This window comes from Balaenoptera physalus (assembly GCF_965194825.1).
Source record: "Balaenoptera physalus genome assembly, chromosome: 15".
NCBI classification, from domain to species: Eukaryota; Metazoa; Chordata; class Mammalia; order Artiodactyla; family Balaenopteridae; genus Balaenoptera; species Balaenoptera physalus.
In genome coordinates, this window is record NC_138894.1 from 88947418 (window position 1) to 89019171 (window position 71754).

Consider the following 71754-nt stretch of genomic DNA (forward strand, 5'->3'; position numbering starts at 1 on the left):
AATTATTTCTGATGATCATCTGATACCCATTAAATATTGTTCACTGGGTTAGTCACAGAGGAGAATGGACTGAGTCAAGGAAAAATGCCGCTGGGAAGGACCTACGATCCAAGTGAGAGGAGATGGGTGAATAACAAATCCCCTGAGGTTTGTAAGGCACGACCCACCGACAGAGCTCGTGCACACCTTGGTCCTCCAGTTCAGGGTCCATTACTTAGTCTTGGGGTAGCCTCTGGTAATGCCCTTGACTTCTCTGGACCTTGGTTGCTTTATCAAAGCTGCTTTGTCAACTCTTAATCAGGAGTTAGACTTGATCAATAATTTTCAAGCATATCTAGCGGCCGAACCTTTATCTTCCTCCTTATATGTCTACATTTGAATTACACACGTGTAAAACCGTAAAAGTGGAGCTGCTTTGGCTGTGGCAGGGGAGAGGTCTCGGTGGGTCCCTGTTACCTCTCCTTGATGGCACTTGATAAATTCTCAACTCCAGGGCCATTCCCCAGTTGTAAGAGCTCTGCCCTATTATGCCCTCAGCTGCTATTACCAACACTCACCATGTCAGCCTGGCTCAGGACTAAGCCCTTGACACGCCCTACCTCATCTCAGTTAATCCTCACAACACCCTTGGTCCTAATAAAAATGTGATGATGTGCCTGGTCACAGCTAATATGAGGGTGACGATTCAGAGCACGAGTCCTCTACCTTCCCAGCCCCCGCCTTCACTCCCAGGGGCCCAGACCCCTGGCCCTGCCCCAGGACCGGATTAAGTAGCAACGGGGTGAAGTACCTATCCCCAAAGGCATGATCAAATCAAAGATTTCTGCTGGCTAAGCCTTGGGACATTAAGAAAAAGGGAGCTTGCTGATTCTGGGTCCCCACCAAGGTGCAAGCTTTCATATAGAAGCTGGAAGTGTGTGTGCCAGCAACTACCTCCCCGCAGTAACCGCACATGGGAAGGTTTGACAGAACACAATTCAAACAGGCACTCATTAGGCAGCAGGCCCACTTCTGCTTAATCACAGGCAGTGAAAGAGCAAAGAAATTGGATCAGCCTATCTGTGCCCTAGCAAAAGCCACTACTGGCGGGCTTCCGTCCTTGCAAAGGATGTTTTCTAATGATGCACCCCTTAGAAGGGTTGGAGGGAAATTTAGCAGTATATAGAGCCCCCAGCACAAATTAAACATCAATGAACAGTTGTTTACTGAACGGCCCCCATGAGCCAGGCATGGGGTCAGGTGCTGCTGGGGATACAGAGGTGATGTCACTGGATGATAAGCATTCTGTGAATTTAGAAGATGGGTGCAGTTGATTAGAAATCCTCCGCTTCAGCCATGTCCGCCCAAATGCCACAAACCCACTTCTTTGCAAGGACTTTGATGAGTACCATCCACAGCTTGGCACCGAGGGACGTTCACTTGGGCAGATCTTAGATTCTTTGCTTCACAGTTCCCTCAGCTTAGAGGACTGCTGTTTCTCTTCCTTCATTACCCAAAGCCATTTCTTTCCGGACTGATTCAGCGGCCACCCCTTCCAGGATACCACCTGACCGATTTAGACAGGTGGGGCACTCATCTATGGGCTGCCATGAACCTGTGTTTACCCACCACTGTCTTTGTCTGTTTCCATGTCTGTTTTCCCAACCTGCATTGAAATGACAGAGGAGGCACGTACTGAACGTTTCAGGATTGAATTGACCCTCTCTGGGCTGGAGGTCCGTCTCTTAAATGAGGTGTACGGTAGATGGGATTGCTGACAGAGCCCACCTAGCTCTGATACTCCCTGGATCTCTGACTGAGAGAAGGGATGCTGGGTGGACATTTGTTTCTGGGAGCTGGGTGGGCTCCACCTTGGAGATTTCCAATCAGGTTTGCAGCAGATGCTTTCTCTGGGGAATCATGTGGAATCCTGCATTGTGTCCCAGGTAAGCCTTGCTACTGCAGAGCTATTATTACACTCGCCCTGAGAAACTCTGGGCTTTAAAATCTTAGAAAGAGTAACCGGCTTGGGATTCAATGGACCTGGGGTTCATTCTTCACTCACCTAAAGGTGGTTTCACATCGGGCAACTTATACAACTTTCTGGGCTGATTTCCTAATCTGTAATAGGAACATAATTCACACCTCTGAAAGTGTGAATTCAGTGAGATAGTACATCTAATTTGGCCAGCATATGCCCAAACATGACAGAAGGTAGTTTTGCTTTGTATAAATAGTAATAGTGGTTCCCTCGTGAAAAAGTGGCGACCTAAGAGAACGGATGAGTTCCTGGTTGGTGTGAGGTGGCCTCAGACCCCAAGTAGCAGAAAATCATCATTTGCCAGACCCCAGGAGTTTAGTTAAATACGCACAATTTTATTGATTGAAGAGATTAGGACAAAAACATGAAACCAAGTACAGGACAAAGCACCAGAGGCCATAGATTCCCACCATGCATGTCACCAATCTTTCCTCCTACAGGGGACTTAAAAAATAAGGGAGAGGGAAGAAAAATAGGTCCTTCTTGACTCAGCCCCATCTTCAGAATGTAAAAAACCCTCTCTCCTTTTTATCTTCCATTACCAAAACAGAATCAAGAGCAAATCCATGGCCTCCTTGTCTCCCAACAATGAACGGATAAGCCGCCCTCCTGGGAACGTGAGGCTGGGATCCTGCTAAGTAGGAATAAAGCATCCAAGGTCTGAACACACATGCCACATACGATAATGAAGCACAGATTCAAGTAACATTTACATACTAGAGTCCACGTGTCACCCACCCAAAAACATGACCATTTCACAAAACGTATACAGGCAGTAAAATCCAAACAACTGAGGTACTGGAAACACAAATATTGATGCCAAAAGAGTTCTGTATCATACAGCAATAGAAAAGCCATAAAAAAAAAGTTTTTTTGCCACTCGAAATCAAATAAAGCTATCTAGAAAAGCCAAATAAAAGGTTATTTCAGGGACAGAAATACTCAGAGAAAAAAAAATATATAAATGTTAACTACAGCATGTAACATGTTACCCAAGTTAACCCGTAATTGAAGTACTGGCTTAATACATCACAATGTGACATTTTCCTTAATAAATAGAAGAGTTCTTGAAAATACAAAGGTGCGTATGGGGATAGAGAGCTTGTTTTATTTATATCATCCTAGCTTTCAGCTTATTTTCCTTCCCGCTTGTCTCGACTGAGGTTTTTTGTCCTAACCAGAGGGCCTTCCAAGCCAAAAAAGATCATACTCCGTAAAGAAAACTCAATAGCTGCCCTGTATTTTATACGTGTGGGACAACCTGCTTCGTTTCACTAGTTGCCGATAAAACAAAGACAAAATGTTGAGTTGAGATCAGAGTGTTACAAAAGCTTCAGACTCCGAGAGCATCCAGGATGTCACACTAACACTATCAATCATCTCAGCAAAGAGGCATGCCTGTAACGCAGCCCTCGTCATTCACCAAAAAAAAAAAAAAAAAAAAAAAGGAGTTGAATTCTCTTTTCCTTTCGTCTTCCTTTCTTTTAAACTATGATAGCCGTAAGGCATCTGGAAGTTTGACTTCTAATAGCTTCCTGCCATAAACCAATTGACACAAAACAGAATAGTGGGTTAAAGGAGAGATTTTTTTTTTCCCCCCCTTCAGGGAGCAAAGCATTAACATGTCATTTCCTGATCAGGATGTTCAATAGTTTATTTAGAAGAAATGAGTTGAAGAACGCAATTAAGAGACACAAAATGGATTTTTATTTTCTTTTAGTTTTAGCACCCAGGTTTCATGTCAGTCTGTGTGCACCGAATTTTTTTTAAATGAACCCCGTGAATTATCAGATAGGTGGTTGGCTTGTTTAAAAAGGAAAAGAAAAAACAAAAAACAACCCTTGGCCAATGGTACCTTCCCTGAATCATGACAAGAAGTTAAATGCTAACAGTGCGATGCCAAGATGTATGTTTGAGGCAGAGAGTTTTGATTCTATCAGGATCTGCAACTATTTTGGAACAAAATGGAAAGTGGGGTAGGCGGAAGCAGCCTAACTGACAGGGGTAGTCTCCGGGGGGCTCCGTTAGGCAAGAGAAGCTCCAGGGGGCTCCCGCCCATCCGACAGGACCCCGGAGCCCGCCCCCATCCCGCATCTCTGGTCCCCATGCTACATGTTCAGTCAGCTCCTTGACGGTTTTCCTTCTTTGAACCAAGAAGCCTGTGAGTGTCAGTGTCTTTCTTGCTACCAAACCAGGCGATACGTGTTCCCTGGAAGAAGTCCTCTCCACTGCCCTCTCTTGCTCCTGGTACCTGCTAAGTCACTGTGGGGCGTGAGCTCAGTTAAAGAAAGGGTCCAAGTTCTCTTCCATGTTGACATCCGGCACCAGCTGATCAGACACTTCCTTAGCACCATATCCTGAATTCGAGACGCTAAAATCTGTAGAAAACCAAGGATGGTCCAGAATTTCCTGCGAGGTCAGCCGCTCTGAGGGCTCCCGCCGCAGGATGCTTCGGATGAGGCACTTGGCCTTGGGCGACAGAGTCTCCGGAATGTTGAACTGGCCACGCCGGATCTTGCTGAAGAGGGAACTGGGCTCAATGTCATGGAAAGGGTACCGCCCGACCAACATGGTATACAGCATCACTCCCAGGCTCCACACATCAGCTGCTTTGCCCGAGTAGCTGCCACTGGTGTTCAAGATCTCTGGGCTGACGTACGCCGGGCAGCCGTGCTTGTCGGAGAGGGAGTCGTCATCTCCCCGCAGAATGTAGGCATCTTCCAGGCTTTCCAGCTTGACCCGAGTCCTGCAAGAAAGGAAGGAAAACGTGAGCTCATAAGGGTGTTCTGAGACCCACGGATCCCATCATTACATCTAACGTTTCCCATGACTCTTCATTCATTCACTGGCCCGGCCAAACATTACCTACTGAGCACCTTCTAGGTGCCAGACCCTATTCCGGGGCTGGGGACCCAGGAGGCAAAGACTTTGCATGAAACTTACGATCTACTGGGGGAGTGTAACCTTCAGCAAGTAAGCAAGCCACAAACAGCACTATTATCGCCCCATCTCAGTGACGAGGAAGCAAAAGATTAAGTCATCCTCTCAAAGTCACACCTGGGTCCTGATGGGGAGACACCAGATTTGAACTCAGATCCAGCCAGCTGGGAAGCTCACAGAAGCTCTGTCCACAACTTCTGGCAAACTTGTGGCGAACACGATACAACACAGGAGCAGGACTTTTCACTCAACGGCATTTTGGCTTCGCGACAGCCCTTTACTTAGACGTAAAGGATTTTATTACCCCATTTTACAGAAAAGAACATGGAAGCTCAGAGAGTGTGAGTAACTTGCCCAGAGCCTTCTAGTTGGGAAATAGAGAAAACTTGACCTCACATATTCCTAAGTCAACCTTGATGCTCCTTGCACTATACCAAAGCTGCCTCTCTTAGGACACAGGCAGAGCCAGGGAACATTCAATCACGAGTGCATCCCATTACCTAGTCCTTCCAAAGCCAACATCCTCATCTTCTTTCCAAGATTTCCTGCTGAAGTTGCCTCCTGTCCTGCCCATCACAATCCTAGGGTCTGGTCCTTGACCTGGTACATATGTGACTCAGGTTACCTAGATAGTCCACTTGCGCCAGCACATATGTGATTCTGTCTCTCATGGGTACATGGGTGTGTGTGTGAATCTTTCCCCCACCAGTTAAGGACCACTGAGCTCGCTGATGGATGCAGGACTCTCCTGGGTACGATGGGGAAGAACAGAGGTGGAGAAATCCGGCATTAAACTCTGAGTCCCTGGAACCTACCACTCACCTTTATGCAGAAGGGCTTGATATCATCACCAAGTACAAAATAAGTATGTGTTTAGTGCCCCCCAAGCACCTAGCCTCGCATCCCTTCCTTAGCCCAGGGGCCTCCCAAGAATTCCTGTGTCCCTTCCCTGCTGTTCTCTGAGTGGAAAGTTAGGCATTATTAACTTTTCAGGGCTTAAAACTGACACCCTCCTCTCACTCTCCTGGCCAGAACACCTCCACTGCCAAGTCCCCATAGTTCTCAGGCCCTGTAAACTCAGTTAATCCCATTCCATCACACTGATGATGGCCTGCCACGAAGGGGACATGGGACGGGGAAGAGGGGCTAGAGTTAGGGGTTGGGACCACATGGATAGTGCCAACGAGGTCCTACAAGGTCAGTATCATTCCCATCAGTTGGTTCCTTCATCTCAAAAGGGCCCATCAAAGCATCTACCCTGCTGCCCTGAGGAGTCAGGAGGCTCAAATGAGCAGAGAATAGGAAACTGCTCGGAGAAACCACAATAAGGCTTTATTCCTAAATCAGAGCCCACGACTCAGGTCCATCCACTGCTACTTCTCTTTCTTTCTCCAGCTTCAGGTCTTAGCCTTTCCAGGCAGTCACCACAGCTCCCCTAAGAGCCACAGAAGGGAGGCGAGGCTCAAGTTATTCCAAGGAGAACTGCTGGGCGCTCTTTAGAGCAAAAGGTCTGATGAAACCCTGGGCTGATTCTAAGATCCTATTTTGGATTACAGGAGTTTCCAAGACCAAAGGGTGACTACTTCCTGGTCCTAATTTACATTAATGAGCAAGAAATAGTTGTGGTCACTGGAAAAGGTGCTGGGCTAGGAGGTAGGAGAGCAGATTCCAGGCCAGACCACATCTCTTATCTGCTGTGTGGCTGTGGGTGAGTCACTAAACCTCTCTGTTCTCAGCCTTAAAGCAGAGTACTGAACAAGGCAGTCTTTTTTTTTTAATTTTTTTTTTATTGTGGTACAATATACATAAGATACAATTTACCATTTTAACCATTTTTAAGTGTACAGTTCAGTAGCATTAAGTACACGCACACAGTTGTGCAACCATCTGGACAAGACAGTCTTAAAGTCTCTGCCAGTTTTAACATTCTGGGCTTCTGTCATATATAGCAACACATCTTCTTTATATGCTCACCCATATTCTATTATAATCTGTAGTGCACATGCCCTTCTCCTCCCCCTTTAGTAATGATCTGTAAAAATAGGAAGGGCCTAGATGTGCTAATCTGGAATTGAGCGGATTAAAAACAAATCTCTTCTTCCTTTTCCTTTTTCTAATCTAAGGTGGCAGGTGGGGCTGACTCACACCAGCCTCACCAGATGTTCAGAAATTGGAGGTGAGTCGGTGAAACCCACGGGGCAGAGGGGAAGGGCCACAAACCACAGGCCCCAGTGGGTTCTCTCTACAGCTTCCCCCGCCCCCCCTCACCAGCAGCAGCTCCTGCCCAGCTTCGGGACCGGCCAGGCTCCTCACCTCCAGGTTCACCGTGTTGGCAGCAGAGCAGCTATGGGAAGAATTACTGCAGTGCAAATAACAATAATAAGCCCTCGCATCTGTGTGACGAGGGGCTATCGCCCGGTGGAATGAGACTTGGAACCAGGGGATTCGATTTGGAGCAGGGTGTCTCTGCCGAAACCCTCCGCCGCTGTCTCAGCTCGTCCAAGCGGGGGCGACCATCTTCACCCACACGGCCCCCTCCCTTGCAGACCCTGCAGCGTTCCTCACATACGCCGACCAAGCCCAGTCCTTCCTGGGGCCTCTGCACACGATGCTCCCCACCCCACCCAGGCCCCTGCCCGGAATGTTCTTCTTCCAGATACATGCACCGCTCAGCGTTTTCAGGTCTCTGGTCAAATAAATGCACTTGATTAAAGAGACCTTGCCTGACCCTTCTATACAAAGTAGCGCCCCATCCCAGAATCCCGCATCCGCCTCATCACCGCCGGGAATACTACGCATTTACACGTCCACGGTTCTGCACTGATACTCTGTATTACGACGCCAGTGGTCGCTTCAGGGTCATCACCTCATTCCCCACCTCCAGGGGCTCCTGGGCAGGTGGCTAAGGTCACCTTGAACGTGGAGAAAACCACCTGTGTTCCCTGCGGTATCTCCAGCCCCTAGACTAGTAGCCGGCACACAGTAGACACTCAATCCCTCGATCCAAGAGTAAAAGGGACAGTCACGCTGCTGACCCCCAGGAGCGTCCGGGAGCCCACCTTGAAAGGAACAACGGCCCCTGCTCTGAGTAAAGGAGTTACACCTTCCCAGGACTAAGCGGAGGCCAGGTGAAGGCTCTAGGGGCGGGCTTTGTAAATTACAGCGCCTCAGGTGCGTGTCAGGGTGAGGGTAGGAGGGAGGTGTGGCGTCCAGGACCTTTCGGGGGACGGGCTTCCCCACCTCAAGCTCTTCGTGCTAAGCCAATTCCGAAGCCCTTTTTTCATTCTTATCTCCTTCTGGGTCACACCCCTAGATTCCGACTTTCTCCTTCACCTCGTTAACCCCGCCCCCTCCCTCCCGTGGGCAGCAGGGACCCCACTTTCATCCTCACCGCTCTTCCGGAACCCTCCTCCAGATCATGGACAAGGGCCTTCGAAAGCGGTTAAGGTCTCCCTCTTGTCAATTAACCCCCTCCCCGAGTTCACCTCTCTCCTCCCCCGACTCAACTCGAGGACTCAGGAGCTATGCAAATACCTAAGGAATCTGAGGGCGGTAAAAAAATAAATTAATCAAAAAGCACTCCATGCGCCGCTGACTTCCGCTGCCCCTAAGCTGATCCGGCGGCCGCTGCCTCCTCCTCCCTCCAGATGCCGAGCCTCCGGCGGGAGCATCCGGATCTGTGGTCACACGGCGTTCGGTGCGGCCGGTAGCGGCACCGCCACGCAGAAGCCGGGCCAGTTCCGAGTCTCGAGGTCAGAGGCCCGGGTTCAAATTCTGCCTCTGACAATTAGTAAGTGCCAAATATCAAACACCGCCTCTGCATTTAAGCATGAGTAGGTATCTACATATATTTTCTTTTTAAGATGTATAAAATCAACTTCCAAGGCAAGAATTATTATTCCTTTACGGGGGCACCGAGTCTAATACTCAGAGAGGATAGGTCAGCTCATTTGTGGGGAAGACTAGTTAGCGGCTGAGCGCTCGCCTTTCTCCGGGCGGGGAAATGAGGCCAGACCAGCGCCACCGCAGCTCCGGGCGGAGGAACGCAACCCGGGCTGGCCAGGCTGCGAAGCCGCCCCATAAGCCGCCCCATCACGAGGCGCAGCACGCATGCGCCCCAGGGTCGGGGAGCCGGCTTCTTCTGCGCAGGCGTGGAGGCCTCCCCCGGGGGTGGGCTGAGAGAAGCCTAGAAGAGGACGGGGAGGAAATGCGGCGCTCCAGGCATTCTTCTGACCTTGCCTCTCTGGGAACATCCTGAACTTGTTTACATCACTCCCAGGCAAGGGTCGAGGCAAGAAGTCTGGATTACGTCTTTAAACAAGGACCTTCCGGGGTGCCCATAGGTCGCGGGCCCGAGCCGGGCTGGAGTTCCAGCTCCGGTCCCACGGACGTTCCACACAACTGCAGGGCCCTTCAGAAGGTCTCTGGGGCTCAGCTTACCCCCGGGGATGGGGGGGGCCTCGCCCTCTCCTCTCAGGAGTGCTGCAGGGAGTGCCCCGCGGAGCGCCTGCACCCGCCAGAGTGGGAGGAAATGAATGAACAGTCTTCCAGCTTCTGAGGGCTCCTGATCAGTCTGGGGATTAGGAATTTCCAGGCAGAGAAATCGATTTTCATAAAAATCAACGGGAGCATCGGATGGCCCTAGTCATTCAAATAAACTACTCACGGGAGACACAGACAGGACAAGTCACACCCATCGCCTCGGTTTTCGTGAAGATTAAATGAAACAATGCAAGTACAGCATCTATCAAGGAGCGTAGCATAGTAAATCGGCAAAAAGTGGTGGACACTCTAAATAACCTTCTTATTACGATAAGGAACCCACCTTCAGCCCCAAAGCCTAGAGGGGAAGACAGATGAACAAGCCTCAGGCAGATTGAAATGGACGTGAATTCTGTGCCCCGGTACCTTCCTGGGCCCTTTGCACTCATTTATTTTTTCTTCCCCTTGCCTAGAATGTTCTTCCCCCAAATATGTGCCCAGCTCACTCCTGCTCACATTATTCAGTACTAAGGTAATCAGGATGGGCTTCATGGAGGTGGCGAGACCAGAGACGGTACATGAAGAATAGAGACTCCTGAAAGTGACAAGGGAGGATGGTGGAGATTTGTGTGGCCAAAGAGCTGTAAATGACAGTGGTTATCTCCTGCCGCTTCTTGGAGGAGAGAGCCCTGAGCCCTGAGCCCCAGGCAGTGCTGATTTGGCCTGCAAGCTGCATCCCTGTGTGCGTTCCGCAACCTGTCCCTGGCACAGGCGGGGAACAGCCTGCTTTGCTTTCAACCTCTGAATGAACAAGGCTTACACGGGGGCAGCCTGTGTCCCAGGTGCAGGCCCAGCCCGGTGCCAGGCCTCCTGTCCTCAGATCCTGAGCCAGGTGAGGAAGCCAGAACCAGCAGGATGCAGGTCCACTCCCCACCCGCACAGAGCATCCGCACCCGCCTTGAAAGCCCCGGCCTGATGTCCTACCCACTCTCAGCAGAGGCTTGAGTCGCTCCCTGTGGGTCACGAAATCGACCTCAGCCTCAGTTTCCCTTCTGTAAGATGAGAACCAATGGTACATGGCCTGAAAAGAGCTCTTCTAGCTTCAGATTTCCCGATTTTACCTTTCCTTTAACTCTTAAGCTATAGGAACTGCAACCCTTCCTATATAACATCCTGATGTTGATATAATAATTGTAGTAACAGCAACAGGAAACCGCGAATTAAACATCTATAAAATGCTGGGATTTTTTTCAGTCTACATATCTTATTTCTCATAACAAAACTGAAAGGCAAATATATGTGCCACTTCCTAAAAAATAAGGAAACTGAGGCACAGAGAATGAAATGTTATAGGTCATACATAGAGTAACTGAAAAAACTGAGCTCTAATCCACGTCAGGAGGATTCTAATGCCAGTGTCCTCTCCAAAAGACATGCTGGCACCAACATCACAGATTTACTTGGTGTCCAAGACAGAGAAACTTCTCAAGGGAGACCCTGGGTTTATGGAGACAAATATGGCCCCAGGTTTATTCAGCACCAGAGCACCTACAAAACCATCACATGCATGATCTAAGTGCTATAGTTTATGAGGTGGATGGTGGTAGCTGGACCTGCCCATTTACTAGATGTAGAAACTGAGGTACAGAAAGCAGATGTGACTTGTCCAAGGCCACCTGGAAAGTGAGTGACAGAGCCTGGATTTCCATGTTCAATGCTCCATCCAAAAGAGAAAAAAGGTATACACAAGCAAATCATCCTTTGCTTTTAAACCTCAAACCCCACCCAGGGCTCTCAGCAGGAAGAGATCAGGACGGGGTGGGCCAGGGCGGGGCCAGGCTGGGAGTTCAGCCAGACCAAGTGGGCTTGGCCTGGGCAGGAAGTCCGGAAGTCACTGAAGGCCGTTGCGTGGGGTGGGTCCAAGCAGGCAAAGGGTCGAGGGAGAAAGGTCAGCCGCAGTCAGCCACAGCCGCGACTGCAAAGCCACCCTTGGCTGCCGGTCCAGTTGTCAAGCAAGGGTCCCAGCTGGGGCTACTGCTGGGGGGCTCAAGGAAGGCCTCTGAGCACCATGGGCTGCATTATGCTAGCCTGGCAGCCACCAGTGGGACTCCCCAGGTCGCTAGACTGCCCAATAAATCATTACTCCTTTGAGCCTCTGTGCCTTGTGTGTATAGATTTTTCCAGCAGTCACCTCTGAGAGCCACCGATGCGCCAGCTCCCGTAGATTCAGTGAACAGACCTAGCACTTAGATCAAGCTGCTCACAAATTAGCAGGAGAGCAGCAGGTAAGCCAGTAAGGGAACCACTCGGGGGTGGGGGTGGGGGGAGAAGTCTAAGGGGAGGGGGACCTAGGGAGGGCTGGTAAGTTCTAGAAGGCAGTATATCCTCTGACTTCCCTACAACACCACCCCACAATCTGGGACGTGGTGGTTCCTGCACCGCTTTGATTCAGAGAAATCTGCAGCTTGGAAAGATGAAGTCAGTTGCTGGGAAACAGCATAGTTGGGAGGAGAAACCCAAGCGAACTCAAGCACCCAGGTGTTTCCACGGCACCGGCCGCCCAGCCAGGATGTAAAAGCCTGTGTAGCTGGCGTGCAGACGCACGTTCGTGTCTAACTCATGAGGGCCATGGTGGGATTGGGGAAGCCATACCCCGCCCCCCCTCCCCATGCAGCCAGCCTGCCGTCGTCATAGGAACAGACAGGAAATCCAAGGGAGGCGACGCAGCTCGAACTCATCGATACTCCATCCACCTCTCACTCCCCTGCATTGAGACCTGGGTCCCCGAGGGTCCCCCGACCCCAGATCAGTCGATTCAGCCTCTCAGGAAAGCTTCCCAGGCAATCATCCCTGCTCCATGCTGGACAGCGCTGCCCCAAGGGGCCACCAGCCCAGATTCTTCCAGGAAGAGGCAGGCACATCCTGAGGTGCTGTTTCACTTGATGTGGGACCCAGAACATTCTTATCCATGCCCCACTGGTGGGGTGAGGGCAGGGCTCAGGCCAGTGCCTCCAAGCCTGCCACCCCCAGCGGCGCTGTCAGCAGCTGGTCCACACACTGGGCCGGACGGGGACGCTTCCCTTGGCAGCGTCCTAAACTGGGGCTTCCCCAGGTGGCCTGAGCAGAGACGGAACAAGTTCAGGGAGTCAGAAAACCGGGTTCTGCTCTTGGTCGTGTCACTAACGCATTATAGGACTTTGGGGAAGGACCTTCCCTTCCTGATTTCTTTATCTGCAAAGATAAAAGGGTTGGATTTAAATCCCCCTCCCCCCCATCCCACTGCCTGAGTCCTGGTTCAGCCTCAGCATCCTGAAGTGGGTGTCCATCCACAGCCCATCCTTCACACACCCTTCTGGAATCACAACGTGACCCCGTCCCAGCCCTGTCTAGAAAACAACTTCAATGGCTCCTCCTGAATTTCAGATCAAGTTCAAGGTCCCAGGCATGAAGCCAAGGCCCTAGACCTCTTCAGCCTCATCTCTGCCCCCACCCCGCCCCCGAGTACCCTTCCCCAGCAGTCCCTCCCCACCTACTGCTGGCACTTTTGGGACCCCTCCCCTTCCCTCCTACATCACTCCGAACAACCCTGTGAAGGAGCCCATCTCCTCCCTGACGTAATCCTTCTCTACACCCCACTCCATTGTTGGAATATCCTCTTCCTGCTCCCAGATAGCTCTCTAAAGCACACCCTTCCTCTCTAACATGGTGTTAAAAATAACCATTGCACTGTGTCTTCCATTAGGTGAGGATTCTGGTATTGAGTCTTGTATCCCCAATACCTAGCACGGCAAGTAGTGCATAACAGGTGCTTAATAAACGTTTGCAAGATAGTGTGATTCTCGTGTCTGTGAGATGTCCCCAGCTCTAACCTGCTGTCTAGAGCTCAAGGCATCTTGGCGTGACTGCTTAAGAACTGCAATGTCTAGAATCCAAAGAAATTTCAAATAGACTGGATTCTGTCCATGGTTTAGAGAAATTCCCAAGAGGGCTGGATAAAGGACGTTTAAAATTTGTTTCCATCCACTGTCTTCTTCCATCAGTATATTTAGGGGATTTTTCTTATAATATTTATGCGTCCAGGGTATATGGGGCTATTCATACCCCCATTGAGTCAAATGTCATACATTCACTCAGCACTTGTAATGCTAAGTCCTGTGCTAGGCACGAGGGTCCAAATGATAAATGGACCCCAGCTTACAGTTCTGCAGAGGAAACCAAACCCACTCCGTAAAGTGGAACAACAGGACATATTAGGACTGCCCGTGGGGTTAGTTAACTGGTGGCCGAGTCTATGTCTGCCAGGACTGCTCAAAGAAAACCGAGTCCTGAGCTTCACTTAGACACCCGCCGGCCAGGTCCTCGTGGTGTTCACCTGTTGCCTAATTGCATACGAAAATTCCTTGTACGAGTTGAGCACAAGGGTAGTATTTTACGTGGCATCTATTTCTGCAGCTAACGTGGCATTTGAGGACCTAACCTCGGGAGCCAGGTCTCCCGGGTACAACCCCCAGGTCTGTGCTGACTGGCTGTACGACCCTGAGCCTCAATTTCCTCATCTGTAAAATGGTGATAACCATAGCAGGAACTCACTTATTGGGTTTAAATGGCTTGACTTAAATATAGTAATTAATTCAGATGAAATTCATTTAAGTGTTGTAGTTAGAACAGGGCCTGGTACATGGTGGACCCTAGATATTATTTCACTAAAATGTAAGTCCCGTGAGAGCGGGGCTTCTGTCTCATTCGGCATTGCAGTATCTCCAGCACCTAGAATAGTGCCAGGCACATACCACGTGCTCCATAAATATCTGTTGAACAGATAAATGAATCTCTAGGTTGCTGGGGTATGAGGGTCACAGCCATAGAGGATGACGGACAGCAGTCACGACAGGTATCTTTTTAAGTCCCTGCAGTGTACCAGGCTCTGTGCTGGATACTCTAAATTTATTATCTCCAACCCATGTCAGAGAAGGCAGGCCAAGGTCAAACGGTCAAGTGGAGGAATCAAAAATCTCACCGCTGTGCCCTCTGTTGCATTTGCCTGAGGGGTCCCAGTCAAGCCCATGAGATAATTTATTAAGCCCCAGTAGTAAAGAGCCCAGCCAGAAATCCTGCTGGGATTTCCTACTATTTAGTCTATTTCTAAGCACAGAACCTTGAGGAAGCCCTCCCCTCTAATTGTGACCTGAAGCCCTTCATAAATAAAATGACACCCACCACAGACATGGATAATGGTATCTTAGATAAATGTCACTTTTGCATAAATCATTAAATCAAAATGGGAATGATTTGTTACTTGATGTGGAACTCTGTAAATAGTTTTCTTGAAAAAAGGTGTCTACGTGGGAGATTCCTAAGTTTTAGTCATTCTGGGCTCCCAGTGACCGACATGACCATTAGATCAATACATTCCCTGCCCCTCTCACTCTGTCATTAGAATCCCATCTGAGCGGCTCCTACTCAGTAAAAGGCATTTTCATTCATTCAGTGCCCACCATGTTCCGGAACAGTGCGCACGAGACAGCCTCTGACCCCAAGGAGCTCCCAGGCCAGCAGGAGATGAGGACAGTCTGGAGATGTACACAGACAATAACAACAGAGCAGGAGACACGCTATGACACAGGTAGGTGTGGGCGCTACCGGAGGGTGTCACTGACGCATCCTGAGAAAAAGGATCTGAGGAGAGGAGCTTTCCCTAAGGATGGGCCTGATGCACATCAAAGTGGTCAACATGAAGAAGAGAATTCCAGGAGCTCTGTCTCCTTCAAAGCAAAAAGGCAAGGTGTTTCCCTAAAATCCAGTGAGCCTACAACTTAACATAAATCACTATTAATGAAAGAAAGCAGAGTCTGGTCTCCAGGGCTCCAATGCCTGCCCTCTGTACTTTGTTAGATACTGAGCCCCAAGAGAGGTGAGAAAAACCTGAAAGATCTAAAGGGAGGACTAATATAGATACTAACACCTGGGAAAGAGAGCACTGACCTCGGTTGGTGTGGGAGGGAAGAGGCCTTCACCCCACAGGGAGGTGCAGGTCCTCTGGTGCCTGGGCAGAGAGGGCTTTTGTTCTACCGAAAACCCCAGGCTGCTGGGTTCCTACAAAGAGTCCCCTCTGGCAGAAGCAGGCACTGATCGGCTTCCACAAAGCAGAGGAAATGAGACCCGTGACGTCAAGAGATAACGATCTTCAAACCAAAGAAGAAACATGTACAGAAGCCGTCTTCTCCTTCACATGGGGTATTTCTGGGCAAAGAAACGTCAACACTGAACTGTGGCTGGGGGCAGGGAGCTGGGGTGAGGGGTGGCAAGGGCGAGGAGAAATCCAGCTGGCAAACGGGGATTGCCGTAGGCACAATCCCTGCCCCTGCCACTTTCTTCAGGTGGCCCCGCTGCAGCCCCAGGAGGCACCAGCTTAAAGGGCTCTTTACGCCCTGAGTCAGCAGACTGGCCCCGTGTCACCCAGAGGGCCAGACACCAAGTGCAGAAGAGGCTAAGGACCGCAGCGGGATCTCGTGCTTATGGCCAAGCATGAGGTTCACTGCCGTTAATTCACGTAATTTCAGGAGCAAAGTCCTCTCGTTATGATGAGGCAACGGGGCAGAAGAGGTTAAGTAACTTGTCAAAGTTAAGGTTATGAATAAGTGCAAGAGGAGAGATTGGAATCCAGACAGCAACTCACTTTGCACGGGCATAACTGGCCTTGTCCCTTAGATGCTGGGATGGAACCATGGGGCCTCAAGAAGCAGGTTGACCAAGCAGACCCCATCTAATCCCGGAGCAGGGCGAGAGGGGCTGGAGGACCCAGGCACACCCTCTGGGAATCTGAGCACAGCTCTTTCTCAGGTTCAGGGCCCCAACCAACAGGGGGCCCCTCCTACTCACACAGACCATCTCGGATTTTACCACAGGAACTGGGGATGCAAAGGGTGTGTCCAGGGCGAGTTCAATCAGGATAGGGGTTTAACTTCCTCAAAACACAAACAAAATGACTGAGGCTCTGCCCTGCAGAAACATCTCGGCATGGAGGAGAGGCAGCAGTGCAGGGGCAGAAGCACAGTGGCTGGTCCAGGCCTGTTGGGGCAGGATCCCTCCTTCCCTGCCTGTGCTTCTGTCCGCCTTGCCTTCGGTACATCTCGTCAACCTTCTAGCCCTTCTGAGCATCTGGTTCCACACCACCTGTACCTGACCTGTCAGGCGCCCTCATAATACGGATCCAGTGATTATAATTAAACAAAAGAAACGGGAGGATGTGGCTTCAATCTGAACCCTTCCATCACAAGGGCTCCACCTTCACGGAAATGGTTACTGCGTGCTCCATTCTCTATGGAACTCTATGGGAACTGCTCCCCCATAACGGTACCATTTTATCAATGACTCTAGGAGCAGCTGTTGATTAGTAAGTGCCTGCCCTGCCCTGTGAGTCACAGAATCATCTCATTGAACTCTCACAGCCACCCTACAGAGATGCAATTATTATTTCTGCTTTGAGGAAAGAAAGTGCAGCTCAGAAGCATGAAATGACTTAATCAGGTAGCTAATAAGTGGTAGAGCCAGAATTTGAATCTAGCTCAAATAAAACAGAATAAATAAAATAAAAATAAACAAATAAAACAGGAGCAGAAGAATCTGAGGTGCTGCTGATTCAACACAGAGGCAGAAGGCACCCTAGCATCAGGGTTAATAGAACATTGGGTGTCATTTGTATGATGATGTCTGCAAAGCCACTTGTGGGAAACTGGACTTGCGGTGATGACAGTGCCATTAAGAATGTTCCCATGGATGGCCATGGACTCAAGAGTTACAGATGGTCCAGAATGGCAAATCTGTGCATAAGAAGTCAGCCCAGAGGCAGGTCTCTTTCTGAACCACATGGGGCACAGCCAATTTCACTATGTAATGCTTTCACCTTCTATCACTTTCAAGATCATCAAGGAACAAGAAGCACATCCTTGAGAGAGAGAAGACTGATGCAAAAGAGTGCAAAAATGGGCTTCCCTGGTGGCGCAGTGGTTAAGAATCCGCCTGCCAATGCAGGGGACATGGGTTCGAGCCCTGGTCCAGGAAGATCCCACATGCCGCGGAGCAACTAAGCCTGTGCGCCACAACTACTGAGCTTGAGCTCTAGAGCCCACGAGCTACAACTACTGAGCCCTCGAGCCACAACTACTGAGCCCTCAAGCCACACTACTGAGCCCACGTGCCACACTACTGAAGCCTGTGAGCCTAGAGCCTGTGCTCTGCAACAAGAGAAGCCACTGCAATGAGAAGCCCGTGCACCGCAACCAAGAGTAGCCCCCGCTCGCCGCAACTAGAGAAAGCCCACACGCAACAACGAAGACCCAACGCAGCCAAAAATAAATAAATAAATTAATTAATTAATTTAAAAAAAAGTAGAGTGCAAAAGAGGTGTCTGGTGATTTGAAGCTTAATAAAGCAGTGCTTCCTAAGGTCTCTTCTATGCCCCGCTCCCCCCATCATAGGACCAATGCATTAAGGATCAGAAAACAGACACAGACGCCCTCGTCTAACTTTTCAAAAGTCTTTCAAATTCAACCCATTGTTTCTAACTCTTCGATGCTGTCAAGAGAGGAAGAAGCTTGAGTCCTATTGAAATACCTATGGATTAGGTCCTATTGATTAGGACCAAAAGCGAAGGCTGCCAGCAGCATGGCCCCAAAGAGATCCCAGGGCCCCTGACTCCTGTTCTTCTCAGGAAATACAGGCGAGGTTGCCACACAGCCACCGTGCAGACCAACAAAGAGACTCTACCGTGAAACTCGGTGGCCCCTGGGAACTAGAATATGCTGAGTGACAAGACCCATCTCACAGTCCCAAGTCAAGAGGTTAAAAACCAAACAAGATGAACGAAGGCCACTAAGCATTATTCATCTTTTACAAAAAGTTGATGGTTGGGGGAAAATTAAAAAAGGTCCTATCAGCTACTGATGAAAACGTTTAGAATGTCCTCGAAAAGGAAAGCAGCAACCTTCTCAGAGCTGCCCAGACAGAGATACATGTCGTGTTCGGCACAGCAAGTTCACTGGGACCTCAGCATGGTTCGGGGCAGAAAAAGAGCTCTGGAAGGAAATGATAGGATTTCTAGGCTAGCTCCATCATCGACTGGTTGTGAGACCTTGAGCAAGGTCACCTAGCTCCTGTGCGGCCCAGTTGCCTCGCCTGTGGCATGGGGAGCTCTCCTTCCCCCCGATGGTCCTTCGGGAGGCTGGGCTGCTCGGGCTCAGGTGCTCAGACATGCTGGAAACAAATGAAGACCAGCTTCCTGCCTGTCCCTTAGGTTGTCTTTTTCAGAAGGAAAATGCTCTTTGGAGTTAAAAAGGATTGAGTTTTGACACGCCTGCTCCAGTGGTGTCCTGGTTTCACATTCACATGAGATGCCTCTTTCTAGTTCTTTCTAGAAAGGGTCTGCTCTTCTGCATAAGTCAAACATAACTCCAGACCGAGCATCAGAGCCCCACAGTTCTCGTGTTGGAAGCGTCTTACGCGTGGGTATTTCTTCCCCAGCCCCTGAGACATCAAAGACTCTGGCTTTGCCACAGTGCACTGATCAGCAGTCTTACACATCTTCCCGCAAAGGACAAGCAGGCCTGGGGGAGAATCCCTGCACCAGCAAACGTGAGGTCAGACTCAGCCCTTATCTGCTTCCAGACAGCTGTGGGCTCTGGGGTGAGCGCCCTCACCTCTGGGGCTCTGCTTCCTGGTGGCAAAACAAAAGGGCTGAAGCGTGGAACCTCTAGCGTCTCCTTTTGCTCCCATATCCTGTGACCTGGGAACAACCAGCCTACTCTGACTCACTTCACAAATCTGTGTCTACCACGGCTGTGCTAAGCCTGGACGGGCCACCCACCTCATGTCCTTGCTGATGCCTGAAATTCCTCTCTAAAGAGACAGAATCAAAGATGGATGTTTAAAAATGCAGATCCCCACGAGAGACAGCATTGATTGTCCTGACTCCTGGTGGCGGCCAAATGAATTTCTTGAGAGCTGACTTAACAGAGATAATATGTCCTTACTTCTGCTCTTTCAGGTCGGTAACTTTGAGACTTCACCATGCTACACTTCGGAGCCCTCATCTACCCAATGGACATGCTAATACTCACCTCTCCAATTTGCAGAGAGAATTAAGTGTGTTAAATGATAACCTTATGGTAGGAGCTTATAGAGGTCACCAAATATTACCTCTTATTTTTGTAGTTAGAGTTATTAGATCTTCAAGGATGGTGGAACACTGAAGGGCAAAGAGGATACCTCTCTGTCAGTATTCTGGGTCAGATGTATATTTATCTTTCCATATGAGAATATTCAAAGCAGCACATGCCTGAGTGTTGGAACTCGGGAAGACCTTAGAGCCAGTAGAACTGAGCCAGGACAATAAAAGGATGAGGAACTTGAGGCCAAGGGGAAGGGACCAATATAAGGTCACAGAGTGGAGTAAAGGCAAAAAAAGGATAAGAACCTGGGTCTCCAGGCTCCAAGGGCAGACACACCTGAGCTGAAAGAAAAGTAACCATCACCCCACACTCTAGACCTTCCAGTAGCGCCCCTGGCCTTCTTTAGTTTGTTAATAAAGGTAAATGCCATCCACTGTCAGAGACCAGGATATTGGCCACCACGGATTCCTATGATACTCCTTTATGGGTAAAAATATGGAACAATAATCAACTTCTGTGGGTCCAGGAAATCCAGGGGCCCTCTGCACTTTGTATACTCAGCTGGATTATAAAAGTTCATGAAATTATTCCATTTGGGTTAAGTAACCACAGGCCCTTTGACCTGTGCTAATCCCCAAATGCTTCCCAGACATTTACTGCCCGATTAGCTCAAACCATGAAGATGGAAAAATCAAAGCACACACCACGAGGTCTCTCTCATTTGGATGCCATGAGACTTCTATAAGCCATCGCCTAAATATACCACTGGCCACTGGGATCGATGGCCAACTAAATGGAAGATGGAAAGGTTTGATAGTAAATCTGTTCCAGACAGATAAAAGGTAGCCCCGAAATGTTCGCTGAGTGAATGAATGAATGATGTGCACTAGCCTTGTATTCAGATGGTCCTTAATAGCTTTGTGACAATGGAACCTTCACTTCACTAAACACTTTGCTAACGGGAGCTGAGGATGCCCAAGGCAGTCACGAGAATTCCATGACATCATGTATGCAGAGCCCCTGGAACAATCCTTGGAATAGTCAGCAATGGGCATAAATCAGCTGCTTCCACTCCTCTAAAAAAGCACATTATTAAAAAGAAAAACAAGTAACTTGAAAGAGTTTTTACAATCAAAGTCAGCTGGAGGAGAAAGCAGGGCCCCGGTGGGATCTGCTAAACAGAATGTAATGAGTTAATGAAAGAACCATGAATGAAGCCCAGATGCCTAGCATCCCGTCCGGCCGTCTCCTAAAATAACCGAGAGCTTCACATTGCCAGGCATGTGCACAGGCAGGTTCCTCACCTGGAACACTGGTCCTTCCCACATTGCCTACAACATATTCATCTTTCAAGTCTTGGCTCCAAAATCACCTCTCCTATGAAAACTTTCTTGACTCTCCAATTCCTAGTTAGAACTGACATCCCAGCCCCCAGTTCCCATCTGACCCAGTACATACGTGGATGTAGGGTCTGTAACATTTCCTTTATAGGTCACTGACTAGCTAATGCAACTTGATAGTCACGGTACTGAGACTTGTAATTCATACTGAGGAACAGACTTAGGAAATATCTATTGAACGAGTGATGCATGAATGACAAACAACTGATGCCAGGCATGGAGCTTTCCGAAGGCAAGCTTTTCAAAATCTTGCCTTATTCACACTGAAAATGCCACACGGGCTGGCAGCCACCTTCAGAGTTCGAGACACCAAGACAAAAATAACTACTGGGTCACAGAATAATCTGGCACTTGTGAGCATTTGATAACATCTCTTAGAGGAGCGGCAATTTGCTTTCCAAGGGCACTTCAAACACTGCGGTATCCACCTCCCTTTGTCCTTCCACGCTCCCTCCTCCTCACCTGGACGGCAGGCAGCAAAAAACCATGTCCACTCCAACCTCTCTGAGCAGCCTGTTATAGTACACGGGCCTGGACAGGAACGAGACTCACCTTTCTTCGTCCTTAAAGATAAACTTCCGCAGCTTGAGGTCCCGCAGCACCAGCCCCCCGTCGTGGCAGTGGGCCACCGCTGAGGCGATCTGGTAGAAAAGCCTGGCCGCCTCCTCCTCCTTCAGCTTCTTGCAGGTGCGAACGAAGGAATGCATGTCCCCATAGCTGCGCTCAAAGAACACATAAGCTTTCGTCTCCCCCAGGATAATTTCGGTGATTTGGTTGATGTTGCTGTGGGCAGACAGGCAAAAGCAGGGGGCCAGGGACTCCTGGTAGCAGCTGATATCAAACACCTAGGGCAGGATGAACAACAAGACCAAGAGTCAGAGTACAACCAAATCCTGTACAACCGAGTCACAGAATGTGGCTGCCTCCCATAGACATGGGCCAAACTTGGACCCAGACCGCACTGGCCTTGCCTCCTACCAGCTGTGTGGCATTGAATAACTCGCTTGACCTCTCTGAACCTCCGAGTCCTCATGCGCAAAAGGGCAAGTGATTGACTCACCGTGTCCGGGAGGATTATATGAGAAAACGAAGGTCAGAATGCTTAGCAAGATGTAATACAACACACAAATTGTGTATCACAATTTGTGTATTGTATTACACAAATTGTATACACAATTACACAAAACAAATCACAAATAAGTTTTACGATTTTTTTCTCTGTTTATAGAAAGATTAAGGCAAAATTTGAGAGAAAGTGACCCATCCCAAGCTGCACAGATAACACCTTATTTACCTTCAAAAAAAAAGTACACCAACACTATACAGCTACAGCAACTGTATACAACATATTCTGTGCTGCATAATTGGGTTGTATAGCAGTATACAACATAATAGCAATTAATAGATTAAATGCGTAGACTGAAGGTTACCTAATTCAATACCTTCATTTCACAGATGTGGAAATTGAGGCTCAGATAACAAGTCAAATCAAGCCCCCAGTGGCAGAGCTAGGAAAGGACACAGTCCTTCTTATTAAGAAAGCAGACACGCTCCTTTCTCTCTTCCCTCCACAGATATCCAGCTCAATGAATCAGTTATGCGATGATTTTCTATGAATCAGAATGAGCCTGTGAAATGCCACCTCATTGTGGGGTTATTTAGAAAGAAAATCCATCCTCAGTACCTTTTGGAGACAGATCTAAGAGGAATTAACACTACAGAGATTTTTCTGAGGTTACAAGAAAACGCCTTCATTCATTTCAAGAGCTCCACTGAATCAGGGATACAAATCTCTGGGTTTGGAATGTGGCTTTCCTACCCGCCTGGGAATGTAAGTATGATGAGTCTATCTGGCGCGGCAGAAGTGAGGGGCAGGCTCGCGGGTTCCTTGCTGGGAAGCCTGGGAGGCCAGGATTGCTCTAACAATACACTGAACGTTATCGGTTCACCATCACTTAGCTTCTTAAATTTCTTTTCCGTTAGTTACAACATACTCTCCTTGATCATCATTTTGCAGTGTGTGTGGGAAACGCTGGCCTAGAAATCATCAAATTTGAGACGAATCCTGGCTTGGCCACCAATAACCTGCACGAGGTGGATAAAGCACTCAGAATCGCTGGGCCTCCCGCCTCTTCAGAAACCGAAGACATTGATTTAGAACGTGGTTGACCTTTCTTGGGTCCAGATCCCACCTGAGAATCTGATAAAAGCTCTGTCCCCTCTTAGCTGACAATGACCACTCAAAAGCATGTACAATACTGGATTTGTCTTAAGGGGATTCACAGGCTTTCCAAAACCCAGCCAGGGACACAGGCTGCTACTTAAGAATCCATGAGTTAAGTCTCTCTTAGCTGCAAAAAACAAAACCCAAAAATCTGTGAGTCAAACCGGCCTCCGAAGAACCCCGGGAGGGCTGGTGCGAACCCCGGCGAGGAAGCAAAGTAACATTGTGAATGAACCATAATAAGGCATCTCAGGAAAGTGGCACAGCTGCTGCCACTATAACCTAGAATTTAAGAATGAATATTTCAGTGTCTCCAGAGACCACAAATCACACCCTGATACTGTCAAATGATGACCTGCGAGCGATGACCTCAGAGGTCCGTTCAATTAGGAATCTGAAATGCTTAAGTCAACTTTAACACCAAGACTGCAGGCAGCAGAAACCCAGGAAAGCCTCAAAAATTTCCCAGAGAGTAATAAAGGTTTTGCAGTGGCTAATGTAAACACTGCGTTATATAAGGAGGATGCAGGGATCTGAAGCGCCAGGCTATGTCGCCAGTACTCATGGAGTTATGATTATTTATAACATACTTCCTGCTTCGAGCTGCATTTTTAAAAAATAAAAGGTGATTTTTTTTTTTTTTTTTTTGCTCAGTACCTTTAGTCTATGATCCTGTCCTGCTGCTGAAAAACTGGATGGACATTAAAATTAAAAAAAAAAAAAAATCAAACAATTCATGGCAGCTTCAAAATGCAGCCATACCCTTTGTAGAACAGACTAAATTAAATTCCAAGATGGTGGACAGAGTATCAAAAATAAAGCAAGTACTTATGTTTTCCCAAATGGGTAGGAACCAAACTTTTATTAGTAGCTATAACAGGCATTTATGGGCTTGGATTGGTATTTAAACCATCACCTTCAAGTGCAAAATCAAACCATAAGCCTGGCTGCCAGCTTCTTTTAAATGTTTAATTTGTAGCCTTAGTTATATAATGTGACAGTTCAGATAAGGCAGAGATTAGGCCATCATTCATAGCCTTTGCAAAAAAAAAAAAAAAAAGTGCCCATTTTGTCAAGATAGTAATTATGTCAATCTGCACGGTAGCTACAAGCATTTCCATGAAAACAGTAAGCTAAGAACCCCCTAAAGTCCCCTTCCTTCGTCTGCCTAGCTTAAAGTAGGCACAGGGAGACAAAAAGGCATGATTATTTTGGTTAAATGACCCTCCAGTCTCTCTCTCCCAAATTACGTCCTACAGAATCCTATAGCGTTCTCTGTAAGTGGCATTTTACATTGGATCTGTTTTTGCGAAGACTTTTTTCTTGGGTCAACACAGAGCTAGGAGACACGAACTCTATATTCTAAGATGTCAAAAGGAACTGGAATTCAGCGTGTAGATTTCACTGAGCCTTGCAGTAAGCCAAGAGTCCACAGTGCATACGTGAGGGTAGTTCATAGAAGCAGCCTTACAAAACCACTTGGAGCTTCCAGGATATATACAACTATGCTTGCATAAGAAGTCACCCACATCACCTCTGGTAAAAAGGCAGGCAAACAGAAGCTGCTGTGTCTTAAAGGGATGACCTCTGTCAAGCAGAACAATGATACTGCACTTAAATCCACTGGCAGCCGCACAGTAATTGGTGAGGGGCTGATTCAGTCTTTGCAAGAACTGAACCAGCCGATTAAGTACAGTTTCAGGCCAGAGAGCAAGTCTACGAATGACACTATAAGGTCAGCCCAAAGTGAAATATGTCTTGAAAAATCTGAAGGGAGAAAGAAACAGCAGGGGCCAGAGTCACCTCTGCCTTTAAACAAAGAAATAGCGGGCAAGATGCTTCTGCAGAATTTGGCGACAGAGTCCCTTGACTCAAACGCGTCTCCAGCCTTTGAAAAATATTAAAATGCTCTACCGAAGTTTAGCAAAAGGAGTGAAAACACTCGCTGCTGGGTGATTGTGCATATTTCATATGAGAGTGGCAGCTCTGTGGATTTCATTCATTTCAAAGGATGACTACCCCATTGTACAACGTTGTAGGTCTTCTGAGAATACAATCCAGCTCTGAATAGCCTACTGAATTTTGGTTAACTGGGAATAGCTGCTCTGAGTCTCAATAGCTTGGAGAAGGTGCAAAATACCAAATGCTCAGTACAAGCAGAGAGCAATGTTTAAAGAGTCTCTGATTTTCCCCTGAGGTCTGAACTGAACAATTGCAAAACAGACTGGAGACCCTTCACAAAACCCATGTTTCACAATGAAATACTCCAGTCCCCTATGAAAGAAAGCAAGTTCACAAAGCCTGTGGTTCATGGTAAAAGTGTGATGCATTATTTGTAGCACAGCTGTGCCGAGTGCCCATTTCAAAGACATCAGGGGTCCCCACTCCTTACCTCCCTCCCCCCAAAAAACAACAGTGAGCAAATCTAAAATTAAGCAACAGTGAATTCTTGATCTATGTCCAATTCCTGGGTAGCCTGCTCTACCATCTTCATTTTTTGTTTGTTTGTTTGTTTGCAACTAGTCTCCTGCTCGTCCCCTTGTCTGGAGCCCTGTGGGCGCACACAAAGACACACAGGCACACTCAACACAGACACCAACCAGTTCAGGGTCAAAGACGAAAAGGAAAGGAAAGTGCCCATCTCTGCATTAGCACTGTGAATCCCCGAGGCTCCAAATGCTGGCCTCTCAACCATACAGGCAACGGTGTGTGCTGGGGGGGTGGAGTAGCGGGGTCGAGGGGGGCTCCGGCTCGGAGAGCTGGAGACGAGAAGGAACGGAGACAAGAGGAAAAGACCCAAAGGATTCACAATTTCCTGCACCCAAGGGTGCGCTGGCGGCTTTGATTTCCACCCCCAGCCCTCCTTTCAAGGCTCCTGGCAGAAGCAAGCTCTTTGTGAACTCCCTCCCCGCGCTGGGCCCCTGGGCTCAGCCAGAGGGGACACCTTTGTGTGTCTCTTTGAAGGGGCACCTACGGAACAAAGGTTCAACACCTGCACGCTGCTGAGAACAATGGCTGCGAAAGGAACCAAGTCATCAGCGCCTTAAAATTAGCGGGGGATTCCCTCCTCGGTGTTGGAAGGGGAGGGGGCTGGACCCAGGGAGCAATCCCCGGGCAGCGGGACCCGGAGTCGCGCGGAGGAGCTCCACGAGCCTTTGGGAGCACGCGTGGCCGTGGCCCCCGCGCAGTCCCGCCGCCCTCCCCGCCGCGGGCTCTCCCCAAAACGCCCCCGCCGCAGCCCGCCGCATTGCCCGCAACGCTCTAAAAACTTCGCAACTAGTCGAACAGGAACAAATAAATACACAACCCCATTTAACGAGACCACGGATAATTATCCCGCGAATCTCCCTCCCCCACCCCCCGGACTGCAGGGCTCGGCAACCTTTCGCGCCCTCCGGCCCCCTCCAAAAGGCCGGGGGGATCTTTTTAAAAGACAAAAAAAAAAAAAGCAAAAGCAAACCCCGGGCTCTTTACCTTGCACACCAGCTCCTCTCCACTGTGCAGATGCACGGCACGAAAAACGTGGTCTCCCTCCAGGGGTTCCAACAATAAGTATTTCCCGATGCAAGAAACGCAATGCGACAAGTTCGGAGTCTCAGGCGGGCTCGGGGAGCCGAGGTTCGGGCTGAAACTCTGGCTGGGTTCGGCGGACCTTATAGACGACAACTCTTCGAAATCCTGGGTTTTGTTCCGCGATCTCCCATATCTTGCTATTGTGATGGGGGTAGACCTGTGTATGTTCATGAGTGTGGGGATCGCACTCGACAAACAAAAAAACCCGCTGGAGAGACGAGTCGCTGGCGAGTGCGTCTGCAGGCGCCTCGGTGCCACGGATTTTAAAAGGGAACGAGAGGGGAGGGGACGGGAAGGGGGCTACGTGGAGAAGGAGTTAGAAGCCCCCAAATGGGCGCCGCCGGGCACCTTGTCTGCTCCGAGCCCGGCTCCCGGGGGTCCTCGGTCGGCAGCAACTCGGGTCCTTTTGTTACCCCAAAGCCGCCAGCGATTTGCAGAATCTTCGCACTTTTAGTTTCTCTCTCTCTTTCTCTTCTTCCAGCGTGGATCTAGACGAGTAACCAGATTGCTAAGGTGGGGAGCTGCAGCGCCGGGTCTCCCGAAGCGATCCCCACGCAGGCTTCCGAACCGCAGACGGGGCGGAGGAGCCCGGCTGTAGTTTGTGCAATCTTCGGGGAGCGCACGGCCGCTGCTTGGTCTCAGCGCGTTAGAAACCAAACAAAAAGAAAAAGGAAATAAGCACGGGTACCGGCTCGCGCCGCACCGCAGACAGAATCCGCGCTGCACCCCCTTTTTTGGTGGAAAGGGTGGGGGGCGTGGAAGGGGGGGTGCCGGAGAGGGTAGTTACCTACGTTTTAACTGTAGATGGCGTCTGAGGCTTTTCCAAGACCGCAAGAGCTCTCCAAAATTTAAACAAACAGACAAAAAAAATAGCAAGGGAGCATTTAACTTAGAGCGGTCAGCGCTGCCAACAAAAGATTGCAAAAGCTGGGCACAGAGTTGTGGTCCGGGCACAGGTACCGCGGCAAAGCCCAGGGCTTGGCCCGCCGGGCGGAGGTCAGCACCGGCTCATGCTGTCGCCGCTCCCTCGCGCTCCAGATCGTCCTCCGAATAAAGCGAGAAGTGCGGGCAGGGACAAGGGTAGATCAGTGGTCTCCGAGCACGAGCTTCCGGGGGTCCTCCTGGCCCTGGAAGGGGATGCACCCCCAGCCCAGTCAACCCGCGCTGTTCCTTTCTCGTTCGGTAACTGGATCTCGCCTTGGAATAATTTGCAACCACTCCGTCTCCCCCTACCCTCAACCCAAATTGCCTGGCGGGGTTTGTTTTGGAGAAAATTGACGGCTTTTCTTCTTCTTTTATTTTGTTCTTCCCCCAACCGGAGGTAAGAGGAATGTGTACTTAAAATTGAAGGGGACGGCCGACGGTGCCCGAGGCCAATCCCCGAGCTCAGCACGCCCGCATCTCTCGGCGAGGCGGTATTAATAGTTACTTACGTGGCCGGGGATCTCGGAGCGAGCGGGGCTGTGTGTGCGCGTGTGTGCGCGCGCGCGCCTCGCTCGCGCTCAGTCTCCCCATTCAATGTCACCGACACATTTCTACGGCGCCTCCGCCCCCCCCCAGCGGCACCGGCGACTGGCTCAGCCCAGAGCGGGCCCCGCCCCGTCCCCGCCCCGTCCCCGCCCGGGCCGCCCTCATTGAGCCGGGGGCCCATCAATCAGCCTCGCCGCTGCCAGTCCCCGGGCGGCTTCCCGCGCCCGCGGCCGGCTGCCACTGCCATTGCAGCTCCCAGCCCCGGGTGCGGGCGCTTGCCTCCCAGTTGGATTACTCGGCCCGGGCGAGGTAAACAAAGTGCAATATCTAACCGCGGCCCGGGGCTGGGGAGGTAGAGCACCGGACCGGCGAGGGAGGGTCCCGGCGCCTCCACAGGCTGACTGCGCGCGCGGCTGGGCAGGAGTCGCCCGGTCACAAGTACCCAAGCAGCTCCAGCAGTGGCTAGTGGACTTTCTAAGCCGTTCATCTTCCTGGCGCTTCTCCCCAGAAAGCAGGGCATCCTCTGAGCATCAGGACACCGCTGCTCAGATGTAGCTTTTCTCCGTGGAGAATATACTTGCATCAGTGGTGCCGCACGGAGTTTCAAAAATTAGTTTCGTTATCTTTTTCCAACACTCTTCTCCCCATTTAAAAAGAAATCGATTGCTTACTTTTCGTTGGTGTCACCCTCCAAACCCCGCCCCCCCCCACCAAGGCTTTGAGTATTTTCTGCAGAAGACCAGCTTGAAGGCACCTTTTAACTCAGACCAAAGGTAATCACTAATTCTTCCTCTCCCAAGACAGTGCCCAGAGGGCCTTGGCCCAGTGAAGCAGTGCCCGCAATGCCCTACGCACACCTCCTGCGAGGCTCCAGGCCGCTAGCCAGAGTGGCGCCCCCTGCCCCGACGCACACGTGGACCAAAAAGGCATTCAACACTGAGAATCAGGTGAGGGCTGCCTTTTCACTCCAGTTATTCTCAGCTTCTGCAGGAGGTGCCAGTCCTCTGGCTTAGGCAGACACACGTCAGGAAAGGGGCTTGAACTCAGGCAGAGGCTGGGACCTCCAGGCCTTAACCTAATGTATCCTGGTAAATCAAGCAATCTGGTCGGGGGGGGGTGGGGTGGGGACAAACTTAAAAAATAAATAAATAAATAAAAGCCAAGGAGCTGGGAAAGGGGCGTTTACAAGACTCTTGGAGCCCTCTGAGCTTTTACATACATGTATGCATATTTTCTAGTGGGGGAGGAAAAGGGGACTATATCATGTATTGCCCACAGTAGGACACTTTTGAGCAAAAAAGAGAGCTCTGTATAATTATGCCCCCTGGAGCATATTTATAATTTATAATTATGCACAAACAAGTTACTCTGGTGATAAGCAGTTCCTGGGAGGTTGGCCAGAGAGGACACAGACTGTACGACGGGCCACCACAGGGCCGCAGGGTGTGAAAAGGTCAAGGAGTGGTCCCATGCCTCCTGGCAGGTCTCACCAAGCTACTTCTCACAAACCAGGACCCAGTCCCTGACCCTAGGGGGACTCATCTGTTCCCCCAGGCCATCACCATGAGTGGTGAGCAGTATTCTTTCACCCAGTCTGGTCCCATGAAGACACCTGTGCTGGTCCCTGTCTCAGGAACAGACCTCTGTTTCTCTGCCGAGGGGTCAGAAAGAAAGGCGCCAGCCTCCTCTGTTCAGTGGCCACCAACAGCGCTTTATAACTAGGGGTTTAGGAGACCCTGTTCCAGCCCTGTCTGGGCCTCTGATTTTTGAATGAAAATTGAGTCGAGACTTTTTTTTTTTCCTCCCTGGGTCCCCTTTTTTCAACTGTAAAATGAGAAGCCTAACACCCGCCCTGCTCAGCTCATGTGATTGCTTTAGAATTATATTTTTCAATTCCAGGAAATCTATGAAGGTTTACCATAAGCTGGGCCTGCGCTGGGTGTTAAGGATCCAAGTATGAGTAAGATTTGGTCTCTGACACCCAGGAGCTCCTAGTCCGGCTTCAGACAGACATATGGAAATACATCATTTCATTGTGTAACAATGTGGCAATTAGATATCAAGGCATCCAGGAAGTGTAGAGGAAGGAACCACTTTTCCCGGGCTCCAGGGAATTTTCCAGAAAATGTGATTTTTTCACATTTTTTTCAAGTATTTATTGAAACCTACTGTGCACCAGACACTGAGAAAAGAGATACAATGATTTAAAAAATGTACTTCCTGTACATAAATAACATAAATAAGAGATTGTCATTGGCATTTCAGGCAGAGAGAAAGAATGTGCAGAAGCAAAGGAGTGGGATGTTCTGAAATTTCTAATAACTCCCCATGGCTCTGGTATTGGCAGCTTGGTGGCAGTGGCCAGGCATGTGGCAGGCAAAGTGAGTTGCGATTAGAATGGGGAGGGGCTGATAGACCAACCAGAATAGAAGAGATGTAGAGTCAAGGCTACCATTAAATGGGGCAAGTAGCATGGTTGGTTGGGGTTCTAGAAAGATCACGCTGGAGATCACATGGAGTAAATATCAGTGCACTTCCAAGGAAAGAGAAAGCACTGTCACCTGGAGAGACTGAGAAAATAACTGATAGTGATGGGTAACCGATGCCGTAAACGATTGATAGTATTGATACATTCATTACTTCTGATGAAATTATACAGTGGCCACAGTCCTGCCCATTCTTGAAGGCCAAATTCATGACCTTTGGAAATGACTGTAGTGCAGGATAGATTACGTAATTTATACCAAGTGCCTTAAACCTTTTTACCTAGATTGATAGTAATTCTTGTCAGATTGAAAAAAAAAAAACATGTAGTAGGAAGATGTGTGTGGGACTCTTCATTCATTCACTTTTTAGCTATATGACCTTAGATGAATTTAGAATACCTTAATTATAAAATAGAACTGTAATCTGAAATTTACCTAACGTGAAAATTATGGAAGATGTATATAAGGCAACTAGCACAAGGTCTTGCATGTAACATAAATAAATATTATTCTTATTATGGAAATATGTCCACAGAAAGCAATCCAACTTTTAATAATAATAATAATAGATAAAATGCTTAAAGTATCAATAAAATGTAAAGGAGTTGTTAAATATACAGTCGTAGGTATGGTTAAATACAATTATGTAGCTATGATAAAAGGTGATGTGCCAATTAAAATAAGGATTATATAATTACAGGGAAATATTCACCAGTCCACTCTGTAGAACAGTCAGATCCAGTTGCCATAGGTCACTAATCTGTTCTGCATGCTTTGCAGAACATTCTCTGTCTTGAAATGTACTTAACTGCTCCTTAATTCACGTCATCACTCATTAGTTCATTTATTTAGCAAACGTACGGTAGCTTCCTGCTAAGTATGAAGCCCTAAGCTAAGTACTGTGTTCCTTGATCAAATAAATGGTTTCTGAGAACAACTCCTAAGACTACTGTGTCACTTGAAGGCTGACATATACCACGGGTGATGACATTCATGTTTCTTAAACAACTCTCACAGCAAGCCATACCTAGGCTCAAAAATCTGTGACAAACTTCCACGACGAACTGTAGAGAATGCTGCCATGTGCTGATGTGCAGGCTGTGGACTGCACAAGTGCAGAATATTCCATTCCCCATTGAAGTTTTTGTGAATGGCACCCCTGGGGTTGTGCAAAACACAATCTTCTTGACCATACCTGGAAACTTGGGTATAGACACGGGGCTGGAACTCAAGAACTTCCCAACAACTTCATCTCCCACTCCTCTTGGTTACATGCCCACCAGCCACTCACACCATTTTGTGGACTCCAGTTTCCCACCTCTATGCCTATGACTTGAGTCATACCCTACTTGATGGTTGGTGACTCTGTGTTTCCCTGGAATTACTCCTTTCCAAGGAGTTCCCTCTATGTTGCTCTAATCATGTTCCCTAGTTCTCTTATTTGGCTTTATGGCTGCCTCAGGTTTTAAATGGTATGTTCAAGATCAGGGAGGCATGGGTGTGCTTGGTCAATAACAAGGAGGTTGGTGGTGTTAATGCATGAGTTGCAATCTAGATATTCCTGATGATAGAATCTACAGATCTCTTAGTATCAGAATCAGTAAAAGTCGCCACGAAGATAAGTGCCCCTAATTATTCCTCCATGTTAACTCTAGGAAGAGTTTCTGTCATTCCTCTGTGTAAGGAGGAAGGGAGAGATCCAGGGAAGAGGATACACAGCTTCCCTGCTACAGCTGTCAGAGATGCATTTGGCCAAGTTCACTATGACCCTGGGGTTTGGATACAGTCATGATGGAGAGATACATTTCCAGTGGTGATGAGGCCTGTGGCTTACTTCCGAGCTTCATGACATAAATTGCCCCATTACTGTGAGAGTCTTCTCTATTCCTAACTTTAATAATAATTATACTTTAATTATGCCTTTTGAGTGCTAGACTAGCCACTTTCTCTCTGGTTCTTATACAACCCATCAAAATAGATATTAGTACCCCCACTTTACAGATGAAGAAACCAGGACCCAGAGAAACTCTTTAACTTTTCCCATGGTTGCCCATTACTCAGTGGCTATGCTGGTCACGTGTGTGTGTGTGTGTGTGTGTGTGTGTGTGTGTGTGTGTGTGTGTGCTGGGGAAGAAGGGGGCAGGGGAATGAATAAGGTTTACTACATCACGTTGCCTGTCATCATGCTTTTCTAGATGTCTAAACCTTTGGCTTAAATGGCCCACTTATAATCCTTCCATAATAGTGATTTCTTTTCTCAATTTTCTCCAAGCAGCTTGTGTTTGAAAAATAGCTGCTTATGTCCAAGGTGAATCCTAACAGTACCTATTAAAAGGTGACTTTGTGATGGTTTGTTTTACCATGGCTAGGTAAGGGGTCTGTTTTTCTCTTTGGATAAATGGTCCACTAGGAAAAGTCCAGTGTATAAATACAGAAGAAATTGCCATTTTGGAACCCTTTTTTTCCTCAGGCCCTAGGAGAATTTTTTGTTGTTGTTGTTGCTTTTAAATTAGAGGATGCTGGGAAACCCAGGATATGGGAATTTTCTGGGTATCACAAATTGTCTGCCGTCCTGTTATGTATTGCTGAGCAGCTAATAAACAAAAGTGAAAACAGGTAAAACGATCCAGCTGGTCCAGGAAGTGCTGCAAATTTACATTTATCTAGAGTGTTAGGTTACTGTAAAAATAGATTCAGTCTGAAGGGTGTTCTGGAAAATCTAGTGTGTGTTTCCATACCTGGCACACAGACAGACCTCAAGGGAGCTGAGCGCCCACCTCTGTTTCATGAGCTTTAGGGCTCTGAGTGGCACTTCAATCCCCTGCCCATCGTGGAGTGGCGGTAACGATACTTTCCTTACCAAGGGAATAGGCTGAATCAAATGATCATTTACGTCCCTCTTCAGCTTTTAAAAGCCAACCTTCAGTTTGGGAAAATCAAGCTGGTCACCAGTAGACCAGTGTCTGAACAAGGACACATTGAGTTGATCTGGGCCCCAACTTGGCCAATTAGCAACATGACCTTGGACGGCCCTGATTGCTCAGATTAAGGTCTATTAAGAATTAATATGTGCCACAGCCTTGACAGTTTACAAAGCACTCCTATGAATTTTGTGCCATTTAATCTTCACGATAGCTCCATAAAGGAGGTTCCTTACTGGCCTCGGTAGAAGAAACTGTGTCTCAAGGAATTTAAGTCACTAGCTCGTGAGCACAAACCCAGTACTTCTGATAGCAAATCCTGCGTTCATTTTACGACACAGCTCTCCTTCCTGCCACTGCCTTCCCCCTCTGCCTTGTCCTTGCATCCCTCTTTCTCCTCTCTCTCTTCTCTTTCCTTCTGTGTCAAAATTTTGTTTTAAATTTAAAACAATTTTGAGGTCCTACATTGGGGCTCCTTGCATAGAGTTTCATTTGATAGTTTCATTGGATAGTTGCAAACCAGGAAAGCGTATCTAAACAAAAAGGCATTATCTATAGAATAGTGGTTTCCACCTTGTGAGCCCTGGATCCCCAGGTGGGCTTAGAGTAGAGCGTGTGCAGCATGGAGACTCAGCGCTATACAGGGCAATCTACTCAGTAGACCACAGATGGAATGAATGGTATGTCTCACCCCTATCTGTGCAATTCACATCCAAATATGCATGAGTACTTTGGGGGTTAATAAAATATAAAACTGTAAGCAAACAACTAATTTCATAGTATTGTTCCCCATTTAGGCAATTAAAAAATATATCTAGGTATAATTGCTATCCCTTGGGACAACATGAAATTTTATATTATTCAAATTGTGTCCCAGAACTCAGAAAGGTTGAGGCTTGTTCTTCACTGGATGGATAGCTCCTAGCAATGAAGCCAACACTTTAGAAAATGGGTCCTTCTGTATGTGTGGACCTGGGGGATGGTGTGTGATCCTGGGGGTGTAAACTGGAGGAAGGTTGAAGAAATAATGTCCTTTGTTCTAAATATGGGGTGTGCGTCAAGCCTCAGGCTTCATTGTCTTCATTTGCATAATAAGAGAGCTTGCTAACAACTATGACTTTTAGGGTATTTTGCTACAGGGAAGTAATCCTCTTTCTAAATCACACAGTTGCTCAGTGACCACAGCGCTTGCCCCCTGACAGACTCTGCAACGCATCTAGAAAAGAGTTAGGTACAAAAGTCAACCAATCGTCATTCAAGAGATCAGGAAGCTGTTACTGAGCACTTATTCTGAAGTTCAGTAGCTCTCTGACCTTATGGCAATTACAGAATATCCCTAAACCTTAGTTTCTGCTTCTTGAAAATGGCACCATCATAGCACAGACCTTGCAGGGCGTCATGAGGACTGTGGGCAGGTGGGTGAAGCTCTGTTGAGGGCCTGGAAGTTGTGTGGGTTGGCCCTGACTACAGGGCTCCTGTACAAAGTACAGTCAGCCCTCCTTAACTGCGGGTTCCACATCCATGGATTCAATCAACTGCGGATCAAAAATATTTGAGAAAAATAATTCCAGAAAGTTCCAATAAGCAAAATATGAATTTGCCTGCATCAGAAACTATTTCCATAGCATTTACATTGTATTAGATATTATAAGTAATCGAGAGATGATTTAAAGTATACGGGAAGATGTGCATAGGTTATATGCAAATTTTAAAAATTTATATAAGGGACATCTGTGGATTTTGGCTTCTGAGGGGGAGTGGGGGAGGGGTCCTGGAACCAATCCCCTACAGATACTGAGGACAACTGGGAGACAAGGTCACTGTCAGACCATGGGGGAATATGACAGCTGAGTTAAAATACTAGGACTTCATGCCACTGACCAGATGTTCCCCTGTCCTCCGGATGAAAGATCCTTATTAGCCAGAAATCACATGGTGTAGTAGAAAGAGGCACTAGACCAAGAGCTGAGTTAGTTAAATTTTCTTCTTTTATATGCTTGTATTAGTTATCTGTTGCTGCATAACAAATTGCCCCCCAAAGCTTCAGCTTCCAAGGTCACCCATTTAGGTATTGGCAGGTTTCAAGTCCTTGAACGTTGCTGGACTGAGGGTCTCATTTCCTCCCTGGCTGTTGACTGGAAACCACCCTCAGTTCTGAGTCACATGAGCCTCTCCAAATGGCAGCTGACAGCATGGCATCTTGCTTGATTAGAGCAAATACCCCAGAAGAGCCAGAGAGAAGTCAAAGTCTTTTATAGCCTAATCCCAAAAGTGACATCCCACATCATTTTGCCATAGTCTGCTTGTCAGAAGCAAGCCACCAAGGCCATCGCAAACACAACAGGAGAGGATTACACAAGGTGTGAATACCAGGGACCATGGGGAGCCTTTTCAGAAGTTGCCTGCCTTGGCATTCTCTAGGGTGATACGTCAGAATCTTGGGGTGAAGATGATTATGTTTAACAGGAAGGGGTGGAAGCTAACAGCTGCTGACCTACACTGAGGGAATTTGTACACTTCTGATATTCTTCAAGAATTCTTCCCTCTGGCATGGTGGCTCCATGGCTGGGCAATGTGCTATCTCAGCCTCTCTACCCCCTGCCATCTTGATCTACCTTGAGATGCCCAAGCATTTCCCTGGAATCTAGGAATGGGCAGAGAATGCCTCAGTGTAGAGACTTGGAGGCCCTGGAGACCTAGCGCCATGTTTTAATTTCCCTCTGTACCCTCAGTGCTAGGACAGTGATGGATGCATGGTGGTTGCTATCATGGTTTTCTGGGTAAATCAACTTCTTAGAAGCCTGGTGTTGTAGAATGAGCCTGGATGCGGGAGTGCAGCAGAGAGACTGGGGACTGACCCACATCTGCCTGGGCCTCTGCACTTCCGTGCCCACGCAGGACCCTCAGTCTGTGCTTGAATGAAAAGGGGCTGCATCTTGTCATCCAGTCTTCAAATGCTTCTTGGATGTTTCTAAATGATTACTTTTTAAGTCCACATTTCACAACTAAAATGATTCCATTGTGTTCTGAAAATCTCCTTAATTCAATGTTCTCTTTGTCAACCCAATAAACTGCTAGTTTTGCAATAAGATTCCCCTGGCACATTTCCTGGGAGATTTAGTGTGAGAAATTCACTCACACAACTAGAAATATAGTAATAAATGCCTGTCAGTTAGCTCAGTTCTGTTGATGGATCACTTTCTGTGTGTCAAGCACCATACTAGGTTCTGGGCAGAGCACAGTGGACCGTATAGGAACTCACAGTATAATGAAAGACGCCTCTCATGCCCTACCCTATTTCCTCATCTGAGATTTTTTTCTTTTTTTTTTTCCTTTTCCTATCACATTTTTGCTTGAGCCATAAATCACCAAGATTGTCTTACACACATGAAGTGACCAGAGTCGAGGGATAAATGTGCCAGGTTAAAGATGGCCACAGAGTTTTGACACTCCTCCCATTAAGAGGCGGGGTCCCGTGCCCTGACCTTGAATATAAACTCGTGTGAGATTGTTTGGACCAATACAAAATGGTGGATATGATGCATGGCCAGTTCTAGGTCTTGCCTTCGAGAAGACTGGAAGCTTCTTCCTTAGTCTCTTGGAGGCCTGAGCCTCCAAATAAATCCAATCAACTACCCTCCTGGAGAAACCTCACAGAAAGGCCCAAAAGATGACATGGAGAGGGAGAGGGGACCATTGGAGCCAAGCCTTCTGGCCAAACCTTGACAAAGCTCCAGGCAGGAGAATGAAAGCCATCTTGATCCTCCCAGACCAGACCAGCCCCCAACAGAATACCACCGAGTTGCCAGCTGCCCAAATACCTGCTGCACAAAATCACCGTATAATACCATGGTGGTTGTTTTCCACCATTAAGTATCAGGTCAGTTTTTCACTCAGTAATAGAAAACTGGAGCAAGGTAGTATAGTCACCTTTCTGGGTCTGCTAGGCAGTTCCTCTAGGAAGTCTTACCCAGAGGAATAAAAAGAATTCCTATCGTAAGATGATACTTAATAAACACAGGTTGAATGACTCCCAAGCCCTCCTTCTTCTGATGCGTCTGGCTTAGAGAATATCCTCTTTCCTGACGGGCATGGCATCATTGGACCATGACTATATACTGAATTCTGATTAATCTGCTGTAATTATATGAGGTGAACATGACTGTCTCAATAGATCAGGAGCTCCCTGAGGGAAAGGGCCACATCTTCTCCCTTCTCCTCTGTTCTGTACTTGTCACACTGCTGGGTACACATGCATGCTGAGAAAATGCAATTCCATTCAGAAAACAGTGGATTAGGCTGGTTCCTATCTCCTAATTCTCAGAAGGTCAGCACTTTACAGCAATTTCCCATGAAGATGGGCCCAAGAGTTGCCACGGATATGGGAAGAGTATTATCATACCTTGAGGACTCCCCCAGAAATCTCTTTCTTGATTTTCAAAAACCACCAACGCTCTAATAATTATAAAAAATATTTCTTAATAACTATAAATGTGGCCTTATTCCCAGCACTCTGTGCAACGCATTATACTCTCCAGTAATTGAGACTCAGGCTCTCGACTGTCTGGAATACCTTTCTCACTTCCATAAATTTTGGCAAGATCCACGTTGAGCACCAGCTTTTTCAGGAATTCTCAGGTTGAGCTAAGAGTCTCCACTGTGCAAAGCTCTATCTTAGCCAAGCCATATTTCATTGAAATGATCCCTGCATATTCCTATTTTCAGCTGGTTAGTTCATTGAAAGTATAGATTGCATCTTACCTGTGGTTGTATATAGAAGACTTTTTTTTTTTTTTTTGCTGCTCTTTCTGATTACATTTTTTTTTATTGGAGTAGAGTTGATTTACAATGTTGTGTTAGTTTCAGGTGTACAGCAAAGTGATTCACTTTTATATATATACATATATACACACACACACATATATATATATTCTTATTCTTTTCCCTTATAGGTTATTACAAAATATTGAATATAGTTCTCTGTGCTATACAGTAGGTCCCTGTTGGTTATCTATTTTAGCACGTAGAAGGCTTCAACAGTGCCTGCACATTATAAATGACTGACGTAGGCCTTGCCTACTGTCTTGCAGTTTATCAAAGGTGTTCATTATTATCCTTGTATAATTGTGGCTCAGAAAGGAAAGTGACTTTCTGAAGATCACCTAACCACAGGGACCCCCCACAGAGGCTTGCTAAGATTCCTCCCCATATCCTGAGACTGTAGGACTTCTCCCTGGTGGGAGGCAGAGAGCTCCAGCCCTATCCCCCCCATGGATACACATCTTTTGTTTTCTGCGTCTGGGAAATGCCCCAGGATTCCCTGCTGTGTTACCCCGGGAGACTGTTGCTCAATCCAGCAGCTGTTCTGGAGGAAAAGAAAAAGCAGAGGTTCTGAATGTATCATATACACAATGCAATATTGAATAGAAGATGGCTAAGAAGCGAGAATGCCTTGACGGTGCAGGCTTCTTCCAGTGAGGTCTAGCTCTTCATTTCCAGTGGGCGTCGCAGGAAGTACTAGTGTAAAAAATAAAACATATATATTACTAATACGGTGGCTATATAAAACAATACTTGGCCAAGAGAGTTAAGATATGATTCAGTCTTTGTTCATCAAGTTGCTAAATATTATTCAGAGAATGGAGTCACCATATGGTATAACTGAGTTTCCTTGGGAGGCTGGGTGAAAATATCGTGTTGGATATAGAATGTGGAAATGTGCGTGTCTCCGGTGGTTTGAGTCTGAATCGAGCTGCAGACAGCTAATTCCATTAAGTCCTCATGCAAAGACTCCAATGCACACGGCACATGGAAAAGGCATAGCCCGGCACAGATCACTCTAGGAGGTCGATTTCTCTTCCCAAACTGATGAAGAGTGGGCAAGCCACACAGCTAGACCCAGATGCAATCTTGAAAGAAAAATGTGTGTGGGCAAGTGCAGTACCAGCTGGGAAAGTCTAAGTGGCTGAAACCTATGACTCAGAAATCTTAAATTGCCTTGAAATTAATGAAGCTCTGTGGGGATGACTCAGTTCATTCATGTCCTTAGCTTGCAGGCTTAAACGCTGGCAGAAGCGGACACTGTCCAAAGCCTGGAAGATCAGACCCCACAAAGGAAACACGTCTCAGGCTGGGAGGTGGTCTGGGGTGCGTGTCACAGGAGCAGGGGCTGGAGAGGCAGGTGAGCTGGTATTTCTTCTTCCCGTGGAGACGAAGCAACCTCATTCAAGTGCCGTGCTCTCTGGACCTGATTTCTGTCCCTGTAAAACGAAAAAGAGAGATCTGATGATTTTTTCCAATGTTGTCAACTTCGATATTCTGATTAGCTAGGGTCCCAGTAAGAAACAGCATTTGCCCCAGATGGTTCAAATGAGGAGATTTTAACACAGGGACTATTTATAGATGTCTGTGCCAGGTTAAGAAAACAAATAAGAAAGAGTAAGGCACCCAGAGACCAGTAAAGGCAGGAAGCCATTGTCACTCCCACGGCCAAAAGAATGAAAGGAAAACAGTGTTACTGGAGCCCAGTGAGAGTTGGAACTCTGGAGAAACCCACCCAGGACTCTGGAGGAGGGCACCCAGTGGGAACCATAGTCCCTCCCACACACACCATGATGACACAAAGAAGGGAGCAGAAAAGAAATAACTTAAACTGCATTTTATCCCCTCCCCCCTCCAGTTTCCCACTGGTGCCTCTCGTTGGCAAACCCAACTGGATGCCATCAGGCAAGGGAAGCCAGATCAAGCAGGCCACAGGGCCTGGAGCAGTGTGGAGAAGGCTAGAGAATGCATCTAGAGTGGGCGAAAACACAAAAGCCAGCACATAATCTATGACTTTATACATGTGACTATGCTCCTACATTAGGGAAAAGGGCAGAACACATCTTTTTTTTTTTTTTTTTTTTTTTCTGGAGAGATTGAAGAATAATTCTCAAGTAACAGAGTTCCTGAGGGCAGCGACCAGGTTTTGCTGATTTCTTTAACCCATCAGAATCTATCACAATGCCTGGCACCTAGGAGATAATCAGCAAATAGTTGGTGGATTAAAGGCTGATCACAAATCCACATTTATAAACATCTACAGGTGTCCAAGGCATGATGCTCTGTTAATATCTGTTGAATGAATAATGAATGTGTAGGTTCAAAACAAATTACATAATCTTTCGGATAATAGGTTCTGCAAAGCTCAGGCAAACCCTTGGTATTTTTGTTCTCGTAGTTGTTTCTTTCTTTTTTTTTTTTTTTTTCCGCCCACGCCGTGTGGCTTGTGCGATCTTCGTTCCCTGAGCAGAGATTGAACTCTGGCTCTCAGCAGTGAAAGCAAAGAGTCCTAACCACTGGCATTCCCGTAGTTGTTTCTAATGTGATTGATGGTTATCATTGCACAAGCTGTATAAATGTCCTGGACTAGGAAAATGGTCCCTACATTGTGAGACCCAATGATATATTAAATGCATAAGCAAGAGGGACTTCAAAGAGCTATCTCCTGCTTTCCTCAGTGCTGAGGTTCCCAGCAGGAGTGCTTACAAAAGTAGAATGTTTAGCATATTTCAATACACGTGGCATCACCTCCTGACATGTACCTGTTCTAACAGAGGGATGCTCTTTAACAAGCCATGGATGGACTTCCAGCTGTACCATCACTCAGCTCTCTGACTTGAGACAAAAACTTGACCCGGTGAACCTCAGTTCCGGTTTAATGCTGCCTCCCAGGATCAGTGTGAGAACTGAATGAGAGGATGGGTGTCAAGTTCCTGGTAGAAAGCCCGGCATGGAATCGATGTTCCCTTGCTCTCAGCTCCATCTTTGTAGTGGAGGCACTGATTTCCTTAGAGTTGACGTAAGTTGACGTGAGGTGTAAGACCAGCAATGAGAAAAGATGTCTTCTGCATTGCTATCGAAATCATCTTTAACAGAAAGTCACTTCTTTCATTATGGGGACAATCCTGTGCATAAGAGACGCGTGAGACATACTACAAGTTACAGAACACGGCTAAATGACTACCCCTTACTGTTCATACTTAGGGACTGATGCTCACATGTATCATCTGAGGACATAGAGGGTCATCACAGGTACGTGTTGGCAGTTCTTCTCTTCAGTGTTCACCTAGCTCATGTGCTGATCCTGCTCTCCCACACTTCTACGATGGTCAAATCCGGTTCCTTCTAAAGAGGCTGAAATGGCAGATGCTTTTTTTCTTAAGCCTTCTTTGTATCTAAGCAGGGTCATGTGATAAAATCATGACTAATGGAACGAAGGGCATTTTTTTGTTAGAATATTTCTTTTGGTCCTCAGTTCCTGAAACTGAGTAATAAATGTGAAATGGATGTCTTTTGTCATGTGTAACCAGCCTCTTTCAATTACACCTGAGTTTATGATAATGAGGTGACTTTTGGAAAGTCCCTAAGGATGGGGGCTGGTTGCCAGGGGAACCAACCTTGATTAGAGGATTGGATATTCCAGCCCCACCCTCTAACCTCCAGGGAGGGGAGAGGGGCTGGAGATTGATTTCAATCACCAATGGCCAATGATTGCATCAGTCATGTCTATGTAATAAAGCCACCGTAAGAACCCAAAAGGACGGTTTCAGAGAGCTTCCAGGTTGAACCAGGAGGCACCCATGTACCTGGAAATTGAAGTACCCTGAACTTTATGAGGACAGAAGCTCCTGTGCTCAAGACCCTTTTGGACCCCACCCTACGTATCTCTTTGCCTGGCTGTTTATTTGTTTATTAGTATCCTTTAATATCATTTGTAATAAAATGGTAATCTAGTAAGTAGACTGGTTTCCTGAGTTCTGTGAGTCACTAACAAGTTAATCGAACCCTAAGAGGGGGTTGTGGGAGCCTCCAGTTTATAGACTATTGGTCAGAAGCACAGGTAACAACCTGGACTTGCAATTGGCGTCTGAAGTGTGTTTGGGGGGGTGGGGCGGTGTAGTCTTGTGGGATGGAGCCCTTAACCTGTGGGGTCTGACACTATATCTCCAGTATCTCCAGGTAGAAAGTGTCAGAATTAAGTTAAATAATATGACATCCAGGTGTCACAGAATTGTTTGATGTGTGGGTTTTCCAAACCACACATTGAAAGTGAGTAGTGTTGGAGTGGAGTAGTGTGAGAGTGAAGGAAACATACACCTGGAATGTTGTTTTTATACAAGAGAACGGGATAGACATTGCCCAGAGGCCTGTGAAATTGAGCTGTGAAATAACCAAATTCCTATCTTAAGCATTTGCATCTTTAGAGATTCATTTACAAGCACTTGTACAAAACACTGTTCATGCCTTGTTTTGTCATGTATTCTGTTACATGCAGCCAAAAGCATTCTAACAGAGAAGTTCTCTTTAGATTTGTTCTGGGAGAATAACCGAGTCCCTGTGTTCCTATCTCTTTTCTCCAGTGGCTAATTAAAAGCCTAGAGGTCAGAATCACGTTACACATTCTTGAGTCCTCCATCCTCTTACTTATTGATCCATTCAATCAATCATTCATTATTTATTCAATCAATTCAGTATGTACTTATTCAATCTGTACCTATTCTTTATTCCAGTGGTTGACTTCTGTTGGCCTTTAGAACCTTGCTTCAGCATCATGACCTTGAGAAAATCTTCCTGGCATCCCTACATTCAGCTAAATGCTCTTCTTCTGTGCATTCTAGCAGTCAGTCATTATATCCTTTTTGGCATCTATCGTATTATATTGAAATAATTTGTTTGTATATCTGTCCAACTAGAATATACGTTTTCTAATAAATGCAGGGACTAGTCAATAGTCTTCCTTCCTTCCTTCTTTCCATCTTTCCTTCCTTCCTCTCTCTCTCCCTCTCTTCCTTCTTTCCTTCCTTTTTTTCTTTCTTCCTTTTCTACTCCTGCTCCTTCTCTCCCTCCCTTTCTTCCTTCCTTCTTTTGTTTTTCTTTCTTTTTTCCTTTTCTCCTCCTCCTCCTCCTCCATCTCCTCTTTCTCCCTTTTTCCTCTTTTGTTCCTCTTCTATATGCTCAAGGTATGGTATAGTAAAGTTCTTGGCCATCAATGAATATTTCAAAATTCTTTATAGACAAGAATTAAACTGGGTACCTTGGGAAATACAGAAGCATAACATAGTTGGTAATTAAGGGCAGAGATTGGGCTAATTGACTGCCATCCTAGTGCATGACCCAGAGAATGTGCTCAGTAAATGTTTGGTGAGTGAAAGAATTAGACTCAAATAGAATCAATTTTATTGAAATGAAAAAACTGACAAAAGAATCATTTTGGATATGAGTCAATGCTGCCTTGTGTAGCATTAGGTAATAGTGATGTTTCATAAATATGTATTAAATAAATAACGTATACCTTTAATGAGTCCAGAATTTAAAATTTAAAATGTTGTATGTTGTGAAATATGACACTGTCCTGATGGCTAATGTCTCTGCCTCATTTTGGGCATAGTTTATTCTTTCTCTGATGATTTGAATTATTAGCTTCATCATATGCTAAGTACTCATAGATAAAATAGGTTGTTTTCTGTAATCTTTATTTTATTACCTTGCACCTTACAACAGTGTCTCACTGTTTTATTCACTGTGTGTGAATGTATGATGCGAGTGTCACACTTTTGTCTTCCTTTTATTCCCAATGTTCTTCAATAATTCTTAGATATTTAAGGATCCAGATAAACTTTGGCTTCAAATGTTAAGCTCCATAAACATCTCAAAATGATTCCTTAAGGTTGAGATAGTATTAAATTTAGAGACTATGAGATGCAATATGGCAGAGTGAATAAAAGCACAGTTTTGGAATCAATTGCCCAGAACAAAAAGAATGGCTTCACAACTTTCTAACCTGCAGTCTTTGACAAGTCAGTGAATCAGTTTCTTCATTGGTAAAATAAGAATAATAATACTATCTATACTTAGGTTTGTCAACTAGACAAAATAAGAAAATGCATATTAAATATTTAGCCCAGTGTCTGGCACATAGAAAGTATTAACAGAGGTTAATTAGATATTTAATTTCCCAGCATTGTTCTAAAACTTCCCGTACCTCTATCCACAGCTGATGATGAAGGATAACACTCTACCCCAAGGGAACCAGTTCATGGGAAGGGTTGAGTCATCCAGATTTTCTGTGTTTTTATGAGGCCCTGAAACTACTTACCCAATGATGGTGGAGCTGTAGCTATGCAGTTGTGTCTGGGAAACTAGGGGCTGCCTGCAGTGGCAGGTCCTGGAGGAAACCAATTGAGCCAAACAGGAGATGCAGAAAAGCAGAAATAAGAAATTCAAGGTGACCTTGGTGGGGAGAGAAGACAGCCTTAGTTTCCATCTCAGTTCCTATGAAGTCTGGCAGGATGATGTTACTTGTACATCTAGGTTGGACAGGTGATCCTTACAGTAAATTTTCTTTTTAATTGACCAAGTTTGCACAATTTCATGTTCCTTTCAACTTCAACAACCTTGGGCAGAGAAGGAATCTAATGGTTATGCTGTTTTTCCTATTAGATTGTATTCAGGATCAAATGAAGCCATGTAAAACTTGAAAAAGGAGAATGCGGCTCTTTTTCAGTTTTTCTATTTGATATATAAATCTAGGGACAACTGTAACATTGGTCTATCCTCCTCGCAGGTGACTTTGTAAATCCAATGAAATGACATACAGAGAAGTGTCATCTAAAATGAAAAGGATCACAGCCATGTGAGAATGGTGAGTGCACTGCTCACATGTGTCAAAGTTGTATCTGGAAAGTCATGTCCTGAGAATTGCATGAATGACTGCTATTGGATATTTGATCTTCAAATTGCCTTCATTTTAGCTTCAAGTCCTTGGGAGTATCTGTGACCTTTGGAACATGTGTGTTTTGTACTAAGAAATAGATACTAGCATGCAAAGACCCATATGTGGCAACTCATGCATTGTCACGTTAAATTGACCTCAGCCTTCTCGTCTGAGTTATTTTCAAAAGGTATTAACCCTGAAGCATTAAGGGTTAAACCTCCAATAAAGGTAGAAATGACTAATAGAAGGATACAGCAGAGAAGCACACTCTTGCACCACACATGATTCATGGTTTATAGAAAACACTTTGTAACAGGTTTGTTTGCTGTGAGCCATCAGATTCACTTTGAACGATGAAAAAACCTTGGTCTTTGTGCCAGAAGCTAATCATAACTTTCTCTAAAACTCTTGGTGACCACTTCACTCTGACTTTCTATGGCTGCATTCTGTAATGCAGCAAAGACCCTGAAACCACGTTTCCCCTAGACCAGTGTAATGTAATTAAAAACAGGCATGACACATGAGTTGTGACTTGAGCTATGGTTTTAACGCTTTCCACTTAGCTGGTAGCTAGCACATAGGTAATGATATGGCCTTAAAGTAAGTTTCTTAAAAACATTTTTTGGCTTGTGACAACAAAAGAGTATCTTGTTTTTAACTCACATTGTTGACATTTCTCACTACTTAATAGAGATTCTTCTAAGTAAATGTGAATCGCGATGTTTAAAGACATTTAAAAGAATGCAAGTAGTACCTCATGAGAACATCAAAGCATCATCACAAACTGCCATTAAAACTATTTACACAGAACTTTCTTAGCCCAAATCCTGGACTTTGAAGAGTTACAGATTAAGGGCAAATTTCAGTATGGGGGAGCTGGGGTGAGACAAAAAGTCCAAAAAAAAAAAAAAAAGAGAGAGAGAGAGAAATTAGAAGCTGTTAGGAGCAGACCTCTGCTTCCTTGTCCAGGAGCATCTGTCATTTGGCGTTACTGGGCCCAGGATGACTGGACACCCAAACTCTGTTCTGTTTATTTCTGTGCAATTCAAATGGGAATTTTGAAGCACTCGTCAATTGCTATTGCTTAGAATGAAAAACAATATTGCACTGGAAGGGATCTTAAAATAGGAGTTACTTTCAAGTTTACTGTTCAACCCAGGGTGTATTTTGAGGCCAAAATCATTGAAATTTGATATTCTTTAAAAATTTATTTATTGGCTGACAAATTAATTTTATAACATTGATGGTCTATAATGTAGTTCTATTCAAAACTATTTTCAAAAATAAAATTCTTTTTAAACTAAAAATAACACACCCCTGAAAACCAATATTTGTCCATGTACTTTAAAGCAAATGTCAAAACATCTTTATATGGATTATCTGAAACAAAAAATAGTCTAAGCTGAATAAAAAGCTTTAGAGTATATTCCTACATTTAAACGGTTTTTAAGCTATTTATGTCTCCAAAATTATGTCAATATTTTCCTGAATTCTGTCAATAGTCTTAGTGCTTTAATTTTAATGAATTGTCTCCAATCCACCTCAAAGTTTCATTGTAAAATTCAAGAAATTTGAAATTTGACACTTTGAACTGACTCATTTATCTAGACCCTGTTTTTAATTGTGAAAACACGCTCTATGGATGCTGAAGTATTTGGTAGGACCAGACAAATTCTGTTTTTGAAGGATATCCTTAAACATTTCCTTCATACTCAAGAGTATAAGTATTTCACTCCAAATATTGTCCCAGGCCCTATTCTTACCTCATTCGAGTACCTTTCTTCCTCCAATGTATTGTTAGACAAGACTCTTCAAATAAGTTATTTCTCTTCACAATTATTTAGAATATTCTGTCAAACATATTAAGGAATTTCAGAACTCAAGCCTGTACATCATTTACACCTTCATACTTGTTCATTTCTACTGTTACTTTTCTTGGAATAAAGTTTAAAGTCTTCTTATTTGTAAGCTTTGTTTTTTTATTTGTTTTTTGACAACAGTCACTAAGATTTATTGAGCCTGGCAGTTTCCATCAATGACCTTGTTCAATCCTCAAAGCAGCTCTGTGAGGGCGGCGGTACTGATATCACCCCCATTTTACACATGTGTAAACCGAGGCCGTGACCTCTCCTGCCTTACTCCTGGATCCGTGGGTACTTCTCGCCTCTGTACGTGTTTTCCTTTCATCAAGCAGGGACAATAAATGGCACCTACGTCCTCCGGGGCCTGTAGTGACATTAGCAGACATGACTGCTGTCACCATCACAGCTCTTTAAACTAACAGAGCCTAAGCTTTGTTTTATTAATTGGAATTTGTTAAAAGCTTCAAAAGCTGCAGGAGTTATTTTGTTGTTTATTTTGGGGGTGTGTGTGTCCCATTTGGTTTTGAACAGAATATAACCAAAATTTAGAGGCCTGTTTACAAAAAGTGTAATGGCATTGCAGAGCACTTAGGCTCACTTACAGAGTAGTTCTGCAAAAATCAAACGTTTGTAAAATCTGATTAAAGAAGGGGAATAAAGACTGTCGACACACGTATGCTGATTTTTTTTTTTTTAATATTCAACCTTTGTTTTGTTAGCAGTTTTGTAGTTTAGTTACTTGGGATGTTTATTTGCATGTGTGTATTTATGTTTATATTTTGACTACTACAGCTTTTGTTTTGATTGGTAGATTACTGCAGCTCATCTGAATGGCTTTTGTTTTTAAATTATCGAGGTATAATTGCCATACAATGTTATATTCGTTTCAGGGGTAAATGGCATTGTTAATTATGCTTGCCTCACAACCAATTCCAGCTCTGTTCCATAGGTTTTTAAATTTTATTTTTATATTACATTGTGAAAACAAATTTTTTTAATCTTTAATGTGGAACTTTTTTTTTTTTAATACAGCAGGTTCTTATTAGTTATCCATTTTATACATATTAGTGCACACATGTCAATCCCAATCACCCAATTCATCCCAGCGCCACCCCTACCCCCCCACTGCTTTCCCCCCTTGGTGTCCATACGTTTGCTCTCTGCATCTGTGTCTCTATTTCTGCCCTGCAAACCGGTTCATCTGTACCATTTAATGTGGAACTTTTAAACTGAATTTGCAGTAACATTTAAATAGCTCTACTCTGATTTCATGAATTTAAAGAAGATTCATTATTGAAATAATCTGAAGTGAAGTATCTTTTCTATGTAAAACAGGAATCATTTAACTCTTTGTGAACTTCTTTCAATAGTGCTAACGTGTTAAAAATCATAGTTTCACATTTGGTGTGTGAGCGAGAAAACTCAGAAGCCAACAAGAGCCAACTTAATTTGAACTGTGATTTGATCTAAATTCAAAGTCATGCTCCGTAAAATAATTACAAACACACCTTCTGCCACTTTGTGTGTTGAATCATGGTTGTCAGGCCACTGTCTTCTTAAAATAATTTTGAAATGGATACTGATGCTTCTTCAGTACAATTGGTCTTTTTGTTTTTGTGTGGTTAGTGAGATCACAGCAGCCTCCATGGTGGAAGATAAATGTTTACTAGCATTTTGTGACATGTCATAATTAACTTTCTTCAGAAACAGAGATTTCTACTTTATATTTCATTAACCATGCACGTGCACTATTTTGAGTTCTCTGATGCCAATATTACTATCAAATAAAATCATTAAAAATAGTTGTCAGTTTAAATTAAATAATGAATGATACCCTCTTCTCTTTCAACTCTGTAAAGCAGGATTCTCAGGCTATTTCCTGCACATGCTTCATATATATCTAACCTATATTTTACTAGTTTCCTCTATAGCCCTCTGAGTTGGCCTAGGAGCACTGTGAAGCTTGCAAGCTTCACCGTGGCCCTGGCACAACTGTGTGGTCCACCAGGTGATGGGCAGCAGCTTCAGGTCTTTCTCTCACTGCCACTCAAGGATGGAAGGAGTTAGCTGTCCTTAGCTCCTAGTGTCTGAGCACGCTTTGTCTTATTTGCAAGTCCCCTTCATGTTGTCGTTGAAAGAGAGGTTAGTTACCTTCTGTCTGGAAAGGGTCAAGAAAAGAGAGGCGTGGTGTTTTTTCTGCCATCCTTCAGATTTAATCATATGTTACCGTGGGTCTCTTTTGAGTACATTCAATGCTAGTAGATAGATCACGGCTGAGGCTTCAAGTGCAAAGTGAAGGTCTCCCAAACCCATCTGAGCTCATTTCAGTTCAATGAATAAATATAATACTGTGTTTAAAAGGAGGAAAGAGTGAAGAAAGAGAGAAGGAAGGAAAAGAAAGAAAGGGAGAAAGGAAGGAAGAAAAAGAAAAATCTAGAAAATGTTAAACAGATGAGACACTGGAAAACAGGTGTAAACCAAGCCACTTCTGGGTAAACTAAGATATAAGATCATCCTATGAAGAGAGACAATAAGTTAGTTAATGTCACAAAATTACTGTCTAACAAACCAACCTCAAACTCAGTAGCCTACGACAACAACCTTTGTTCTCATGGCTCGGTGAGTCCGCTGAGGGTCTGATTTCTTCTGGGCGTCCATACACTTCTAAGCGTCAACTGGGATCAGCTCACTGTGGCTTCTCTGATCTGTGTTTCTCCTGCCCTCACCCGGGACAGGCCAGCCAGCCTGAGTGAGTTTTGCTCAAGTCAGAGGGAGGCAAGACCAACTGCTTCTCAAGCCTTTAGTCATGTCAATTAATATCTCATTGTCCAAAGCAAGCCACATGGCCAATGTCAGGTCAAGGGATGGAGAGGTGGTCTGCTCTTGAAAGAAGGGAGAAAAAAGTTAACATGTTTGAATAGTAACCTAATCTCCCACCTAGAGACTCTCCAGGGAACCTCAATTAAGTGTTTTCATTTTGTGGATATTTCTTATGCACCATCTTTTTTGTGATATACTTTACAATACACGTGATATATTTCTCATTCAATCATCACAATTATATAAGGTGGATATATTATTATTTCTAATTTAAAAATAAGAAAACTGAAACTTCAGGGACTTAACCTTTAGCTCATGGATGACAGGGCCAAAATTCCTCAGGTCTGAGTGACCTCACAGCCTTCTTTCTTAACTTCTTTGCTAAAATGCTCTACCTAATTATTTGGCACAAAGAAATTCTTTTCCTGATGGTTGCTAGAGGTCCCACTAGCAGCTTGGAACACATTCTCTTGGAATCATTCTCATCTGAGCAGAATATTATTATTGATATAATTTTGAGCTGCTGTCATTTCATCCTGCTAAAAAATCACAGCATGAATCTGAAATATTAGGAAGACTTTGGGGCTAAAGAAAATAAGATGTCTGGAAAAAAGGTGCCATATGTACAGGATTCAAGTGGCATCTGTGTGTGCTCATTACAGCCTGTCACTCTCTATCTGCTCAATTTGTTCACCAGGTAACTCAGACGACTCATGGGGTTGGAACTGTGTTGTGCCCACGGTCCTCTGTTTGCTTCCAGCTTAGGCTTAACAAAGTGGTTTATTCTTTTATTTTGTATCATTCAAGGAGACAGTATTTCTCCTCTCAGCCAACCGAATAAATACCTTCCCAAGATAAATGTTCTTTCCATTGAGAGTAGCTCGTTTATTATAATCCGCATCAAGTCTCCCCACCTCATGCCTCTGAGATCAATGGGGTTAGCTAAGAAGTGGGCTCAGGAAGGGAATTTGGACAGGAGTGATAGTGAAATCGATGGCTGATGGACAGAGGTGGTCCTGGAGGAAGAGGAGCAAATCAGGACAACCTAGAATCTGCATATTATAAACTACAGATTTTGGAGCTTGCTGGAATACTTTGGAGTCACTCCACACTTTTCTTTTTTATGATTGAGGAAATGAAAGGCAGTGTGAATTAGCAGTGAGTCCAAGTAAGTTAACAGCAAAGGCAAAACTTAACCACAACTCCTAGCCCTATGTAATGGTTAATTTCATGTGACTACTTGATTAGATCTTGGTGCCAGTTGTTTGATCAAGCACTAGTCTAGATGTTGCTGTGAAGGTATTTTGAAGATGTGATTAACATCTGCAATCAGTGGACTTTAAGTAAGAAGATCCCCCTTGATAATGTGGGTGGGCCTTGTCTAATCAGTTGAAGAAGTTAGGAGCAAACACTGAGGTTTCTTGGAGTAGAAATTCTGCCTCAAGACCGCAGCATAGAAACCCTGCCTGAGTTTGCAGGCTGCTGGCCTGTGCTACAAACTTCAGACTTGCTAACCCCACAATTGCGTGAACCAATTCCTTAAAATAAATCCTTGTCTATCTATATATCTGTTTATCTATCTGTCTATAGACACAAACACACATGCATCCTATTTGTTCTCTTTCTCTCAAGAATCCTGACTGATTCAGAGTTTGATATCAAGAGTGGAGTGCTCTGTAACAAATACCTAAAAATGTGGAAGCAGCTTTGGAATAGATAATGTGTTGAAGCTAGAAGACTTTTGAGATTCATGCTAGAAAAATCCTGGGTTGCCTTAGAAACTATTTGTAGAAATAAGGATGTTAAAGGCGATTCTGGTGAGGGCTCAGAGGTACGTACATAGAGAACGCCATATGGTAACAGAGGCAGAGATGGCAGTGACGCTGCTATATGCCAAGGAATTCCTATTACTACTAGAAGCTGGAAGAAGCAAAGAAAGGTCCTCCTTGAGAGGCTTTGGAAAGAGCATGGCCTGCCTTACTTGAACTTCTAGCCCCTAGAACCGTGAAAGAATAAACTTCTGTGGTTTAAGCCCTTCAGTTTGGAATTCTGTCATCATTCTGGAACAGTGCTAGACTCTAGGGCTATAAAGAATAAGACATGGTCCTGCCTCTCAAAAAAATGTATTTTACTCTAATCATTGTATTTATAAGTAGTATGGCTGTGGGCTGGTTTAGCACCACTGTAGAATAATGGGAGATGGGGAGAACACATTAAATATCAGCCCGCTGCCTTTGGATATCAGATACTTCCATCTGTCTCTAATCTTATAAATGGGGGGTTCTAATAACACGTGCAATGAATTAGAAGTCTGTGTGGACTGAGAAGGGTAGGGAAGTTTCCTGGAGGAGTTTTTGCCTTAATCTGGTCTTGAAAGATAGATGGGATTTAGATAGACAGAAAAGAGACATGAACACATTCTAGAAGAGCTAACTGTACAGGCAAAGGCACAGAGGCTGGGATGAATAAGCCACTGTTAAGCTTCGACTGTGTATTGGAAACTGTAGGTTTTGTCTCACTTACCTCTCAAGCATCCCAGCAATGTGGCCATTATTTTCCCCATGTCAACATGAGGACATGGACATTTAAAGACTCGCCCAAACTGGCATGGCGGGGAAGAGGTGGAGCTTCTCTGGCTCAGAGCTTGTGAAATACCCATGGCATGGTGATGAAGACAGTCTGGCAGAACCCAAGGTTCTTGTTGACAATGATTGAAAAAACTGTCTCTTTTCCTTACATTTGCACCATTTACTTCTTTGGTAGGTTAAGTTAACATGGGGGATTATCTGAAGATAGTGAGAAAAAATAGAATCAAATTCTAGGCTACCTGTACAACATTTTAATAGTCTGGTGACTCTGTCTGGAATATATGTAGCTATCACTGTGGCAAACAGGACATTTAGCCATCTATGTTGATCCATTACGCTGGCACCAGTGGGATCGTACTGGGCCCAATCTGCTGTGTGGCTTTTCTCTGTAATGGAATCATTGATTCCCTAGCACGGAGTTGAGTTGTGTGTCCCAGCTTTCTGTTGTTTTTTTGAAATAAATTTGTCCTTTGTTAATCACTATTATATGGAACGGAAAGAGCTTTCCAATCAGTGATTCACTCAAGGCCTCCCTTTGTGATTTGAAGCTGATGGAGTGAGGGCAACAGTTTGGATCTTGTAATCCCAACATCTTGATGGCCGTTACGTCACATTCTACTGCTCCATCACGTGGGGAAAGAACATCATACTGAGAGCCTGGAAACTGGAAAAGTGTAGCTGACACTTCTTCATCTTACCTAGATGCCATGCGTTACACTGAAGGCTTCACAGGTAAGGTCTTATTTTGTCATCAGGACAACCCTCTGAAGTAAGTACAACAATCTACATTTCAGGAAGAGGAAACTATGTCTTTGGTCAGGGCTGTCTAAATCCAAAAGCCATTCTCTCAACCACTTTGCTACACCATCCTTTGGTTATTAGTAGGTGCTCAATAAACAAATGGATTATTGAATAAAGGATGTTATCTTTGACACACAGTCACTCCTGACTTTTGGGTGAGTTTTTTCCCATCTTTAGTTTTTATATTCCCATCTTTTTTTTTTTTTTTTAAATGATACTATACACTGGAGTACTTTTTTTTTTTAATTTATTTATTTATTTATTTATTTATTTATTTTTGGCTGTGTTGGGTCTCCGTTTCTGTGCGAGGGCTTCCTCTAGTTGCGGCAAGCGGGGGCCACTCTTCATCGCGGTGCGCGGGCCTCTCACTGTCGCGGCCTCTCTTGTTGCGGAGCACAGGCTCCAGACGCGCAGGCTCAGTAGTTGTGGCTCACGGGCCTAGTTGCTCCGTGGCATGTGGGATCTTCCCAGACCAGGGCTCGAACCCGTGTCCCCTGCATTAGCAGGCAGATTCTCAACCACTGTGCCACCAGGGAAGCCCCTATTCCCATCTTTAAAATGCAAATATTAGATTAGGAAACCTCTAAATTCCCTTCCACTGCTGCCTATCTGTGATTCCAGGATACACTTAAGTGTCTGGTTATCTGATTCATTTCAAGGTCCCCCAACTAATTCTCACCTCAGAGACCTCCTAGAAAACATAGAGAATGATCATGTTATGTCTAATCTCTATTTTATTGAGTTTAATCATTTCGTTTAATTGATTTGCTCATTTTTAACCCTCCTTCCTAAGGATTTGAGAATTTCAAAATTAGAGAGAAGCAAAAAAGAACAGAGTAAGGCAAATCAAGTAAAATGAGACCAGGGTAAAGTCAGTCAGTAATCCAGACACACGAAGGCTTAACTCCTTTGCGAAGGGTGGATTCCATCTCCGGCTGTGAGCTTCTTAGTGATCAGTTTTTCTAAGAGACAAAAGAGGGGCTCCGTGGGGGCCACCCAATTTCATAGACAAGGTTGCAACTCAGCTTTGACTGGAGCTAGGCAGTGGGCCTGGACTTGATGCCCCCTCTTGGGCTGACAACAACTTCAGAGACAGACCCATCTCCCTGCTGGACTGAGGCCTCATTGGGCTGTGATAAACTAGAAAAGACAAGACCAGGGTTCGGTGGAGCTTGGGCAGCCCCTTACCGTGGTTTCAGCACATGAAGCCACAAGGCAGAGTCTGGTGGACATGGGTGCCCTTGGGTCTGTTGGAGGAACAGGAGGGAGGCAAGGCTGGAGGGGGCAGAGGGTGGGATGGTGGTTACTGGAGCTGAGAAAGCTAATCTGGAATCGAGTTGTTGATCCGTGCAAGGGGATGAAGAACTGGAGCCAAAAGGGGGTTGTGAGACCTGGAAAGAAAGCAGAATATGAGCAAGAGTGAAGCAGACAGGCTGGAGATGTCCTGGAACAATTCCAGAGGAAGAATGTGGGTGACAGTAGTGTCTTTTAATGCCGTCACCACATGGGCTTGAAGGGAGGGGGCCATACGGGGTATATTTCAGGAGCTGGAGCAGGTGGGCAATGGACAGGTCCTGGGCTGGGCCCACCGTCTATCAGTCCAAGAGCATCTCTGGGGCCCCGGGCAAGGAGACCCTGCCCAGGAGCTGCCTCAAAGTCAGTTCTCATTCTGTGTGACCCTAATTCCCTGTCCCTCACCTCTTCCAAATGGCTTCACTAGAGGTCTTGGCGAGGGGCTTGACACTCAAGATGGACACTGAAACTCCCTGAGTGCTCTGGGGTTGAACAAACTGGAAAGAAACAGCCTTTTGTGTTCAGGATGTGACTGATCTGAGAGAGGAACCTGTGCTCACAGATGGAAACACCTGTCCCTTTGCATGGCCAGAGGCACATCTGCTAATCATGCGGATCTTTCTTTGTAAATGGCAGAATTCAGGATTTTTGCTGGGAGTAGGGAGTAGCGGGGGGTGGGGGGGGGTCATGTTGTCAATCACACTGCAGTGGGATGAAGCCTGGCCCTCCTCTGCCCCAGCGTGTGTGAACTTACCCTCCATTGCCCAAGTTCAAAACCAACACCCTCTACTAACAGCCGTATTTCCATTGCAGACTTTGGAGAAGAGTAACTCACTTAAAACTGAGTCAGGGTTGGCAGGAGCCCTCGCTGGAAGGGCCACTAGATCCGCATGCACTTTCTCACGCTTTTATTCATACCATTTGCCATTTGAAACACTTTGTAAACTGTAAAGCACTCGTAAGTATCAATGAATGCAATTTACTCATTCATTCAACAAATATTTGCGGGGCATCTAATGTGTACCAGATGCTGGGCTAAGTGCTGGCCATGCAGACATGAATAAGACAGTCAGCGTCCTCAGGGCCACAGAGAGCTGTGGAGGGTGAGAGAATGTAAAGACATTGTCATAAGCAGGGTCTGTCAAAGCAAACCAGGAGTGCGAACGGGAGCCCTGAGGCCCCAGGCCCCCGTGGGTGTCAGGTGGGGATGGAGAGTTTTAAGGCAGGGAGGGTTCAGGGAAGGAGATTCCTGAACTAAGTGTTGAAAAAGTGGTCCAAGTTGGACCACGGGGCAGGACACAGTCCAGACAGAAGGAACAAACAGGAGCAAAAGCCCTGAGGCAGGAGAAAGCCTGCTGTAGGAGAAAGAGCTCTCCCCATGTGTCAGCACATGCAGAACAGGAAGAAGGAAAAGGGTTAGCTTGTTTGCTAGTGAGGATGGCAAAGGCCATGATGGGTCATAGAACGAGTCTGAGCTTTTCAAAATAGGTGATGGAAAGATACTCAGTTGTTTTCAACAGGGAGAGGTTTTGTTTGTTTGTTTGACTCTTTTTTTTTTTTTTTTTGCTGGAAAAAATAAAATGATATTTTAATGTGCTTTAAAAATACATGCCAACCTAGAGTTCTGTACCAAAACAATATATTCTTCAAGAATGAAGGTGAAATAGAGATATTTCAGACAAATAAAAACGAAAAGAATGCATGAATAGCAGACCCATAAAAAAGGAAATACTAAATGACGTATTTGATATAGATCAATGAAAATGGAAGTTTAGAAATATAGGAAGAAATAAAAAGCAAAGAAAATTAAGAAATATGTGGATATTATTGGATATTGATTCTATGAGATAAAAAATATCATTATTAGCTTAAATATATATGAAGAATTAATACCTAACTACAATCGCATGTACTTAAAGAGGAAAATAAATTGAGTTATTGTTTGTTTGACTCTTGATTGCTTTGTTAGTATTGTTTTTGTTATTTCAGAAAAGATACTCGGTTCACACCAGCGGGTTCTCATTCTGGAGAGGTATGAGAATGAACTGTGGAATCGTTCTAAATGCACTCGGCTGGGTACCACTGGAGCTGTGGTGGGTCTGACCCCAGTGTGTGGAGCTAAGTGATTTCTGATCTGCACAAGGAGTGCCCTGGAGCGGCACCGAATGTGGGTGAGAGGGACCGGAGACAGGCGGTGAGCAGTGAGGCCGCTTCCCTGATGGTTCAAGTGCACACGACAGATGAATGGGCACCATGGGCTCTGAAGCATTGCGGTTGTGTATTTATCTGTTACCTAGGACTCAAGTCACTCGTCTCCCACCCACTGGAGCACCCCCTGGTTGGCGTGCAGTGGACACCAGGCAAGGCCGCCGTGGACCTGCTCCAAGGGCCTGTGGTCTAATGCAGCATCTTCACCCTGCCGCATATGAAAATCATCTGGAGAGCTTTTTAAAAAATGTAATGTTGTGAGCCCCACCCTAGATCATTTAAATGAGACTCTCTCCTGGGAAGGATGTAGTCCTAACTGAAGCGCAAGGTAGGAGATGAGAACGTGCCAAAGGAGGCGACGTGTCCTGAGCGTGCAGAGGAAAGGGCTCGGGAGGGTGGGCTGGAGGAGGTGGATGTGAGGGGTGTGGATAGAGACTGTGGCAACCAACACTTTCCCCGGGGACAGAAACGAGCCCTTTCATTCCAGAAAGACACTGCACAGGACTGCAACATCGTCCTGGCTCTGCCACCCCCGCTGTGCTGTCATTCCAGGCAATGGTCTAACCTCTCTGTTCTCAGTTTCGGCACAGGTAAACTACCACAGGCTGGGGGCTTGAACAATGGAAATTCATCACCTCATGGTTCTAGAGGCGGGAAGTCCAAGATCACGGTGTCAGCAGGGTTGGTTCCTTCTGAGGCCCTGAGGGAGAATCTGTCCCACGCTCCCTCCTGGCTGCTGTGGTTTGCTCTGGCCTCTTCAGCATCATTGGCTTAAGAAGCGTCACCCCAGTCTCCGCCTTCATCTTTACATGGAGTTCTCCTTGTGTCCATGACTGTGTCCAAATTTCCCCTCTTTATAAGGACTCTACTTATACTGGATTAGGGCCCACTTTAGTGACCTCATTTAATTTGATTACCTCTGTGAAGGCCCTCCAAATAAGGTCACATTCTGGGTTTAGGCCTTCAACATATGACTGGGGCGGGGAGAGGGGGGGCAGGTAGATATAATTTGACCTATAACAACTTGGAATAGAAATTTTATTTTTATTATTATTATTATTTCTACCCCTTTTTGAACATTAGGTGCCAGACTCTATGTAACATTATCTTATTAATCCTCCCCAAGTGCTGTGCAATAGATGGTACTGACCTTATCTTAGAAATGAAGAGGCTGAACTGCAGTGAAGTTTAATAGGTGGCCTGGGGCCGCAGGAAGCAAATGGCCTGGGTCACCAACAGGGAGCGAATGGTGGAGCCTTTCCTAGCCCAGACCTGGCTGCATGTTAGCCATTACGTTTCCGTTAAGGATGGGGCAAGCCTGACCGACCTCATAAAGCCCTTTCAGGTTTCTGAGACCTGTCTTTTTCAGTTGGGAAAAGGAAAGGCCTGTTTGGCTTTGCCATTCTCGAGAAAATGCAAGTCTGCAGGGCTCACGGGAAAGGTATGCGTGTATTGAATTTGTAACAGGATACTGGAGTCCTGGCTGTCTTTCTTTATTCATAGGGTTTCAGAGCTGGAGGTACAGTACAGGGAGGAGGACAGGCGGTTGTGTAATTCTCTCACGAAGAAAGCCAAAACGAAAAAGAAGAATGCAAGCAGCGTCGGCACACAGGCGATTTTACAGAAAAGCGATGAACGTTCCACTGTGTCCTGAAATGGTCATGGAGCACCGCGCTGGAGGAACTGCTGCCTTTTGCAGTTTCGCGAGAGGCATGATCTAGGCTTCATAAACGATCAGCCGGTCTGCTCAGCTCAATTCAGCTGTGTTCGAGGAACAGGAACTGAGCAGCTGTTGAGGCTGCATGCTCACATCCAGAGACAGTTCATGCTCTGCAGCAGTTTGGAGTCTGCAGGTAGCTGCAGACCCACAAAGAGATCACCTTGAAATTATGTGCAGAAGAAAGCTGGGGGGTGGCCTGAGCCAGCCTGGGGCAGGGTGTGTGTGTGTGTGTGTGTGTGTGTGTGTGTGTGTGTGTGTGTGTGTGTGTGTGTGTGTGTGTGTGTGTGTGTGTGTGTGTGTGTGTGTGTGTGTGTGTGTGTAATCAAGGAGGGCTTCCTGGAGGAGGCAATGGATGCATCTTAGAAAAGAGCACGTACGGAGTAATGGGGTAAAGTGAGGAAGGCAACAGCACAAGCAAAAGCACAGAGGTACAGGACAGCACGCATGGGGACCAGCAGGCAGGGGTGTTTTAATTCAGGCAAAATGTGCCTCTTTTGGGGAGATGACTGCTGCCAAGCTTCTCTTCAAGGGTTAAGACAGCACATCTGAGCCTCTTCCACTAGAATCTCACGGGGCCTGGAATCGAGTACAACCCCCAACGTTACAATTCTGTTTTGGCACAACTGGCTTAGAGATGCCAAATATACACTCAGCGGAATCTGAAGCTGAAAAATCAAAGCCCTTTAAGGAAAGGATTAATTATTAAGAGCATATCTATTCAAGCTTAGCACTTAGGAACCAGACACAGATTGGTTCTGAATAGAGCAGTGAAGAGATTCTGCACGTAATATTTAGATTCTTGTGCCATGACATCTTGCAAAGTGTTAGCTGACCCAGGTAATAAAAAGAGAAGTTCATATACCCCCTTCTAGCTATTAAAATTCATCCACTACCTTCTCCTGAGATCACCCAAAGATTAGCCAAATATTAGGGAACATATCCTGCGGCTGCAAAGTTTTATGTACTGTGTCTTCCTGCTGGTAAAATGACGCTTAGTTTGTAAAAGTAGCAAGGGGCAGAAATGCAGAAAAAGAATCTGTTGTTAGTGTAAATATACTCCCCTCTACTGTGTTATGCTAACGGGGGTATCAGATAAAACCACATCACAGAGATACATTTTTCCTTGGAACAGAAGACTGTTTTCTTTGTAATGTTAATCCTAATGTGGTTTTGAGAAGAATATTAAATATTGATGAATCTTTTAGAAAAGTTGTGGATGATAATGTGTCTTAATTCATTATAAAAACTTTTTAAAGACACTGATGATTATTCTTTCAAAATTACCTTTCTGACTGTAAACACTTTGACTTCTATTCAAAGGGAATTTTTACTATTACGTTATCAATCTGCAGTGGAATTCATCCTTAAGGCAGGTACTTCAAAATCTGAGTCCTGTCTTGCACTGTCTTTAAGATGGCACATTTGGGATTGCATGGCTCTCTGTCGTATGCCTGGGTGTCATTCACGAGAAACAGAAGTTACTTTCAGTACTTAAAACAGGAGGAATTTAATCCAGGGAATTAGCTACATTGGAGAAGGAAGATTGGAGAGGCCGAATAAATAACAAATAGAACAAAGCAACCCAGAGATTAGCTCCAGAAGGAAAGCCAGGACCATCCCAAACTGGATAGCAGGGGGATGAGGCGATGCTGCCCAAGGCCAGAGGCCAGGTCTCCAGCAGGGCTGGAAAGGCTGCAGTGAAGAAGGAAAGGGTAAACACCCCAGCTCTCCCCTTCCGCTAGCATTCCCATTTCTCATCCAAGGCACTCTTTGGCCAACTGGAGCCCAAAGCCAGCTGAGAAAGGAGCCTGGAACTGCAGCTTCGGCCCTAGCACAATGCAGACTGCAGCAGAGGCAAGGCCAGGGATCTGCACAGCTTGTCAGCTTTTCACCACCTTTACTTATTGGCAAGCGAGAAGGGGCAACGATGTATGAGCCCCTCTTTGATTAAGACAGGTGAAAGGAAAAAGGGGAGGAGAGAGGAAAATGTTTCAAGTAGAGAAACAGAGAAACAAGCTGGAATCAGAACCCTGATCTTCCTTTCCATCTTTTCCTCTACCCTCTGGAGTCTGCCTGGTGTGTTTTCCCATTTCTATTTTCTATTTTCTTCTGACTTTTCATATCTTACTCCATACTTTTAAAAACTTACCCCCAAGACCTAATGGGTTCCTCCCCGAGAAGTATATTTGTTGGGGGCATCCAGGGAAATTTCTGCGGGAGGAGCACGTGCTTCAGGCACAGAAGGATGGATGCCCTTCTTCCCTCTTGTCATTTGTCTTTTTGCACACGTGGCCCCTCCCTTCTCATCTGCTGCCAGCCTGTATCTCCTGAGAGCAAGGACTCCTCCATGCCTTATAGTCTGCTGTATACAGTAGGTGCCCAATAATTAGAGTTAGGATTTGAAACTTGGCTCTGCCATGAACTAAATATGTGACATTGGGGAAGGTCTAAATTTCTCTGAATTCTATTTTCTCACCTGAAAAATAGAACGAGGGGTTCTTAATACCTACTCTTCATAGTTTTATATGGATGACTTACAATCTACAAGCATTTGCTTGGAACATTGTAGCTTTGGTTATTAATCATTTTTAATGCATCATTCTTGCCTGGGTCACTGCAATAACCTCCTAATGGTCTCCCCACATCTACTCTCATCTCCCATGGTTTATTCTCAACATAGCAGCCAGGGCGATCCTTCTGAAATGTATTCTGCACATCACACCTCATTTTCAAGCCCTCCCATTGGCTCCAGTACCCTCTTCCCTTGCTGTTTACATGGCTCACCTCTCATCCCCTTCAAGCTCAACGTCACCTTGTTACTGAGGCCTCCTCTGACTCTTCTATTTACAATTGCACCTCACCTTCTATACCTTGTCAGCATCCTGGCATTTCTGGTCCTCCTTCATCTTTTCAACTTTCCCTTTTGCCCGGAGCACTCAGCATCTTCCCACGTACTCGCTCATTCTCTCGTGGTTAGGTCTGATTCCCTTACATACATTTCAGCCGGGAGAGACCAGGGTTCTGGTTCTGCTCTTACCACACTGGTGGCAAGGCCAACACCGCCCCCCCCGCCCGCCCCACTGCCAGAATTTCAGTGACCTCGTTATTTCCATGAACAGGGGTCCAGATGAGCTCTAACTTGCTCTCAGAATTTAAATTCCATCCTGTTAGCCCGTGCACATGTTTTCAGAAGCCATTCTCTGCGAGTGGAGCGCACCCGTATTTCCCCTCACTTATCTGTCCCCATGTCAGGCCGGAGGCAGCAGATTAATTACATGAGAGGCTAACTCACAAATGAGTGAAAGCCAAGTGAAGAGGCTTCCAAAGAACATCTCTGGAGGGACGGGGTCTCAGAGGGCATCTGGCCTCTCGCCCCTTCGCTCAGGGCTCTTGCCTTTCTGCAGTTCCTATGGTGGTTGCTTCATGATGGTATGCGGGGAGGGGTACAGGATGCCGAGAGCACCAGGGTCCAAGTTAACTTTGCATCTCTCTACAGAATAATGTCTGAGCTCCTCAGCCTTAGGTGCAAGTCCGTCCATCCATTTATCTGTCCACTCGATGACCTGTTTATTCCTTTCTCCAGCCTATTGTCCTTGAGGCACTAGATGCCTTTATAAGGTATCTCTACATTTATTGCAGTTCCTCTCAAATCATTAGGGTTTTTAAAATTATTATTTCATTTTTTCCCTCCTTGAGCCCTTGCTCATGCTATTTGCTTAGCCCTCCATGTCTTTGCCTATCAGAATCTTCATCACCCTTTTAAGTGCCTCTGGCAGAGATTGGCAGCACCCACTAACAACAAGGGGGCCCCCCTCCATTCCCCAGCTGCCCTTGTACTTGGTGAGTTGTGTGACTAATTCTGGCCAAAGGACAGTGGATGAGAATGACATGCGACCCTTGCAGACAGAGGTGTCCTCTCGACATGCTCTGCTCTCCCTCTGCCAGCCAGCTGAGGCCAGAAGATGGCAGAGTCTCAAGATGGACACAGCCCAGCCCCCGGAGAGGGCCCCTGGAGGACAGCCACTCCGAGAAGGGCTGCTGAAAAGTGTTGCATGACTCCATGGTGAGTGAGAAATAACTTTGACCGTGGAAGCCACTGTCAATTTTGTGATTATTTGTAAGCAGGTCAGTCATTCAACAAATACATATTGGTGGTGATCAATATGATGATGAACTACATATAATAACGAACAGAACATACTTAGAACTTGCTCACAGGGAGCTTGTAGCTACGTGTGGGGAACAGACTTTACTCGCTTATCACTGGATGTATCCAAAGCGTAGGAAGTTCTGGGAGGAGTTGGGCAGAGAAAAATGAGAGCCTGGCGTGTATACTTTGGACATGGGGACACCAGTGAGATGGAATCCAGCTTGAAGATCTGGAAAGAGTCCCCAGGTCAGTAAAATCTTAGCTAAGATCTGAAGGACGAGGGCACTGGAGGGAGGGCTTTCAGGAGAAGGTTGTTCAAGGTGTTCAGGCTGAGCTGGAGGAAGGTCAGTGGGTTACCTGAACACACAGTTTGTTTAACCCATGATAAGGATTAATACATGTTTGTTAAATGAATGACCCATCATTAACTGATAATAGGAAAAGATTGAAGGAAGTAGAAGCAAGAAGAGGAATAAAAATTTGGGCATGAAAGGTACCACCCCAGAAAGAAAAATACCTGCATCTATAAAAAAAGAGGTATATGAGGTGTTGCTCTATTAAGAAATCTCCCTCAACCTCAAACCTGTTGCAATTAGAGGGAGGAATGTGAAGGGCTTTCTCAATCTGTCCTTTATAATGTGAAGCTTTGTAAGGGGTTTATTCTGTATTGTGTTTAGAAGATTCCTCTAAGCCTGGCTTTCTCTCCACAGGCACCAGGAAGCCATACAGGATCCATCAGACAGAGGAGAGGAGATTCTGCTTTTCATTCTACAGAATGGAAAACAAAAACCGATTAGTGGATCTTTATGGCAAATGTGGACAGAGTGTTTGGGAGAAGATGCAGAAATCTATTTCTAGTCTCCTGCAGGAACACAATAGAGTAACCCTGTGTGCTCTTCACCGGTTGATGAACAGAAAATTTATATCTTATAATCTAAACCGTCAGAGTTTCCTTTATGTAATGACAGTAGACTATACACAGCTACCTTTGTGGAACCTAAAAACATCATTGCTCAGGGCCAGATGTAATGCGCAATAAATAATTTAGCAACAAAGCTCCCCTCATTCTATTTACGGTAAGTTAGAATTCATCTCCATGGCCCATGTGAAACAGCACTTAGTGGATGGCAAAATCCAAATATATCTCCAGTGTAACCTGATTCGCACTGAAAGGGCTCCAAGAATTCCAAAGATACTGCAGAGCTTGGAATTCCTTCTGCCCTCCAAATCAACATATGTCTTTTTTTCCCTCCTGGTTGCTTTTGCTCCAAATAACTCAATGCCTGATGTGTAGGTCTATTTGTTTGAACCTTGGAATGCATTTTTCACCTCCTAAAATGCTTTGGATAGAAACTGTGGCACCTCAGTCCCTGGGTGCATGTTCATATTTTTGTGTCTAAAGAGTTTTTCGCTGCAATATGCACTGCAATCATGTGATGGCCAGGGAGATTCTTTGACGGACGTGGAAACCAAGGCTCAGAGAGCCTGGGGCTTCCCCAAAGTGGTCAAGGGGTGCTTTCTTTCATCAAAATATTTTAACGAGCACCTTTTACTGGCAAGGTGTTATAGTCACAACGGACACTGGGTTCCAGTGTTGAAAAAGACAGAGGTGATCGCTAACCTCATCCAAATTATATTCTAGTGGAGAAGACAGGCATTTACTATTTATGCAAATGATGACTGCTTTAGGGCTGTGGCAGTGCCACTGCAGATGCTTGGGATGACAGCGAGCATGGGTACCTGCTCTGTCCTGGAGGCCTGGGAACGCGTCTCTGAGGAAGCAGCATGAGCAGTTAGACTTAACTGTTTCATAGAGAGAAGGGGAGAACATTCCCAGTAGAGGGACAGACAGGCGGAAAGGCCCCGAGGCAGAACTTATTTTAACACAGGAAGAAGATCTTCAACAGGTGGCAGAGGTCTTTAAATTCACACCTTTGAAGCCAACTAACCAGGCTCCCTTGCTGTTAAAATGAAGAGACCTTGTAGCATTTGGCCTGGCTGCGGTCTGAGAAGACCACCTCTACCTCCCAGAAGAAGATTTTAACCTCAGCTTAGCATAGAGGCTGCTTTGGGACACGAGGGACGAGTGAAAACAACTCATGGCCAGAATGTATGAATTAATGGTCAATGAAAGCAACGTTTGTTTCCTGGAATGAGATGGAGGCAATCATGTAAGAATTATAATATAATAGTGTCCTAACCTTGAATGGGATAAAAACATAACTGTTGTAATGCTACCCAGTGAGTAACAGTAGCTCATGTTTTGATGGCACTTTCATATATAATGATTGTCAGCCTCTCAACAACGGTGTGAATGTGTACGATCCGATTCTCCTCATCTTACAGTTGAGGTTACTGGAGTTTAGAAGATGAGGTTACTGGAGTTTAGTTTTGCTTATGTGACTCAGTTACTAAGAGGCAGAACTTGAATCCAAGCCCTTTGCCCTGCCTGTTGCATTTCCTCTGCTCTACCATGACCCCTGGATTCTCCACACTGCAGCTCTGTAACCTCGAGTGAATTCCTTAACCTCTCTGCACCTCAGTGTTCTGATTTGTAAAAGGGGGAAAATAATAATACTGACTCACAGGGTTAATGCGACGATTAAGTGAGTTAATATAGGTCATATGCTTGAGACAGAGCCTAGCGCATAGGAAAAGCTGTACAAGTGTTAGCTATATTATTGATTCTCTTTGTTATTATTACTAGTTTAATATTTTAATTTTATAATAATAGCATTTGACCCTTCCATCAGTTTATTCTTAAACTAATAATGAGTAGATAAAATCATCAAAAAGGATATTCTTTATTCTTTTTTGATAAATGGAATCTATTAAAATCAGTTTAATGGACCTTGACCTTCAAAGGAGTCATCAGACTTGGGCTAAAGCGATCACTCCCTTTTCTAACAAACCTGTCAGTCACAGCACAAGTAGTGAATGCCTGACATTCGTTCCTTCATTTTCAATATAACATGCACTGAGCACCTATGGTATGTCAGACACTGTTCTAAAGCAAAGTAAGCAAAATCCCTGCCTCTGTAAGGCTTACAGCCTAGTAAAAAGAAAGAAAGAAAACAAAGACTCAATACATACTATGTTCCAAGATGATAAGCGCTTTAGAGAAAAGTACAGCAGGAAAGGGAATGGGGAGGCCAGGGTGAGGGGGGGTTTAAATTCAGTGATCAGTGGCCACCTCACTAAGAAGGTGACATTTGTGCCCGGACTTGTAGGGGGTGAGGGAGCCACCCCCGTGGGTCCCTAGGCTAATAGCCTCCTAGGCAGACTGTTTCCTATGTGTCCTCTAGTTGCTTCATATTGGTTTTTTTGTGAGGAAAGAACCTTACCTTTACACCTGATTAATTCAGTAATCATTTTCATTCATTTATTAAGCATTTTATGATTATTTGCTTTGTTCGAAGCCCTGTCCTGGGTGCTATGGTCCAGATGAACAATGCCTCATCCTGGCAATTACTGTGTAATTCACAGTGTAACCAGGGAGACTGAAAGTCCATCCACAATAACCATACCGTGTGATAAGGGTTGCAGCTCAGGGAACTATGGAAGCACAGGGAGATATTCCTCAACACCAAAGGTGAGAGAGAGGGGGTCAGGGTCTCAGGGCAGGTGACAGTCAAATGAGCCTTCGTAAAGGAAGGGGACTTGATTAGGAAGACCAAAGAGGAAGGGCGTTCCAGGCAGAGGACCGTGCACCGTCAGTGACAGGCACAGTGGTGTCCTCTGGTGGCTGGAGCAAAGGATGGGAGGAGGGTGTGGTAGGAGAAAGTCTGGCAGGTTTGTGAGCACAGGAGGCTCACACACTGGGATAAGGGACGTGACCTTTTTCCTGGACCTGGTAGGGGTCAAGGAAGGATTTGGAGCAAGAGTGGAGCATTATCGTATTGGTTTGTTAGAATGACTCTTTCCACGGCTGTGTGTGGGAAGGATCGGCTTTCTAACGGAACCCGATCATAGTTCTGGAGATGGAATAGCCAAAAACATGATGGATTATGAAGCCTGCCAGGCAGAGGGACTTAAGAGCTGGTGCTGGATTCTAGACGTTGTAAGAAGGGCAATTCGACAGGACTTGATGATGGCGTGGCTCAGAGCCTGAGGGAGGAGGCCAGGAAGGGTCCCAGGCTTCTGACGTGGGTGACCCACAGGACCATGATGTCACTGAGTATCTACCACGTGCCCTGCCTGTGCCCATCAGAAGCAGGCAGCCTGGCAGGTCCTGATCCAGGGTTCCATGACTGACAAAGGCCCATCGCCTTCCCACCACATGGGGACTGAGGTGGCTTGTCTTCTATGCTCAGGAGATGCGCTCACAGTAACAGTTTGGAGAGCATTAGCCACACACCATACACTGTTTGGAGAGCTTGATAGTAACTTTCACACTGTGATCCTTAACTGCCCTCCAGATGGTTGGTACCATTTTATATTATTGATATTATTTCCTTTTTTCGTTATTTGCATTTTATAGAGGAGGAAACCAAAGCTCAGAGAAGTGAATCGACCTGCCCAAAGTCACCCAACTACTTACTAGTCGAGTCAGGACTTGAATCCAGAACAAGTAACAGGACCTGCATTCTTAGTTAACACCCTTCCCACTTAGGGTTTTGCCGTTGCTTTGTGTTTTGTTTTGTTTGTTTTTTCAATAGCTTCACTTAAAAGAAGGGGTAGGGTGGAAACTTCAACTAAGTAAAAATAAACTCTTACTGAGAAAATATTGACTATAGAAAGAGAGCCTTATATGTATAATTGAATCACTTTGCTATACACCTGAAACTAAAAAAAAAAAAAAAAAGAAAGCTTGAAGAAACATGGGTCTTACATAAAGTGGATTCAATAACAAGCTTATTGGTACAAGAAGTCACGCTTTCACTTTCTTTGAGGTTCCCCAAAATATACATATATTAATCAACCATCATTTACTGAGTATCGGTCTGCACTGGGGGTGTGCTGGGAATGGAACAGTAAATAAGATAAACGCTACCTACGCCCTCAAAGAGCTTACCAAAAAGGAAACCAAAAGTGAGGCTACTGTGTGGGCCCCAAGGTGAGTCTCTTTCTACCAAATTTTAGAAACTGAAACCTCAAAAACAACTTGTCTTGACTGTGCTCGGTAACCTAACGTCCCAATGCCCTTCTCTGATCGAAGGTCAACCTCAGAATCACATGAGCCTCTGGCAGGAGGGCAGAGTTGGGAGAAAAGGAGACTGGAGTGGAAAAGACAATATTCAAATTGGTGGCCAGCACTTTTATTAACTTTTTAATAGCCACAAGCAAGGGCATTATCTCAGAGCAAGGCTGTAGGATTATTATCACTTCCATTCCATAGAGGAAGACAGTGAGGTTCACAGATATAAAGCAGCTTGTTGCTTGGTAGCAAAACTGGGGTTCAAATGCAGGTATCCACCTGTAAGTTCCTTACCCTGTGTGGGTACCTGGCTCCCCTTCTGTTTCAAAAATCTTACTGAGATTGCCTTCTTCTGAAACGCTTCTAGCCACCTTTGCGGTGGAGGGACGCTGGTGAAAACCTTTTGAAAAGTTCGCTGGGAAAACTTATCTTTACGTGTCACCGTCCACGGCACCAGCCCCGGCAGCCAGTACAGAAAAGAAGGGCTGCTGTGGACCAGCTGTCTTCTCCACTGTTTCAGAGAATATCATCTCCTTGGGCTTTATAGTCTCTTTTACTTTCTGGAGAAGACCCGTTGCCTTGCTTTCTGGCAGATATTCTCCTGAAGAGGGGTGTCCCATTCCAGGAAGCTCATGGTTCAGTGTAGAAGCAGAGTGCAAGGTGAGGTTATGGGATGATCCCTCCTGGATTGTCACAGCACGAGCCTGGCTTCCCCTGGAGACGCCACTACCAAGACGGTGAAACTCTGGCCAAAACCAGTCCCGTGATGTGCCACCTACAGCTGGGTCTAGGGATCCTTCTGGGCCTGGCACCTCTCCGCCCGCAGCCAAGCGGGTCGAGAAGATGGCTTTGTCCCTGTGTCTCCCTCGGCAGAGGGCCACCGCGTGGGGCAACCCACCAGCCACTGATTTCCCTGTTTCCAGATTGACAGCAAATCCACTTCACCCAGAGTTGTGTTCCTGAGGACAAAGGGAAATACGAGCTGTCATTTTTCCTTTAAAAATTGTAGGATTCCTTTTTGTCTTCTTCTCGCTAGTGTTCGTGGATATATACGTATGTATATATATGCCGATATACATATATATGAATATATACTGAGATGGAAAAGCTGGGAAAGCTGCAAAATTATGTTACACTCCAACACATAAGCCAGGAAAATCCCTAGGGAAGCAGCGAGAGGGTTGTGAGGGATGTTGCTTCATTCAGGGAGAGCCTGGCTAGAGCAGATGAAATTCATCATTCTATTCTTTGGCTAACGATTTCATACCCAAGTACATACCAAAAAAAAGAAAAAAAGTTCTTTGGTGGTTATGTTCCAGAGTGTTCCCCCCTTCCTCCTTCCCGCACGGCCACTGAATTAACCTAGCAGTGGAGCATTATTCCCAATTGGCCAGAAGTCTCCGTGCACCCTCCAGGTGCCTGGCAAAGTGGGAGTTGCTGTAAGCTAGTTAAGAAATGTACAGTCCCCAGAAACAGGATTACAGCTGGTTAGAATTGTGCAATGTGCTCTTACAAAGTCATTAAACCAACTCTAAGACGCTGGAGGTCAAGACTCACATTGCATTTGTGTTTATACTCTTGACACGTAGGGAGGAGACTAGACCTTAATAAACACTCAAGGATTATTCTTGGAATAAATATATAGTGAATGAAAACTTAGCATGTTAATATTATGTTTCATACCATTTTCTTCTAGAACATTAAAATGCTAAAATGTGTGGTCTGATGAGAGTATAGGGCACTTTAACATAAGACACAAGAGTCTTTTGATTAGAATCTTTGTCGAGTGGTTCTCAGGGAATGGGATGTTTGAGTTGAATTCTGAAAGGTTATGCAATCTGTTCTCCTGGTACCCTGCTCCAGTTCAGGTGGATTTACGTGTGTTTGCCTGCCCCACTGAACTGTCATCTCCTGGGAGGGCAGGAATCAAATATGATTTAACTTCTTTGTTTCCAATAGCACCTTCCAGAGGCAACACGAGGAGTCAGCATGTTATATTAGAAAGAGCTGCCATTTGAATCCCACTCTTACCAATACTTACTTGTTCTTTAAGCAATTTCTTAAAAACACTTGGAGCCTTGGTTTTCTCATCTAAAATAAGAGATCATTGCTATCTCTTATTGCGATAAGAGATATCACTTATCTATCTTATCTCTTATCTGTCTCTTATCTCACCTTCTAGAGGTTGTTATGAGAATTAAATATTGTTAGGGATGTAAAGGGTCTAGCATAGAGACTAAAATTATTGTCATGTGGTTAATGACAATATCTCCTCTCCTTCATCCTCCTTGGTAAAGAAGAGATGCTGGGTGAGTTAAAACCAAAGTCAAAGGGGACAAATGGTGGTGACAATACTGAGTGTTTATGGTGGCAGGGCCACATTCTCTAGGAAAATCCACAGAAGAGAAGATAAAAGTGTCAAGTATTGACTCATAGACAGGAAAGGACGGGCTAAGGATCAAGACTCTATCCAGGTCCTGCAGGAGTAGAGATGGCAGACCAATGTAGGATATGGGATCCTTTTCCAGAGAAATCCTGATTCCCAAAGCAGGTGGTGCTTTCATTCTCTTCCCCATTTGGAACACCAGCCCTTACTTACAAGTCGATCAAACCTCACCTCTCCTGGCCTTGGTCAAGTTTAATAATGCCTTCCAAGAGCCAACTCTTCCCAGGGGCACCTAGTATTCCTTTGGCCTTACTGATAACTTTGTTTTCTTTACCCATTTAGTATTGAACATCAGCACCAACCCAGGTCGCACCATAGACCCACAAGATCAAGAGTGCTGAGGATGGGGTAGGACAGAGTAGAATGGAGATTTTTAGAGGGCCTATGCATTGTAAAGACTATCACGACCTCATCTGAAATTAAAAGAAAAACCAAAAACAAAGTTGTAAGATAAAAATGAATTCAACTAGGTTGAATGTTTTATAAAAACCGTCAAAAATCAAGTTCTTTATAGAAAAATTTCCTTGTGTGCAATTAGCCTGGCTAGTGCTTGGTCTGCTGGTTGGGACATTTAATACCAACACACAGCTAGGACTGAGGTCCCACTGACTAAGCTTTGGCTATCAATGGAGCCTTTTCCAGAGCAACAGGGGCTAAAGCCCAAAGAGTAAAGCCTGTCAGACATCAAATCGGAAGGAGAGAAGGGAGCGGGGCTGGCCTCAAGACAAACCAGTCTAACCTGGAAGAAAGCAAAGGGAGAACACAGAGTTGCAAATTTCTACTGGCCAAAGACCTAAGGGAGCATGGTTACATCTTCCAGTTGGGGAAAGGGTAATTGTAGCATGTAAGTTGGATGTCCAAGTAATTTATCATTCAACCCAGGACAATTCTGAGAGGAAAAGGGGTCAGTATTACCAATTAGGCTGAGAAAAAGCATAGGCAGAAGCTAGGAAGTATGTCTGCCTATCTAAACAGATAGCATTAGATCTGAAGGTCATATTATGGGCTCCTTGGAATAAGATAAGGAAAATAAAAACACATCTTCGTATTTGGGTATACTGATTTACTTGGTACGTGCTTGATGTAGCATTGTAAAAATTCAGCAAGTAAATTTCAATTCTTTAGCTTAGCATTCAAGGTCTTCCGCCCTCAGGCTTAGCTTATCTCCTCCCACACTCTGGCCCAAGGGAAACTAAACTTTTAGCATCTCCCTCCAAACTCTACTTTTTCTCACTTTAAAATTCTATCCATCCCTCAAGGTCCAAGTCAAGGTTAATATCCTGCACGCCTGG

General features: G+C 45.6%; 1 protein-coding gene and 1 long non-coding RNA gene across 3 annotated transcripts; one reads left to right on the plus strand and one right to left on the minus strand.

The window, feature by feature from the left end:
- Nucleotides 1-2334: 2334 nt before the first annotated feature.
- On the minus strand, nucleotides 2335-28334 carry TRIB2 (tribbles pseudokinase 2). 2 transcript variants are annotated; one of them, XM_082425884.1, is made up of 4 exons: nucleotides 28239-28334; nucleotides 26707-27932; nucleotides 21561-21853; nucleotides 2335-4766 (listed from the first exon to the last, which is right to left on the minus strand). In XM_082425884.1, the coding sequence occupies exons 2-4, from the start codon at nucleotides 26974-26976 to the stop codon at nucleotides 4298-4300; spliced, it is 1032 nt and encodes a 343-aa protein (XP_082282010.1). In that variant the 5' UTR covers nucleotides 26977-27932; nucleotides 28239-28334; the 3' UTR covers nucleotides 2335-4297. The 2 variants fall into 2 exon arrangements, with proteins under 2 accessions (XP_082282010.1, XP_082282009.1); XM_082425883.1 differs by lacking the exon at nucleotides 28239-28334 and having other exon boundaries at nucleotides 26707-28232.
- A 125-nt stretch (nucleotides 28335-28459) lies between these two features.
- LOC309643275 lies at nucleotides 28460-53704 on the plus strand. Its single transcript, XR_014253669.1, has 4 exons — nucleotides 28460-28584; nucleotides 29076-29222; nucleotides 39732-39863; nucleotides 53256-53704. It is a non-coding gene; the product is annotated as an uncharacterized lncRNA (long non-coding RNA).
- The last annotated feature ends 18050 nt before the right edge of the window (nucleotides 53705-71754 follow it).

Bases quoted from the DNA above. Each gene is read 5' to 3' on its own strand.
- TRIB2 (XM_082425884.1), bottom strand. From the start codon at position 26,976: ATGAACATACACAGGTCTACCCCCATCACAATAGCAAGATATGGGAGA. The intron at 21,854-26,706 runs GTAAAGAGCCCG...ATCCTGCCCTAG, and splicing joins GAGAGGAGCTGGTGTGCAAG to GTGTTTGATATCAGCTGCTA. The intron at 4,767-21,560 runs GTGAGTCTCGTT...CCTTTCTTGCAG, and splicing joins ATCTTTAAGGACGAAGAAAG to GACTCGGGTCAAGCTGGAAA.